The 71,336-nt window shown below is 42.6% G+C and overlaps 4 protein-coding genes across 4 annotated transcripts; 3 read left to right on the top strand and 1 right to left on the bottom strand.

Moving 5' to 3' along the window:
- Positions 1 to 8,116: 8,116 nt before the first annotated feature.
- On the bottom strand, positions 8,117 to 12,812 carry atpv0e2 (ATPase H+ transporting V0 subunit e2). Its single transcript, XM_084075817.1, has 4 exons — positions 12,629 to 12,812; positions 11,045 to 11,092; positions 10,490 to 10,589; positions 8,117 to 8,340 (listed from the first exon to the last, which is right to left on the bottom strand). Exons 1-3 carry the CDS (start codon positions 12,730 to 12,732, stop codon positions 10,496 to 10,498), a joined length of 246 nt encoding a protein of 81 aa, XP_083931943.1. The 5' UTR covers positions 12,733 to 12,812; the 3' UTR covers positions 8,117 to 8,340; positions 10,490 to 10,495.
- An 8,830-nt stretch (positions 12,813 to 21,642) lies between these two features.
- On the top strand, positions 21,643 to 65,004 carry LOC311058321 (uncharacterized protein). The gene is made up of 16 exons (XM_084075727.1): positions 21,643 to 21,912; positions 42,524 to 42,615; positions 44,706 to 44,786; positions 46,246 to 46,305; positions 47,172 to 47,417; positions 50,042 to 50,170; positions 52,434 to 52,482; positions 55,129 to 55,219; positions 55,519 to 55,660; positions 55,833 to 55,937; positions 56,385 to 56,472; positions 56,983 to 57,013; positions 57,278 to 57,355; positions 58,491 to 58,593; positions 61,390 to 61,484; positions 61,983 to 65,004. Exons 1-16 carry the CDS (start codon positions 21,867 to 21,869, stop codon positions 62,110 to 62,112), a joined length of 1,566 nt encoding a protein of 521 aa, XP_083931853.1. The 5' UTR covers positions 21,643 to 21,866; the 3' UTR covers positions 62,113 to 65,004.
- Positions 65,005 to 66,261: 1,257 nt separating this feature from the next.
- Positions 66,262 to 66,509, top strand: LOC311060759 (ATP synthase membrane subunit K, mitochondrial-like). The gene has a single exon (XM_084079075.1). It carries the CDS (start codon positions 66,330 to 66,332, stop codon positions 66,501 to 66,503), a length of 174 nt encoding a protein of 57 aa, XP_083935201.1. The 5' UTR covers positions 66,262 to 66,329; the 3' UTR covers positions 66,504 to 66,509.
- Positions 66,510 to 66,944: 435 nt separating this feature from the next.
- Positions 66,945 to 67,550, top strand: LOC311055476 (adenylate kinase isoenzyme 1-like; the record flags this gene model as incomplete). The annotated part of the gene is made up of 1 exon (XM_084071669.1): positions 66,945 to 67,550. The coding sequence occupies one exon, from the start codon at positions 66,945 to 66,947 to the stop codon at positions 67,548 to 67,550; it is 606 nt and encodes a 201-aa protein (XP_083927795.1).
- Positions 67,551 to 71,336: the final 3,786 nt, after the last annotated feature.

Raw genomic sequence — 71,336 nt, 5'->3', positions numbered from 1 at the left:
CTATTCTACAGCTTTCATGATTTGAATATTTGTATCATTGTCGACGGCCATTACCACCTTTGTTTTTGAAGTTATGTAAAACGTTATGTTCATTTCACAGTCCAAAGATCCAAAGTCCAAAAAGTTCATCTATTATACTCTTTGTTCCAACAGAAAACAGAGACTATTCTTTGTAAACAACAGGTTACTGTAGCCCCACTACGACGTGACCACTTACTGTACTCCCCTAGCTCTGGTACCAAACCACATTCCTCCTTTCATTTGACTTTATATTCCTCCTCCTTTTCTTTTGCCCTTTCCCCTTCCTTCCACTCCATCCTTCTCTTTCTCAAAACGTTCTGTTTTTCTGCCCTTTAAACAAGAAACGATCGCAAACGTGTGCAGCTGGAAGAGATGATGAGCTCAGGGCAAAGGGAAGTATTATGTTCCTCCTGTGCAGCAATTTTCACACAGACACTGACTCTTTCACCCCTTTCTTTCTAGCACACACACACTCACACACACACAGCACTGCTTTTCACCTTCATAGTCTACTCTACAACCAGACAGGAGTGAAAGAAAAAAGGAAAAACAACCCACCTACCTGTTTCCCCTGCAGCGCTGGGATAACGGCAGGCAGCCCTCCTTTGATAGCCTGGCTCTCGAATTGTAAAAGGCGATGTTCAGACGGAATTGCCCGCTGCCTGACTCCTGAGCACAGGGGAGTGAAGATTTTGAAGTACCACCGGCGAGCTCTCAGACTCCCTGCTATGATGTGTGTGTCTTTGCGGCGAGGTATTCCGGTACTACCGTATTCCATCTACTATACCTACTACTACACAGCAGCAGCAGGCAGCAGCAGACATCCTAGTAGTGGTGTGTTTCCATGTGAATCACCTGTGTGTGTGTGTGTGTGTGTGTGTGTGTGTGTGTGTGTGTGTGTGTGTGTGTGTGTGTGTGTGTGTCTACCTGAGCCATTGTGTGTGAGAGAGAGAGCGTTGCGTGATAATCATCCCTGTCGTTAATCGCCAAGGTAACTTGATCACGTTCCTCCATCAAGGGCCCCTCCCTCTTTACAGTACATTGTAGTACTCTCAATTACAGTGGTCATTCTCTCTGTCTCTGTCTCTCGTCTCACACACACACACACACACACACACACACACAAACATATTAGTGGCGCTTAATCATGCCCCAAATGCACACGCACACACGCACACACACACACACACACACACACACACACACACACACACACACACACACACACACACACACACACACACACACACACACACATAATAAACACACACACACACAAACGTAACACACACGCACAAACAAACAGAGATGGAGATGGAATTAGTGCCGTTTGATCATGCCCCAAATGCATGCACACGCAGGCGCACACACACACGCACAGTCACGCACACGCACACACACACACACACACACACACACACACACACACACACACACACACACACACACACACACAAACAGAACACACACACAAACAAACAGGGAGATGGTATTAGTGGCCATTAATCATGCCCCAAATGATTAGGTTACATTTTAGCCAGAGAAGGTAAAGTGAGTGTGTGTGTGTGTGTGTGTGTGTGTGTGTGTGTGTGTGTGTGTGTGTGTGTGTGTGTGTGTGTGTGTGTGTGTGTGTGTGTGTGTGTGTGTGTGTGTGTGTGTGTGTGTGTGTGTGTGTGTGTGTGTGTGTGTGTGTTCATGCAGCATGCATGCGAGTGCTTCCAAATGAACAGATTTTATAACATTTTAACAACACAAATCTTGTATGGCGGTCCTTGGCATATAATATTTTCAGATGGGGGGTCCACAGAAAAACACATATTAATTTTGGAGGTCCTTGACGTGAAAATGTTTAAGAACCACTGGGTTTAAACAACACTGGGAAGCAAGCCCAAAATAAGCAACTACACTTTAGAAACAAGTCTAAAAAAAACGCAACCCATAACTACCAATATTTTCAAGCAACTTTACAGAAAAACAAGCCCAAAGTTGCTTATAATAAGCATGGTAAGGCATGCTTATTATAAGACATGGCAACACTGTTCTATATACTGTATGCATGTTAATATTGAATTACAACAACAACAAAGGCATGTGGTCCAACCGGCTCAGGACCAGTGATGGGGTAACGCATTATATAAGTAATGCATTATGGCATATAATATTACTTTATGAGTATATAATGCATTACTGCAAATTGGGTAATATTATTATGGTTACTATGACAAGTAAAATGTTGTTTAACCCATTGAAACCAGGAAAGCATCTGTGTCATTTTAGATTTTAGCTATATATATACTGTATATATAAAACTCTTAGTATTTAGAACATTGGTTTAGAACAGTAGTTCTCAAAATTCGCAGATATACAAGCTCGTACAGAGCTTGTATATCTGCTGTTTTTGAACATTTAAAAAAAAATCTTGAAAGTGTTTTAATCATTTTGAATTTTTCGAACACAAATCTTCTCTTCTGGGGGTCACAAAACATTTTCAGCTGGGCGTCCGCGGGCAAATACCTTGAAACTTTGAGAACTACTGATTTAGAAGCCGTTAGTAGAGGCCTCAGGTCTCAGGTTAATGGGTTCTATACACTGACAAATCATAAAGCATCGGTGACATCATGTGACAGAGAGAGGGTACAGTGGTTTTCAACCCTTTTCACATCAAGGTCCATTATTGACCCAAGTTAGAATATTTTGTCATTGTTGGATAAGATTTTGTCCACAATTCCATGCTGTATTGATGTTGGTACCATAGGAGAGATGACAGGCAAACGTTGATTAAAAAATAACAATTATCTAATTAAGTAATGCAGATGTTTAACAATAATTTAACTCTTGAGAGTTAAATTGTACCACTGGTGGTCCCCGGACCTGCATTAAGGTTTCATCATGGCTCATCATCCAAACTCAAACTGACACAGGAATGGATTACATCTGCATTTCTGCATAATGTGCCAGACACTGAGAGTCCATGAAAAAGTTTGAGAAGATTGAGGAAAGGCATTTGTAGAATGGGCTTCAGGTCTTACTGGGTTGACAAACTGTTATTTGAACATTTGCACAACTGTGACAATGCAGTTTAGTTGCCATTCGTTACCTAGCTGACAGAGGGCGCTGTAGCTTCTGAGTTGTTTGTTGTTTGGGCCCCCAGGGGTCTATACTTGGCCCGGGGCCCCCCCCCCATCCTATTTTCTCTCTAGTCTACACCAAATCTCTTCATAGAAAATAGGCAAAGCTTTCACTGGAAATAGCCGTGTTGCGTCGCGATGCTGGGGTTTAAGTGGTTAACCCTTTAAGGCCTGGAACTGTGTAATTTTTAGATTTGAGCTAAAAAGCATTATTTTACACTTTGGGCTATTCAAACAGCAGACATACAAGCTCATAGTGCGGCACCGAGTGCCGCGCTACGAGCTTGTAGATCTGCTATTTTTGAAAAATCGTGAAAATGTGTGCAAATCTTTGAATATATCTATTTTTAAAGCGAACATTTTAAACTCAAATCTTTGCTTCTGGGGGGTCCCTGGAACAAAATATTTTGATGGGGGTCCGCGGCCAAATACATATCATTTTGGGGGTCCTTGACATGAAAAAGATTGAGCACCACTGATATAGAAACATACGTTTTTCAGAAAACTGTTGAGATTTAGGAGACATGTAGAATCGGCTTCAGGTCTTAAGTGGTTAATGGATGAAACAGGATGATAATCACAGGCCTACAGTAACGTTTTGGTCACAGAGCAGGGACGTCATACCAGACATAACAGTTTTGTTTTTATTGGGGCTTTCACATTATTAGACACATTTATGTAACTTCTATTATACATTTATCATTTCACACTGACACAAGAGCCTCATCCACAGTGTCACGTTGCCGAAAACAGCCGACCGACAAGCGATGCACGTGGCACGTTGTGAGCTTGTAGATCTGATATTTTACGGCGAGGGACAACAAGAGTATAAATTAGGCAAAGGTCAAACCTCAGAATCCTTTCAGTTCCCAACACCACAAACACTCACATCTATGGATATCGTTTTTGTTGCCATGGTGATCATAACAAAGCGGTATCTCCGTGGAGTCAGACATATATTATATAAGAGAAAACAAACAGATCAAATGCAAACAGGAAGTTCACACAGGGTCCCACGTTTTTCCCGAGCTTGTTTTAGCGCCGTATGGATTTGTAAAACCACGCTATGCATTCCTGTTCTACAGCCGTTTCAAGCTCGTACCCCTGTGCAATGAAAACATCCCACCACCGCAACTATGGAGAAGGCTAACGCCTAAATGTATATATAAAACAACGGATTAAATCTTGTTCTTTTTGGCGAGCGACACCGTTAAAAAACCACAACGTATAAATTAGGCTTAAAGGAAAGATACAACATAATTTGGTCTTTCTAAAAGTAGCTGTATATATATCGATTTGGATTATTTTTGGCTGAAGCAAAATGAATCTCGGAGAGGAAGGGGTGTGTGGGGGGGGGGTTGGGGGGGGGAGGTTGAGGGTCTTAGGGAACTAGTCTAGTTGAATACAAGAACGGTGGACCCAAATCACGCTCGCCCCAGTCAAATCCGGCGAGCTCGGAATGGGCGGACCCACAAATCCAGCAACCCACCAGGTATTTCTGGCCACCAGAACCTACTCGGCCACGGCCACGTTTGACGTCTCGGGGGTACCGAGACTGGGGGGCGGGGGGTGGGGGGGTTACAATTCTGTCCCTATCGGAACGTAACTGGAACGCCGTTGGGTCGCCAGAACCGGACCTCGCCATGTTCGGCACGGTGTCTCGCTCGCCTCGTGGCTCAAGTCCACACGCCTCTGTCGTTGCAACTGTTTTTTGCCTAACTACTTCCTAAGTTAATGTTAAGAGGCTGTAGTCTGTTCTCACCAAGTGGGGGCGAGCATTCCGCACCGGTGGGGCGAGTGGTCCTCTGCAGGCCCAGGGGGGCGAGCGGTCCGCTCATAAAAATGGGGACGAGCGTGTTTTGGGGCGAGCGTTCCGGGTAAACCGTCTAGAAGTCGTAGTGGTTGGAGCAGCTCTAGGATCAGCTGAGCCTAGAGAGCATCAGGAAAACAAAAGCATGTCAAACTGAACCCAGACCACAGGACAACTTCATATCATAAAGATAATAGTTTTTTTGTTTGTTGCCGAGGCAACTGGGTTCAGCAAATATCACCGGCAGCAGGGACTGATTTACAACTAACTAGCCTATAGGGAAAATGTTATGTGTTATTTAATATAATGAGGTACGCGGGGACACAACATACTGTACAATTTAGTGGATGATTGTACCTTTTAAAGCACCATACGGTGCCATGACTTTAGGGGCTCTGCAGACGGGGAGCGACTGACTGACGCATAGAAATTCGTTTTCGATGAGAGGCAAGCTGGCAGGTAGAGAGGCGTTTTTAACTCAACTTTCAACTCTCCATTGAGCACCTGGTTGATCTCTCTCTCTCTCTCTCTCTCTCTCTCTCTCTCAATGATTTGACACAGCTGCCTGAAAGTAGGCGTAGATCGACTGGCGTCTGTCTGTCTGTCTGTCTGAGTGAGAAGAAGCACAGTGCGACGACCCCCCGCTGATCAAAGCGAGAACGCAGGCGTTGTGTCACGACTCTGCTCCCCGTCTGTAGAATCCTTATCAGTGTGGGCATAGCTCCCCTGTGGGACCTAAAACCCCTAAAAGCCTCAGTTAAACTTAGTTGGTGTGCCGGTGTCGACGTGCTCAGTAAATAGCAGATCCACAAGCTCACAACACGTCACATTCGTGACGCGTCGCAAGCTTGTATGTCTTGCTATTTTACGGCATGCAACGCGCAACCAAGTAAAAACCAGGCTTAACAGCCATAACTCACTCACTCAAAATACACAGGACCACAATACAAAATATATGACATAAAAAATAGACTTTTTGGCCAGTATCTGCAGTGCTGCTCACCCTATATATACTGATGTAGGCTACGTGTGGACAAACAAACACGGTTGAATATGTACAAACCGACAAAGCGTACTATGGCGCACATCCATAGCGTAACTGTAAACAAACGCGCAACGACACTCCACACAAGATTTGATCGGTGCGGATTAAGAGATCACCATGGCAACGAGGAGGAACTCCATCGTGGAGTGCTTGTGTTGTGGGGAAGTGAAAGGGAGGTTTCGCATTCTGAGGATGTTCAAGTGGCCTGGAGTGGAGAGGAGGGTCCTTCAATTTACACTACAGGGAGATTCTCATGGCAGGTGTCCTAACGAGAATACACACACACGCACACACACACACACACACACACACACACACACACACACACACACACACACGCACACTCACGCACACTTACGCACACTCACTCACACGCACGCACGCACGCACGCACACACACACACACACAGATGCACGCACGAACACACGCATGCACGCACACACTATATATAACAATAACTATGCAGCAGAATGAGTTGACACACTGTAAGCTAATTACAGTTCAATTATGCTGTAGTCAAAAATAAATACACTTAAAACACTTACAAAATTCACATTCCCTGATGACAGCAACATAAATACTGTATGTAAAATGTAAACAATATAATGAAATCTAAAATAAATAGGATTGCACTTTTCAGCTGCGGCTACAAATGAATGATAAACACATACACATTTACTACTGAATGCCAGGGGAGCCAGTTGATTTAAACCTGGAGGTATGTATGGCAAAGTCCTGTCCAGGCAGAACAATTCAATTTCACACCAAAATCGGCAGCCAGAGAGACTATTAAGACTACTGTATTAAGACTATTGTTAGTGTAATGCCCGGGAAGAGAACCCGGGTCTCCCGCGTAGAAAGCCAAATATTATCCACTAGCCTAAAGGGGAATAGGCTCTATGCACAGCAGCCATATTGGACAGAAATTGGGCCCCTTCCTTACTTCCTTCACAGGTGTTACCAATGACACTAATGAAGGTTCTGTTCCATTTAGTGTAGCACAATGGTTCTCAAACTTTTTAATTTCAAGGACCCCCATAACTCTGAGAGTGTACAAATGGAACCAAATGGACCCGGGAGGGTCCATTTGGTTCCATTTGTACACTCTTAGAGTTACACCCTCTCAAGGAACCATGAGGGTCCCTGGACCACACTTTAAGACCCACTAGTATTTCTAGTGAGCCAACATGCACAATATCAGCACCCTGACTCTGTTTGACCAGAAGGGAACAGAGCCTTAATTAGTTTCATTGGTAACACCTGTGAAGGAAGTCAGAAGAGGCCCAATTTTTCTCCAAAATGGCTGCTGTGCATAAAGCCTATTACCCCTTGGCCGGGGGATAGGCAGAGGCTCTGGTTTAATTAATCTAGGAATGTATGGAAACCTTGTATTCATCTGGATCTGTGACACCAGCACCTCACCAATCTAGGAGGAGAGCGTTCTCTTCGATACGCGCCAAAACAATTGCTGATTCACAATCTCACAAGGTGTCACGTTGCCTAAGTATAAATCAGGCCTTATGGTTTCTTCTGGAGCACAAGACTTTACCATACCTACAGTACTAACTGATGCCCCGTACTGGTTAATGTACCGTCTAACATGTCTCTCAATAACAAAAAAGAATATTTTTGCCTCAATAACTTGATAATGTTGATACTGTATGACATGATGATGTCAAGCCATAGCACTTGCACCCAAAAAAGGCCAACTATGAAATTATTTATATTCTATTCTACTAGGTGGTCAAATAGTGTGTGCATTTTGAAAGGAAATAGGAATGGACTATGTTTTATATAGAGTCATGTCATAACAGACATTATAAATTACTATTCAGCATTACATTATCCTAAATATTCACAGAGGTTTCCTTGGGAGGAAAAAGGTGACCGATGATGAGTCTAGTCTGTTCTGTCAACATGTGACTGACCATTAAGCCAGCCTAACAGTGAACATTAACCACTTAAACCATCTATACTTAGTAAAACTGGACATGAGTTGACTATGTACTCCTCCCCCCCCCTCTACACCAATCGTTTTAGCCCAAAAAATAGCCGATCTACAAGCGTCTACAACGCGTTGTGAGCTTGTAGATCTGCTATTTCAGGCGGATATTTCCCTCCCCAGAACAGGGATGCTATAGGTTTCAAGTGGTTAAGCTATCCTAACATTAGACCGTTAGGCCAGCCTAACGGTGACATCATTCATGACAAAACATAATGAGGAGAGAGGAGGCAGTGAGGGGTCAGAGGTCAGGGTTTAGGAGTCATGTTGAACCTTAATCCAGCAACCAGGATGGAATGACACGAGACATGTTCCCCACATAACGCCACGGCCCTGAAACACACAGAGACAGAGAGAGAGAGAGAGAGAGAGAGAGAGAGAGAGGGGGAGAGAGACAGAGAGAGATTTACACTTCTGTTTATCCGGTGCAACTTATAACAAGCTCAAGCAAATATCACTGGGGTTTAACCCATAGTCCATATTCACACGGTGGCCATTTTGGAATTTAACATTGCGTTGCTGTGGCAACTGGGGTGGCATTTCATTGACTTAATGGCAATATGGCCGCCGTGTGAATATGGTCTATAGAGACCTGAAGCCGATTCTACATGTCTCCTAAATCTCAACAGTATTCTGAAAAAACCTATGTTTCTATATCAGTGGTGCTCAAACTTTTTCATGTCAAGGACCCCCAAAATTATAGGTATTTGGCCGCGGACCCCCATCAAAATATTTTGTTCCAGGGACCCCCCAGAAGCAAAGATTTGAGTTAAACCCCGGCCTGGGGGTGGGTTCAGCTGGGCTATACTTCTGGCCACACCCTACAGCAGCCACGTCACCGCATCGTCATCCACAGACAAGCAGGCCATGCATCCCATTGGGAGGCCAATACATCGGGCATTCCCAAATGACATGGTCTGCTGTCTGTTGTTCCTCTGCACCGCACTCACAGGTCGCACTATAGGAGTCAAGTCCCATCTGTGCACGGATGAGCGGAAACGCCCGACACCGGTCCGGAGGCGATTAAGACTCGCCCCGTGCCAGTCTAGGCAGGTCCATCCCAGCAGAGGGAAAACCGACGTCGGGGATGAAGTCATGGAGTCTAGAGGTGTTTACCTCCCACTCCATGCTCCAAAAGTAATCCGCCCATCTTGCCGCACTGATGTTATATTCACTGCATTCCCTTTGTCCTCCCTTTTGGTTGTGTGGGTTTGTGTCCCACCGGTACAATCGTAATTAACACTGTACGGATTCACGCTCTAGTAAGGCCTGCCACTAATTCTACACCCGGGGACCCGCTCCCCGGAGTTTCTTTTATCTCCCACGTCGCAGTTCCATGGACTGTCACTACGGACCCCGAGCTGCGGCTCAAGAGTGTGACAGCTGACCGGGCCTCTCCATGGAGCACGACCGTGGATTTCTACTACATTACACTATACCACTACACTATACTGCATATTATCTTAACATTCTTATATTATACCATTATATACTGTATACACATTATTGTTGTACTATATTATATTATCACATACTATCTTACACTATTATATTTGCTACTATTGTTATTGTTACTACTTGTATCTCTTTCTGTCTCTCCTCTGTCTCTGTCTCTCTCTCTCTCTTATTTCCCCCCGACACGGTCGAGGCAGAAGGCCCCCACCCTAGAGCCTAGGGTCTGCCTGACGTTTCTTCCAGTTAAGGGGGAGTTTTTCGTTGCCACTGTCGCAAAATTGCTTGCTCAGGGTGGGACTGTCGGGTCTCTTCTCTACATGTAAAGTGTCTTGAGACAACTTGTTGTGATTTGACACTTTAATAAAATTGAATTGAATTGAATTGCATTGCATTGCTGCAGGAGTTCCCGTGCGGCAGGCACAAATGGGTGTCGCAACTTGAGGCGCCGGGGAGGCTCGATAATTCCCTCTTACCTGTCAAACTACTTCTCCAAAGTGAGTGACACCCACAGCCACAACACCAGAGGGAACATGAAGAACAAACAAGGTTCATTCTACTGCTCTGCCACCAAAATGTGGAATTCCCTGACACCATCCATTAAAGGATGTGTAACACTGGTTTCTTTCTAAACTGGCCTGAAAGAACATCTATCAGGAGACCACAAGGGGAGGTAAATGAGATTTTCCCATCTCTTTTGTACACACAGTGATCATTTTTGTTGATGACATGTATTATTGTGTTAATTTTGGAAACAAGTCCCCAGGACTTTTTGTTGTGTGTTATCCTTTTAGCTTTTATGTATCACTGTACCACATGCTGTTTAGCTTTCTGACTAATTAAGTATTCGATCAATCAAAAAACCCAAACTGCAGTAATTTAAGCCAATTAACTCTTTTGTAGCAATCAAAACCTCCTTCCAGCTCAAGATTTTGATGGTACTGTATGTCTCGTGACTATCCTGACAGCTCTGAACACAATAACATATGATGTAATTATGAAGTTCCTTTTTGTATTGAAGAGAACTCACTTGTGTTTACTCCCAGAAGTAGAGCAGATACCATATGGTCTCGTTCTTCAGCTGAGGTCCAAACAGTGGGTTGGTCTGGGCCAGGATGGCTATCAACCAGCTGTCAGAGAGAGAGAGAGAGAGAGAGAGAGAGAGAGAGAGAGAGAGAGAGAGAGAGAGAGAGAGAGTGTGAGAATAAACATAACGTTGCGTCGGGCAGAAACCTCCTAGCTCCATATTTTATTTTTTTTATGTTTTTTCGTAAATTAACGCCCTACTTGATCATACTACAGCGTCACACAAAAGCATCAAAAGTAGCAGATCTGCAAGCTCGAAACGCGGCTCGAAACGCGGCGCGAAGCGACGCGTTTCGAGCTTGTAGATCTGCTACTTTTGATATTTTTGAATCCTAAAAAGTATCAGTTTTGGACATAGGTTTCCACCCGACAGAGACGATATATAAGTGATTGGTTCAGCATCAGTTCAATGACATGACATTGTACTGCATCACTCTTTCACACGGTTCATATAGTGTTGCCAACACAAACAAGAGGAGGGACAAACATTCATACTCACAACAGGTAGCAGCAGACTGCTGTTAGTATTAAACTGGTGATGATGACCCTGTGAGGAGAAAAAACGCAACCCGTCAGTCCTACGCACACACATGTCACACATATCAAGTGTGAGTGTGTGTGTGTGTGCGCGCGCGTGTGCGTGTCTCTCTCTCTCTCTCTCTCTCTCTCTCTCTCTCACACACACAGACACAACACACACACACACACACACACACACACACACACACACACACACACACACACACACACACACACACACACACACACACACACACACACACGCACGCACGCACGCACGCACGCACGCACGCACGCAGACACACACACACACACACACACACACACACACACACACACACACACACACACACACACACACACACACCTATGTCTCCAATCATCAATGAAAATGTATTATTAACAAAATAATATATAACTGATTATTAATCATACCTTAGAAAACAAAGCTTTATGCTACATATATAACAAATGAAAACTTCACATTTTAGCGTTCTTAAAATGTGCTGCTCCTCAGTCTGGGGGGAACATACATCAGATGATCTAACAACAATTACAGCTCCAGTTAGCTGCTGTTTGCTTTATAGATGATGATGATGATGATGATGGGAAGGATGGGTAACAGGATAGGTGGGCACCAAGGAAGAATGGCCACCTCGACCTCGGGGTTAAATTGGCTATTGTTTTCCTAAATGTTACGACATTTAATATTTGGAAAATATTTTTAGGTAAAGTCAAGTATACATGATTAGAACATGCTTGAACATTCGACATTCAAGGTCTAATATTTCTACAAATTGCTACAAAACATGTCGTCCTCGGTCCTCCAGTCATTTTTGGGGCATAAACAATAAGTTGAAGGATAAAATTAAGTCTGACAACGATGTACCGTGCATGTTCACATCATGTATATTTTACATTACTTAAGACCATCTTTCAAATATTGTATCTTTTAACATTTTGGACAAAATAGCCAATTTTACATCGAGGTGCCCAGATGTCCCTGGTGCCCACTTATCCTGTATCCATGGGCAGGGGTGCAATGCTCAGTGGACGCGGTTGCACGCCGTGCAACCACTTATTTGGCCAGGGGGACGTGCAGGCACACGCATAGATTTAAAACTACTTTAAATTCACACTTCATCAAAGTTTACAAAGGCTCCCGACTCACGCCAGGTACATTAACATAGGAATTAGCCTATATGCATATCAATTGCCCATTGTGTGACCTGTACTGTAGGTGTTAAGCGACGTGCGCGTCACGTCATTAAAATAGAGAGTGCAACCACTTCTCAAATGAGCATAGCATCACTGTCCATGGGAAGGATGCTGGATGCAGCGCAGCAGGTCGGGGCCCTAGCGTCGTGACATCAATCCAACCCGCTACATCAACCCGAATATTTATTTTCAATAATCCAATGCTCACAACGTCAAAAAATATATTAACTGTTTAGCAATAAACATAATTATACATATAGAAGACAAACACGTCACGTAGACAGTAAAAAAAGGCCACGATCAACGGCTGCAATCACTGTTATAACGGTAGATAACGGTTACCTACCCCCGGTTGGGTCCTTTAGGCACTAGAAACGGGGCCACGATGCCCACCAGGCCCCATAACGTGGTGAAACAGATCATCGGCAGAGCGAACGAGTGATAAACCATCGTTTCGCTGGATTAAATATCCGTAATATTGGTTAAAATGATGCAAAGTGCAAACTCTGCCTCTCAAATGAACGACAGCATCAATGGCTCCTGTATCATCTGTTTCTCTCCCCGCATGCCCCGCCCACACAGCGGATACAATGTATCGGATTGGCTCGATGCGCCTGTAAGGATTCCATTGGTTGGTTCTTACAGATGTCTGTCAGTATTAAATCACACAGAATGGTTTGGACCATATAGATTGTTCAATGGAAGGATGTGAAACCTGCATCACGACAGGTTGTGGTGGTGGGGTTGTAGGTCTTCGGCTAAAATCCTGCTTTAGAGCTTTGCTCCTCTCCATCTGTCCTGTAATACACATAAATAAATAAAACCTATTGTATGAGGCCTTAAAGCATGCATATTATCCTAACAATGCTGGACCTACAACTGATGATGGTATCTTCCACTCTCAGATTAAGTTCTGCTCACTCACATGCAGTTTATTTTGATGCTAGAGCGTAAACGTGTTCTAATATAAAGCCTCACTATGTAACCTTCTTTTAATAAATTAAATATAATTTTGTCTGATCTGTATGGTAGATGTTACAATATATCTTCTACTAGTCTTATACAATTGGGGTGACGTTGTATTTTGTCTCCCTGCTCTTCCATTGAGACTTTTAAACCTTGTCACCAACACAGAGTAAATAAGGTGGTGGAGTGGAGCGATAACAACGCTCTTATCATTAACACAAAAAAGACAGAGGAGATTGTTTTTGGTGCCCCACTAGAGATACACAGATCCCCCATAACTATTCATAGTGAACAGATCAACCAGGTATGTTCGTATATATACCTAGGAGTAGTAATTGACCACCTTCTGTCATGGAAAGAACAGATTGAATCAGTGGGTAAGAAGACAAAGCAAAGAGTCTATTTCCTTCGCCATTTGAGATATTTTGGTGCTAGTAGACAGATTCTTCTTTTGTTTTTCACTTCTGTTATAATGAGTGTTCTTCAGTACTGTAGTACGACCTGGTATGGATGTCTGTCTGTAGCCTTAAAGTCACAACTGCTGCAGCAACTGAACATTTGTTCAAAGATTGTTGGACAGCCACTGCAGAGGCTCTATACAACTACGTATAATGATAGTATGATAAGGTTGGCAAGGAATATCACTTCAAACACTAGCCATGCTTTGTATGGAGAATATAGGTTGCTGCCTTCAGGAAGGAGATACGGTGTTCCTACATACAATAAGGTCAAACTGAAGAGGTCCTTTGTCCATCAGACGACACTGAGGCTTAATCAGGATTTATAGGCCAAGGGTAGGCTGAGAGGTGGACATTGCTCTTGTCTTTGTATGTCTTTATGTATGTATCTTGTATTGTGTTTTGTTTTTCTTGTGTCATGTCAAATGTGTGAACTGTTTATTGTTGCATACATGGCTGCTGGGTCGCAAGACAAATTTCAGTGTGAACTGACAATAAAGTATTATCGTATCGTATCGTATCGTATGTCAAAGGTCATGTCATGACACAGGATCTGACACGGATTTTGACCTGATGGTCAAGATTCAATTTATCCTCTGAGCAAGCAGGCTCAGAGGCTCTATTAGCGCAATGATACAAATGTCAACACTTGAGCAGGAAACCGGGTTCAAATCCGGGGTTGACTTTATTGTGAAAGTGAGTATGAATGGCCCAGTACGGACCAGGGCAATGATAATGAAATTACAGTATTAAGCTATAGGATAATATTATTGGATATTATTTAGTTTGTATTGTCATTGTTCACTGTTCACAGACCAATCAAACAGACAGAATTGGGAAATGTTTAACTGACTTCATACATTATTACAAAGACATGTTGTATAAGTTCCTGTGTCCATAGCCTAATAATTCATAAAGTTCACCATGCTGTCAGCTTAAACGGTTGCCTAATCACTTGCAAGTCATGCTGATGAATCGGAAATGACAACTTATGTCATGGTACAAAATTACATATCAAACATTTATAATGATGCAAAATGTCATTTCACATAAGCCTTCTGAATGCTTACGCAACATTACATAACTGCTATATGTGAGTGATCACACCTATTTTATTGATGATGGCTTGAAAAGCATCAGTTTTGGATGAATGCTTAGCTCAGTGCTCACTCACTCTGGTAATCTTGGACTACTGGGATGTAAAAAACAAGTGGTTCTCAGGCTTCTTTTCAGGCTGCAACCCCCAAAAATAATCATATTCAAACTTGTTTGCCTTTGAGATATATAATGTGAAAATAGCAGATCTACAAGAAATCGGCTATTTCTTATATTATTCGACAATTTAGCCAATGTTTGACCAGATTTTATCCACAAGTTTCCTTGGGCATGGTGGGCATAAAACCTCCTGTCGATTTGATCCCCGATACCTGATCAAATCAACAGGAAGTGATGCCCACCATGCCCTAGGAAACTTGTGGATAGAATAGTTTGTTGATTACTTTTGATGGTCATTTTCTTTTTGTATGAAAAAGGTCTTAAAAGTCCTTAAATTGTCACGTCACTGTCATCTGGGGACCCCCCCAAAAATCATGTGGGGACCCCCTGGGGGTCCGGCCCCACAGGTTGAGAACCACAGATGTAGACAATAATCGGAGGCCTGCTTAGGCACAGACTGTGCGTAGGCACAGACTACCTACTGTTACTGTTTTGGCTACACATTACTGTTGATTTCCATCTACGGATGGAAATTAGCTTCTAGCTAAATCTGTTTACATGACATCATGTTCAATTGATTCACTTCTTGTGCATGTGTTGCACTGTCACGTAAATCAGTGGTTCGCAAACAGGATCCCCAGGGGGGTCCCCAAATATATTTTTTAAATTTTCTTTGGAGGGGGGGGGGGGGGGTCCAGATAATTTGCTAATTTTAAATACTTCTCAAATGAAATATATATAAATAAATAATAACATTACTGCATCAATAGTTAATCAGCAAACTATATGAATAATGGTCCAACATTGGTCACATTGTCAAATGTTACCTAAATGTTGTTCCACAAAATGTATCTGTGGAACCGTCAAACAAAATTCAATGCCTCAACTCTTACAATTTCTCATGCTTGTCAGGGTGGGGGGTCCCCAGTTCATATATGATTATTTTGGGGTGTGGCGGCCTGAAAAGTTTGAGAACCACTGCCGTAAATAAACAAATAAAGTAAAGTAAATCTGTATTCTGCACATGCATTCCTACTGTATGCAACATCGGAATCAGAATACATTTTATTGTCACATAACAGCTTTACAGGTGTGAAGTGGGTGAAATTCATTTTGGTGCAAGCTCCACATGATGTTATTATTGGTGTTACATTGTATATTGTGGCTCAACTTTGTTTCATCCTTACTGTGGCGCTGCTATAAGTGAATATCCCTCAGGATCAATGAAGGTCTATCTAATCTATCATTTTAAAACTCTACAGGTACTTAATTATCCCTGGGTGCATTAGTAAACTGTCTAGACAGGCTGTTTGTGAAGCTGTACTCTGATTTAGATTTATGTTAATAGTTTGCATTAATCCAATATGCCGTGGCGGGAGCTCTGTCTGGAAGCACGGAAACCTTGTGTGAATAATATTGGATTTTGTGGCAGAGGTTTGTTGAACCCTATAGCATCCATATTCTGGGGCGAATAATCATCTGTTTTGATCTCTTCAGAGATCACAGGACCACAATGGTAACTAGCCCTTAGGGCTTTTTTTGTGTTATCCTTTTAGCACCTTTTGTATGTGCACCACTACCTTTTTTGCAAACTGTTAATAAAGTATTCAATCAATCAATCACTCAGAGGAAAAAGGTCAAACATTCAAATAGGCTGGTGACCATTTGGCCACTATATGGTCACTCATTAGCCAAGAAAGAAAGGCTGCTTTCCTGGCCTGCTGTCAACGTCATTGTCCTCTGGAGCGGACCAGCTACAGAAGACATAATAAAATGCAGAACACCTCATCACAAGTCACCGCAAGGGAATCTGAAATCGGACACTTCCTTTGATCAGAGGTCCATCTGAGGATATTAAAAAGTAAAAAGTAATCCCGGTATTTAAAATGAGAGAATGTGTGGTGGCCACGCAACCATTTGAACAGTGCACACTGTACTCTCCACATCACAAGATAAAATGTAATGACGTCGTTTGTTTACAAAATGCCTGCTGCTGGGGCTTGTGAAAAGATCAAGAAAGCAAATGTTTATTTCATCCGCTTTATTCATCTTCACTAGCATCATCACCATCTTCTTTTATACACTGTGCTAAAAATGCATGCACCCGCCCCCCCTTTAGAAAAGAAAAAAGAAAAAGAAAATAGATAGAGGAAGCAGTATAATCTGACATCAATTACATTGTAACATTGTATATAAAAATCATGATTGTTTCCCAATTTCAGTAACGGTCTCATCATCGTCTAGCATAAATGCTGCTGGCGATTTGACTTTTTGTGTTCTGGTGACATTTAACACCATGTGTGTATTGCTCTTTAAATGGCGTAGTGTTATATTACGGCTAATGCCTTTTTCCATTATGCTGTGTGTGTGTGTGTGTGTGTGTGTGTGTGTGTGTGTGTGTGTGTGTGTGTGTGTGTGTGTGTGTGTGTGTGTGTGTGTGTGTGTGTGTGTGTGTGTGTGTGTGTGTGTGTGTGTGTGTGTGTGTGCATGGAGGGTGGTGAGGTCATATGCATCCTGCTGCAGTACCTATTCACCAGTGGTGGAAAGTAACTAAGTACATTTACTCAAGTGCTGTATTCAAGTACAATTGTGAGGTATTTTATACTTTACTGGAGTACTTTGGGAGCCTAGGTGTCCGGACCGCTACACCAGCGGTCCAGGCCGACATTTATTTTATTTATTCTTATACACTTTCCTTCTTTTTCTTCTTACTGTTTGCTTTTATGCTGCTAAATGGAGTGAATTTATGCCAAACTATGTTTTATTGTTATGCGACAATGACAAAAGCATCTAATCTAATCTAAAAACAAAACAAAAAGCAACACCATGTACTGTATAGAGTGGGAAAAGGAGGTGGCTTGGATTGACCCATGGGGAACTCCAGTCCATTAAGTATATAATAGGGTTTCAGTGAATTAACAACATGTAGTTATCGTTCATCGCCTGGCTCCAGTGTCCAGTGGCTGGTCACTAAAATCCAGGACACATCAGTGGTCAACGTCTATAAACCTCCACCATCTACGTTGACTACGTCGGCTCCCCCTCTGGGGATGCCGGGGACTTCAACTGCCAGCATACTGACTGGGGATACAGCCACACAACTGTGGATGGAGAGGCGCTGAGTGAATGGGCCTCCAACACAGATGCTCTTCTCCTGTACGACCTCAAAGAGCACCCACACCAACCCGGACCTGGCCTGCGCCTTGTGCCTCAGTGCCGACCACACACCAGAGACACACATCGTTGACAGGCTCCCCCGATCCCACCACCGACCATCCATCATCCAGGTCCCTTTTCCGGTGCAGCCAGTGGCGGGTAAGCCTGTCAGGAGATGGAACTTTAGGAAGGCCAACTGGCAGGCATACACAGCAGAGACAGAAAGAACATCAGTCTGTCTCCCGGACTCAGATTCTGCTGATGTGGGCACTGCGTACACTGCCTACTGCGACGTCCTCTTAGGGGCAGCAAAGAAGACCATCCCCAGAGGTTACAATGAGAGCTATTTCACTGCTCACGCAAGACATCGAAGACAGCTTCAGCCTGCAGCTCAGTACTACCATCAGGGAAGCGAATCGAAAAAGGAACTGAATGTGCTTGGCTCCCAAGTCAAGCACAGAATAGATTTCAAAATACTAATCACCACCTACAAGGCCCTCGACAACCAGGCTCCCCGCTGCTTCTCTGAACACCTCAAACACCACGTCCCCTCCCGCTCCCCTCAGGCCAACCTCATTGACATCCCCAGGACAAAGAAACAAACCTGGGGTGACAGGCCTTCTCGGTGGCCGCCCCCTCCCTATGGAACTCACATCAAAGCTGCCCCCACCCTCGCCACGTTTAAAACCACACTCAAAACCCACAGCTTTCAGACTCACATTCCCTACCTAATGACCCTTTTAAGTTTTTCTTGATTCTTTTCTAGTTGTTTTTATTTTGTTTTTGGTTTTGTAAAGCGACTTTGAGTACTCAGAAAAGCTCTATATAAATTGTATGTATTATTATATTATCATATATTAACATGCCCCAAAATACTTTGGAGTACACATGGATAGGACGCTTTCCTTCAATCAACACCTAGAAGAGAGAACCAAGGTGACATCACTTATCCAATGTCTCTCCGGTACAACGCTCTCTGAATTATAACTGGCTGCCTGAAGCCCGGCCCACCCCTGTGTCTGATGGCTGATACTTGACTGGCATAGCCTGCATGACACTACAACGACAACAGCACCGCCAAACAGACTCAAATCCTGCCACCGTACAACAAGGCAGCACAAGAGATGCTCCGTTCTGTCTCTGACGACTTGTCTACAATTGGGTGGCTGGGGCATCCTGGAAGCAGGAGTGGGAGTCAGCCGGGCCCTCACATATCTGCCGCTACATCACAGACCCGTGAGATGGCATCAAAGAAGATCTACCATGCCAGCAATGGACTCTGATGAACCACCTGCGTACTGGGGTCAGTTGCTTCAAGTCAACCATGAAGAAGTGGGGCCTTGCAGACAGTGCAGCATGTGAGTGTGGCGAGCCTGAGCAGACTGCAGAACACATAATCACCACCTGTCCAAAATAGCGTATTGTGGTCAGTATCATGTCAGTATCTTGTCAGTATCATGTCAGTATCATGTCAGTATCATGTCAGTATCATGTCAGTATCATGGTCAGCATCATGGTCAGTATCATGTCAGTATCTTGTCAGTATCATGGTCAGTATCATGGTCAGCATCATGGTCAGTATCATGTCAGTATCTTGTCAGTATCATGTCAGTATCATGTCAGTATCATGGTTTAGTCTTGATCTCATTGTTTATCATTAATGGCTCTTATCACAGTTGTTCCCTGTTTTTGTTGGCTTTTTCAACTTTATGTTTCCTTCTCTATTTATTTGTTTCCCTCCCTTTCCTTGTGTTGTTATTTTATAATTGTTTATGAATGTTAAAAATGATCAAATGTTATGTCAATCTATAATTTAAGGTTCAAATTTAGCTTTTGTATTATGGAATAATGTTCATTGCATCCATACATTCACGATAACTGGAATAGCAAATACAATTTAAATAGTAGTAAAAAGTTCATCTTCATGATGTTCCTCTAAAGCAAAACTGACTGAAAATACTAATGCATTTCAACAACAACAAAAACATTGTTGAAAGGGCCAGGCACATGTAACGGTGTAGCACTGCCACCTAGTGGACATACTTTCAACCAGGAGGCTCCAAGTCTCTTCAGATTCAGAATGAGAGCTACTTTGAGGGAGAACAGATGTGTGTGTGTGTGTGTGTGTGTGTGTGTGTGTGTGTGTGTGTGTGTGTGTGTGTGTGTGTGTGTGTGTGTGTGTGTGTGTGTGTGTGTGTGTGTGTGTGTGTGTGTGTGTGTGTGTGTGTGTGTGTGTGTGTGTGTGTGTGCGCGCGCGTGCGCGTGTGTGTGTGTTTGTTTGTTTGTTTGTTTATTTTAATCTGAAATACTAAGCTTTAACCACATATACACAGAATGCGAAAGGACACAGTCAAGTTAACTGTGAGTGACCCAACAAAACTGTGTATAATATAAATTAATATAGCATAAGTATTCTTTTCTGCATTGGCAAATGGCCGGTCCACACCAATGCAACTCCTTGCAACTCCTTCAAACATGCAACAACTTGCAATACTTGCAACCATTGTCCCCAATGGCAGTTGCAAGGAGTTGCATCGGTGTGGACTGGCCTTAAAACTGTTATATTGCAAGGAGTTTCTTGCAACTAGTTGCATTGGTGCGTTAATTCTGGCCTTTAATTATATGAAAAGTATATACCTGTGTCTTACATAAAATAATTAATGCATAAACTCTGAACAATTATTTATAGAAGATCTTTGACCACATGCATGGCTGCAATTAAGCTGCATGTGAGTAACCTGTGTGTTGGAGGGACCACTGCTCTATGCCATGAAGGGTTCCCAAACTTTTCACTACGGGACCCCCAAAATAATCATATTTGAACTGGGGACCCCCCCACCCTGACAAGCACTTGGAATTGTAGGCATTACATTTAGTTTGACTCGGTTCTACAGATAAATATTGTGAAAATAGCAGATCTACAAGCTCACAACGCCTCGCAGTGAGCTACAATCTGCTATTTTCACAACATTTGCCTCTTTCTTACATAATATTTGACAATTTGGTATTAAAAAGGTCTCACAAAAGTCATTATAAATATACCCTGCCTGTATATACTTATACTGTATGTTGGTTTGTTTACTGTTGAGTGAGAAAACAATGTTGCACATTAAGCTAATCATTTGGGGACCCCCAAAATCATTTGGGGACCCTCCTTGGGGTCTCGAGCCACAGTTTTGGAACCACTGCTCTATGCACGTTTGTGCTTGTCCTGCTGATAGTGTTTGAACCAAAAACAAGACCATGGTGTCTTGTTTCATCATGTCTCTCAAGAAAAAAAGAAAAAGAAAACAAACCAACAAACTGTATAATGAGTACTTACTTTCTACTTTTGGTACTTTAAGTACAGTTTGATTGATACCAATTACTTTTGCACTTTTACTGAAGTAAATTTAGAATTCCGTATTTATGCTTGTAACAGAGTATTTCTACATTACAGTATTGATACTTTTACTTAAGTAAAAAAAAATGTGAGTACTTTTTTCCACCACTGTTGGTGACTGGTTATTCCCTGGCCCTTTAAGAGAGACCGTGGGACTCGCCTTCGTTACAATGTTGCCTTCAACGGCGCAGAGATCAACCCAAAAATACCGGTACAGGTTAGAGAGGAGTATAGAGAGAGAGAGAGGAGGGATGTCCTTGTGGTGGGCTGGCTTTTAAAGGAGAAGACTCATACATACTGTCCCTGATCCTGAGTCTGTTGTTGAGTTGACCAAATAAACAGTCCAGAGTCTCCAGAGTCAGACAGTAAAGCTTTGGAAAAATAATGCCGGATGGTCCAATAATCAGATGAAGTTCACCAGAGATATCTGTCGGCTGTTGGGAATAGGCGGCGGTAAGTAGAGCAAGCTGACACTCGTTTGGTTTGGTAGTTACACTGTTGTTGTTAATAGTCACAACTTTTAGGCTGCAACTCATATTTCTTCTTTCGCAAAACGATCGTAGGCTACGTCAGTTAGTAATGTATGACAGACATATGACTGAGCCTCACAATCACAGCTGTTTAAAAACTCCGTATACGGAGTTTTTAAACAGCTGTGAGTGTGCGAGGCTCATCGGTTTATAATGGGTTATTACCCGTGATTAATAGCTTAAGAATGTGGTTTGACTAGATTTATTCCAACCATTGACTGGATTTACTTGATTTTCCAGGCAATCCGATTCAGAGGAAACCTAGTTGAAAACAGTTATACCCGCAGCTGAGCTGAGCTCTATATAGACACGCATGTCAACAGTTGCATAATTATGTTCAGACATGGCTGAGAGTGGAGAGAGAAGAGAATCTGTTCTGCAAACATAAAACCGTAGTTTCTTTGATTTATTTGAAAGCTATTCTGGGGAAAATAACAGATAGCAGTATAGCACTCGACTTAGGTTATTATTACAGACAGTGTTACAAATATATAATAATGTTATAGAAAATCAAATATCCCAAAAGTAGATGTGTAATCTATTACTTCACATAAAAACAAAAAAATGTGTTGGGTGTTGTGGAAGTATGAAACACACGCCCACCACCACAGAGGCCGGGTTCGACTCCTCACTATCCGGGCATGGTGCCTCCGGCTCCTATCCGGCTTGGCTGGCAGAACAACCACCAGTTGGCATGTTGTGGTGCTTTGTGGGCAGACTGGGCACGTACGGCGCTTGTTGCTGCTCTATAGTGCCGCCTACAGGTTGGCCAGGGGTTTAACTCTGGTTGTGATGGACATTTTTGTCAAAATCTGTTTTTTTTTGCCATGGACATGATACAAAATGAGTAGCCTATTACCAGAAACACATAAACCTTCTTTAGGCCTAAATGTATATAACTATAGTTGACGCCTAATGTGTCATATGCCAATGTTCTACACAGTTTAGTTTAATGATAGTAGGCCTATTTCTGCATTAATTAAATCAGTGTCCTCCTAGCTATTTTGAAGAAAACCTGGAGACTGGCAAGTCAGCAGCCACTGTATGGGCCATGGTGGTTCTCAAACAATACAAATAGAACCAAATGGACCCGTTAGGGTCCATTTGGTTCTATTTGTATACTGCCAGAGTAACAGACTTGTAAGGGTCAATTTAGAATCCCCCTCAAGGAACCCTGAGAGCCCCATGGACCCTACTTTGAGAACCACTGGCTAATAGGCTACTGGCTGTGTAGGCTATGGTCCAAGTCTGCTCCGTGTTTTGGATTACATTTTTTACCAGTACAGTCTGTGCTTTCATTGCACATTACATGATGAACAAAATAAGAACATTACAATGGGGAGGAAAACTTTTGTCCGTGTATGGAGTTGGCCTACGGACGGGACGGGTGGATGTCTGACCCCTGCCCTGCCTTGAAAACGTTCAGCAGACAGGGAGGGGATGTGTAGGATATCAGGGTGAACCTCTGTGCTCCATGTTTTGCATTTCTCCAATAGTTATAAATGAAAAGATTTAGCACATCAAAGTTGGGTCCAGCAGGGACCTCCCATCTAGGGGTCCTTGAGGTGGTTCCAGAAGGTCCCCCAGGCCAAATGGACCCCTTACAGGTCTGTAACTCTGAGAGTGTACAAATGGAACCAAATGGACCGGTGTAAGGGCCCTCTGTAGGGGGGTGGATTCTCCCTTTCCCCTGGAAAAGTATATTGACAGTATTGGCAATCTTTTAAACTGTAACTCTGAGAGTGTAGTTAAATGAACACTTTTTCTTTTTACAGTGTAAAATAAGAATGACCGATCTATTCCTTTATGACAGTGGTTGTCAAACTTTTTAGTGTCAAGGTCAAGGAAAGGACCCTAATTTGATATATATTTGGCCGCGGACCCCCATCTGAAAAGATTTTGTGCCTTGCACCCCCCATAGAAGAGAAGATTTATGTAAAAAATAAAAATCTAAATTGTTCAACATTTTACAAACATTTTCTATGTTTTACAAAGACTTTCAAAAATAGCAGCGTGGAATGAAGTGAAGCTTACCCCCAGGGCTCCCAAGGACCCCTGGGGGTCCCCAGACCCCACTTTGAAAACCAACAAAATCCCCCAAAACAAATAAACCCACAAACAAAACATATGTACGTTATTATAGTACAATGAGCACAAACATCACTCACAAGTGATCAGTCAAATGCAGTCTTGTAAAAAAAATCACACCTGTGTGAAGGTAGCGGCGCCTTTGATACATTTTGTCATCAATAAGTGTTTATAATGTGTTTATAGCCACGTGTCACGTGAAGCTTGACCAATCACTTTGTTGACGTGTCTGACCAATCAGAACGTTGACGCAAAAGCCAGGTATAGAGGGCTAATATCCGCTCTATACCTTTAGGTATAGAGCTCTATACCTTTAGGTATAGAGCGGCTAGCGCCGCTAAAAAGAAAGAAAACTAGAAAATGTGCTCCTCGGAGCACAGGTCTCCGCCAGTACTGTTCCTGATTAATCCTGTCTTACCTCACTTCAAAAGATATAAATGATCTTTTGAAGTGACACACATATTTATAGGTCTCTATTTCCTCATGCGTCTCGCTAGCCAATCAAAGCACACCCTTTCAACATATTGTCACGTGTCACGTGAAGCTTGACCAATGTTAGCTTGGTGGACACACGGAAGGACGAGAACGAAAACATAGTCTCCTGGCGGAGACAAAAAGCTATGTATCATACAAAGAAGAAAAACAAAATGTGTGTCAAGTTTGTATATATAGGTCTCAAACCCATCGCCATGTATTATGAGCCCTTTCAACACCTGCTGCTTATTGCTGACACATTTTTCAACATCAGTCATGCGGCCACAAATATGTACGTATGGTGACCTCATGTGAGCTGTGCCATTGCAATGGACGCAGGGCGCTTGTTGTACCATGATCCCAGTTTGGCCTCTAGAGAAGAAGAGCTCTACGGATCATGTGTTTTCATGTATGTTTTGCAACGTGTATGCACTAGTGCAGAGGGGCTGGCAAGTCAGTTTGGCTTCGGGCCAATGCTTTTCATTAGACGGCGGGCCAGAACATAATCAATAGACATTGATTTAAGAACTGGAACTTTTTTGACAGACTGTCTTATACAATAATAAATCTATCAATTGCTATTGCTATAAAAGTGAATACATGAAGATTTGTGTTGGGTATAACTGCGGATAACTGATAGTACTGCGTTTATTGTGAAATGCTACATGGTGCACTGCAGATAGAAATACTTAGAAATAGTAATAAGTTAGTTTCAGGCCACAATGTCCTTGAATGTTGCACTAAGAGACATTAAAAACCACCTGGAGACAGACAGACACACAGACAGACAGACAGACAGACAGACAGACAGACAGACAGACAGACAGACAGTCTCCCTTTGGAACAGAGACAAACAGGCTGTTTCATAGAGTAGGAGCTCAAGGTCTCTTTTCAGATAGCGAGGGAACTTGTGTATGAAACACCTGCCAGCCTCAAAACTTCTTGATTTCAAGCGAAACCCAATTTGGTACGCAACACCCCCCCGTAACTCTGAGAGTGAACAGATGGAACCAAATTGACCCTTTAGGGGTCCTATTAGTACACTCTCTGAGTTACAGAGCTTTAATCTACTTCCAAATGATCAGTAATTTAGCTGGGGAGCCCCTCAAGGACCCCCGGGGGTCCCTGGACCCCTCTTTTGAAAAATCACTACTATATCGTCTCGTGTCGGTTGGAAACCTCATAGGTCCATAAAAAAACTGTTACTTTTCAGGATTCAAATTAAAACATTGGCAAAAATAGCAGTCGAGCTTGTAGATCTGCAATTTTTTTATACTTTTGTGTGACGCATTAGTATGATCAAGTATAGGGCATTGATTTACGAAAATATACAAAAGGTTAAAATGTGGAGATAAGACGTTTCTGCCCCGACAGCAATGTGAGACTGTCAGATATTGTAAATTATTAAAAAATAATTTTAGGGATATCGTTGCTGGCGGGCCAGTTATGGCGTTGTTGTAGTTGTGTTGTAATAGTTATTTTTGCATAATCGTCTTAATCGTTTCCATGTTGAACATTTTTCATATATTTTCAAACATTTAAAAAAAATACTGGAAATAGTAGATCTACAAGATGCAGATAGGCCTACAAGATTGCTGATCGGCTATTTCCACTATTACAGTTTTTATGTTATAAACATGTACAGCCTATACACTGTAGGTTATTTGTCATATCTATTATCTACCCTGTGCAACTTCAAAGCCAAAAGAGCCAAAACAGAAATGTAATTTGTATTCATTATGTTCCAGTGTTCAACGATAAAAACACAATTAAGTCGTTAATTATTCGTGTGACAATCAATTGTCTCGGAAGATGTCACACTCGTGACAGCCCTATAGCAAGCGCCTGTGTGTGTGTGTGTGTGTGTGTGTGTGTGTGTGTGTGTGTGTGTGTGTGTGTGTGTGTGTGTGTGTGTGTGTGTGTGTGTGTGTGTGTGTGTGTGTGAGAGAGGAGCATGAAGGAATGTGTGTGTGTGTGTGTGTGTGTGTGTGTGTGTGTGTGTGTGTGTGTGTGTGTGTGTGTGTGTGTGTGTGTGTGTGTGTGTGTGTGTGTGTGTGTCTGTCTCTGAGGATTTTACTGAGTGTTTATTTCTGCAGGTGTGCGCTGTCTCACCATTATGCAGTGTGAAAGAAGAGCAGACGATAATTAGTGTGAAAGCTGTTATTATTTGTCGTTTTAGTTTCCTCTCCTTTTGAACTGATTCAATTAGAGACTAGACTAGAGAGATTAAAAGGACAAGAAGAGAAAAGAAAGGGTCGTTGTGAATGTGTGTGTGTGTGTGTGTGTGTGTGTGTGTGTGTGTGTGTGTGTGTGTGTGTGTGTGTGTGTGTGTGTGTGTGTGTGTGTGTGTGTGTGTGTGTGTGTGTGTGTGTGTGTGTGTGTGTGTGTGTGTGTGCATGAGTGCAGTAGGGAAGTAGCTATGGTGGTGGGAGGATGCATTCCTCACTTAAGGTTTTAAACAATGTGTCAATCTCTTATAAATGCTGTGTCAGAGCTTGGATCTAAATGTAGACTGCTTGAGTTTAAGTAATATCCACAGATTGGATCTAAATGTAGACTGCTACGGTTCTCAAACCTTTTGATTTCAAGTTTGATATGCATTAGGCTGTGGGCCAGCCACCATAACTCTCAGAGTTACAGACCAATAAAGGTTTCATGACATCTCATTTCTAATTATTTTATTTTTCTGTTTTTTTTTTTTATGTTTTCTGACCTCAATTACACCCCAAAAAACTGAACTTGGCCCGTGGACTTTGACGTCATAGTCCATTAATCAGTTAAATCATTAATCTGATTTTTTCTGTTAAAACCTTGTAATACACGTTTGAAGGGCCATGATAAAGACTTTTAATGTTTTGTAAACCAACATGCCATGAAACCTTTACGTGTCCATTTGGTTCCTAACAATCAACATTCTGGTGGGACCTCACTTTGTGAACAACTGGTTTAGGTAATTGGTTTAGATTGGTCGTGAGCGGTTAACCAACACGATCTCACACAACACGGTGAAATAGCGCGGATTGAAATTCCGTACATAGATGACTAGAAAACCTGAAAAGCCGTGCATAGGAGCCGCAAATCCCCTCCATTGACCTTTTGCGCACAGTCTTAAGTGAACTGTAGCCACTTAAGGAACCACCGAGCTAAAGCGAGCAAGTTACTGTGCCGAACGTTGCGACGTTCGCTTGAGCATACTCAGCGCCGTCCGAGTTATATACCTATAGGCACAGAGTCGTGAATCATGTTGTGGGGACCGCTCTGCTTCCGGGTTGCAACCCATGTTATTACAATGGGTCAATCCACACATGAGCGTATGCTGACGTGCAACGCTACGCTACGCTACGCTAGCCCCGTCCACTTTCATGTTAAGTTAAAAACCGGAAGTTCCGGTCCGGTTTTTCCTATAACATGGGAGTGGACGGGACTTCCGACTTCCGGGCGTCAAGTTGACGCTCATGTGTGGATTGACCCACTGTGGGACTCGTGGCTCCTATGCGCGGCTTTTTGAGTTTTCTAGACGTCTATGTACGGAATTGTCACTCCGTGCTATTTCCCTGTGTTGTTGGAGATCCGGCTGGGTTAACAGGTGGCAGGAATGCCAAAGAAAAGGCTGATGTCCTGGCAAGGTCTCTGCAGTCACTGACAGTTACACATTTGCAGGTGGTGCTGATACCTCTCTTTGCGGTATTTGTCACTGTATATTTGCATATACAGTGACATGTGGTACCTGCATTGAACCCCATCCCCAAGTATCAGGAGCAGTGGGTGCTATACGGAGGCAGCGCCTTATAGGGGAGCAGGGTTAAGCGTCTTGCTTAGGGACACGTTGGACCGGGGCCGGGACGTGAACCAGGGACCGTCTGTTTCCCAGAAAGCTGCCTCTCCGCCCACTCAGCGATATAGTGATTCATTCATGATGAAACATAGTCTCCCAAGAATTTTGCTTCAGCGATTGTTTAAATGTTTATTTTGTAATGTTTTGCATACACATATGAATGAACGTGGTAAGATGAGGTGTAACAGAGTGAGACGGTGACATGACGACGGTCCCGTCCCGTGGCCTTTGACTCTTCCTCTTATTGTTGTACACTAGGTACAGTATAGAGTACACCCAACAAAGGGCTTGTGCTGGGAAATCCAATAACGGTCTCATCAATAGTTCAGTGGGTCTGCTGTGTGTGTGTGTGTGTGTGTGTGTGTGTGTGTGTGTGTGTGTGTGTGTGTGTGTGTGTGTGTGTGTGTGTGTGTGTGTGTGTGTGTGTGTGTGTGTGAGTGTGTGTGTGTGTGTGTGTTACAGTATATAAAGTTGGAGCTTGTGAGGGAATGTGGGAGGACTTGTGAACGATTGGATGCCATATTATTTCCCTTTTCAAGTCTTGAGTCTCTCTTCCCTTCTCTCTCTCCCTCCCACATATTCATTCTCTGTGTTTTTTCTTTTTTTTCAAAAACATTTTTTTATCAGTGCTGTGAACGCAAACAGCTTCTCCCCGCATGGCCTTGAGAATCTGATACACCACGGGGACTTTCCGTGTCGCACAGTAAAACGCAATCTGTTTCTCATTGCGTTGCATTCTCGACTTCTGTAGCAACACCACACTCTTGAAGAATGTACACAACACATGCTGTCAGATTAACCGCTTGTAGCCCGACATACTTCATCATTGTATGATGAATAGCGAGAACAGACCTGTGAGCTTGTTTATATCGTCGCTGTCGTCAGGCAGAAACCTCTTATCTCCGACAGAGACGTTATAATATATAATGACATGTCAAAAATAGGGATGCTAAAAGTGGCTGAGTAGCAGCAATAAAAAGCAATAACAAAGAAATAATAAAGAATAACAACAACAGTAAGAGAAACATACACACTTTGAGGTGCTTGAGGTCATGATGTGTGCATATGGTTCCTCCTTCTGAATATTATCCATGTGTGCTTTGTTCAGGATGTACTGTATACATATCGTTTTAGAATTTGACATGTATATATTGTTTGTGCATGGGGCTGTGCAGCATATGTTTCTGTGTGCAGGCTTGCAATGCAAAGTGTCATGTGCTGGTGTGCGTGATAACTGTATGTGTTTAAATATTGAGGTAGGCGTGCGCGTGTGTGTGTGTGTGTGTGTGTGTGTGTGTGTGTGTGTGTGTGTGTGTGTGTGTGTGTGTGTGTGTCTGCACACGCTTCGAATCTACACACAGGCAGACAGGCAGATTAGCACTTGTCAGGTCACATTTCTGCAAATCTTTGAATAATATAAAGCGAACATTTGTAACTCAAATCTTTGCTCCTGGGGGTCCCTGGAACACAATATTTTTGAGATGGGGGTCCACGGCCAAATACATATAATTTAGGTGGTCCTTGACATGAAAACGTGTGAGCACTACAGATATTATAGCAACAGTTTTTCAGAAACCTGTTAGGATTTAGAAGACATTTGTAGATGCCTTCCCGGATTTAATGGGTTAAAACAGTGAAAATAGCCGATCTACAAGCTCACATCGGCCATTTTCAGTATTTTTTGGGTGACACTCTTGTTGTATGTTGAAGAAGGGCATTCGTCTCCAAAATAAATATTGAGATATACGGCTTCTGCCCAACAGCGACCATTCCATTTCCAAAGCTTATTACTGTTAGTGTTCTTCCTGGTCTGTTCGTTTCGAAACCAGATTGTCTGGAGGAAGTACATGGCCATTCTGCCAGTGGCCTTGTAGCTGCAGAGCCATGCACTTGCCAAGATGCAGGCCTCTGCCTGTCTGAGATTCTATGTCACGTCACGTGACATCCACCCCTGACACTGTGACACATGGCAGACGCAAAGCAGTCAGTCATTACACACTGACACAACAGAGATGGCCAACAACACACAACCCCTGCACCACATGGCTTACCACATGGGGGGCATCAATCTCTGCGAGTCTGCGGCCAGTTATTATTTCTTTAAAAGAGAATAATTTCCTCGTCAGGATTAGGGAACTGTCATTTCACATGACATGATTCTCTCACCACATACTACATTGTGAGTGACGTTTCAGAGAGCCTCGTGTCTGAACGGGGTAGCTCGTTTCAAGGCTTTTGAGGTGAGGGGCAGGCATGAGCGTATTTGGGGAACAGATACTGTATATGGGCGGACGCGCGCACGCACGCACGCACGCACGCACGCACGCACACACACACACACACACACACACACACACACACACACACACACACACACACACACACACACACACACACACACACACACACACACACACACACACACACACACACACACACACACACACACACACACACGTATAGCACTTTTCCTCTCTACAGAAGCATGTCTCAAACTATTTACAGTAAAACAAACACTGCACGCTCTACGGGTGTTCTGTTCCCTCCCTCCCTCCCTCCCTCCCCCATTCTCTGCTTCAGTTTCTGAGCTCTCTCCTCTTACTATGAGGGAGGCGTTGTTGTGGCCTTAATGCCGAGCAGATTCCGTTTCCAGTCGTTCCAGAACTCTGTCAGAAGGGGTCTATTTTCAAACCGTGGCTCCCAGCTTTTTCATCTGTCTGACATCCTGCATTCCAGGGAGAATGAACGCTGGCCTCGAGACGTTTAGCTGATCCCTCCCGTTACCCGGGGAGACTCTGTGGCGAGTGCCACGCCACAGTGACTGAAAACGTTCTTATAGGGAGCTGTGTGACTAAATGCAAGCAGCCCAACAAGCTCCACCAATACATTTCGTCGCTGTCGGGCAGAAACCTTGTGTCTCCATATTCTATTTTTTTTGTGTTCTTTCGTAAATTAACGCCCTCCCTACCAGGGTTGAGAAAGATTTTATTTGAAAATAGCCGATCTACAAGCTCACAATAGCTTTTCAAATAGCTGATGTACATGTTAAAGTACTCATGTGGCCCATAGTTGCTTCTTTTGGGCTGGTTTTCCTAGACCTGGTTGCTTGTTTCTCTCACAGAATCTGGCAACACTGCTCCCTACTTGCAAGCGCAGCGGTATGAGGGAAAAAGTCAGGGTACATTAGCTGGGGGGGGTTCGACGGTGACGTCATGACGTTCACTGTCAGTTTTGGTATAGCTCCGAAGAGTAGGCTACACAAATGTAACCAAATGGACTCCTCAGAATTTAATTAGCCTAACTAACTATAAGCACTAAGTAACTCTGGATAAAGAACAGATTGTAAATGTTCAAGTAATTTTCAGACTTTCTATTTAAAGGGATATTTCACTTTCAAAAAAACTTTTGGTCATTTTATGGTCTACTCAGGCTTTAGTGAGCCCTCCAGACCGTTTTTAAGTTGCTTTATTCAGTATTTAGATATTTGATATTCATTTTACCAGCCACGCCCCCTTCCTATACAAACCCATTATAACTTAAAACTAAAAATGTAATCTGTTTAACCATCAAAAACACCCGTCCTTGGTTCTGGTGACTCACCCTGCCCTCCTAATGCGTGAGGGGGCCGTGTTTTTTTGATTACTTTTTTCATTTATTTTTAATATTTTTTTTTGGAAAATGAAAAAATTAAATACAAAAAATATATATTAAAAATAAATGAAAAAAGTAATAAAAAAAACACGGCCCCCTCACACATTAGGAGGGCAGGGTGAGTCACCAGAACCAAGGACGGGTGTTTTTGATGGTTAAAAAGGTTAAAAATTGAGTTTTAAGTTATAATGGGTTTGTATAGGAAGGGGGCGTGGCTGGTAAAATGAATATCAAATATCTAAATACTGAATAAAGTAACTTAACAATGGTCTGGAGGGCTCACTAAAGCCTGAGTAGACTATAAAATGACCAAAAGTTTTTTTGAAAGTGAAATATCCCTTTAAGGGACATTCAAGCTTACTTGGCTCTTCACACCCAAAATGACGGACCCAAACCCTAATGGACCCCTGAAATTGGTTCCGAGATCCGAGTGGAGCCGACATGAAGAAAAAAGAAAGATGGACCCGGACGGCACCCATTATTTTATGGACCCGACAAGCCTAAAATGCTGTTCTAACACTGCATAGGCGAGATGTCAGCTATACTCCATGCTGTAAGCAGCCTACAATAACATTAAATTACAGTGACAATGACATTAAATTGCATGTTTTAACCTCGATTAATAAGTAATCAGATCCATGATCACGCATGCCACGGTGCACTTTGATTCCACGGAGGTATAGTTTGATGCGCTTTGAGCGTGCACTCTCGGCTTTCACTTTAACTTTTGACGGGTGAACAACTTTGTTCCCCCGTATATTGTTGCAGTAATCTGATCCCTGGTCAGTCAGTCTATCATAGCAGCACTTGATTCTTCTTTCACACCCACAGCCAGCATTAACAGATCAACGATTTGTTCTGTATTAGCTTGTCTGACACGTAGTCGGTCGAGATGAGAGAGCAACAGCACGTAGCCAGTAACTAACAGAACGCTCATTGCGGCGAGAGGCAAGCGTGCAGCCAATACACAACGATTGCGCAACACAATGGGAATGGTGAGGTGGTAGACCAGAGCCAGTCGGGAAAAAATAATAAATAAATAGACCAGTTGATCGCAATAGTGTCCCCCCAATAGTGGGGGGACATTCAGGCCCTTCCGACTAGTACTTGATCATGCTACAGCGTCACTCAAAAGCATCAAAAGTAACAAATCCACAAGCTTGTAGATCTGCTACTTTTGATTCTTGAATTTGAATCCTGAAAAGTTACAGGTTTTCCACCCAACAGAAACGATTAGTAACCGTATTTGTTTGTATTTGTATTTGTTTATTGGAGAAATAATGCAAAGTAAAACAAGTAAGACACGGACAGAGAGACAAGACAAATATAATCAGATAACTAAAGCAGTGGTTCCCACTTCCCAACCTGTTCTTCTGGATCAGGGCCCACTTGAAAATCTGCATTTCGAGCTTGTAGATCTGCTACTTTTGATGCTTTTGTGTGACGCTGTAGTATGATCAAGTAGGCCAGTAGGGCGTTCATTTACGAAAAAACACAAACAGTTAGAATATGGCGATAAGGAGTTTCTGCCTGACAGCAACGATATGCAGCAGAATTTTTATATATATAATATTTGAGGTGTGTGTGTGTGTGTGTGTGTGTGTGTGTGTGTGTGTGTGTGTGTGTGTGTGTGTGTGTGTGTGTGTGTGTGTGTGTGTGTGTGTGAACAGAACCTCTGTTGCACAGATATCCTATCAGGCTGTTTGTCTGTTTGTACAGGGGGACTGACTGGGGGACATGGCAGGGAACACACACCTGTTTAAAGCCCTGCTGCTATACTTAGCTGCACTCCGGTGTTGCACACCCAAAATAGTCCATCTACCAGCTCAAACAACAAGCCATGCTGCACACACACACACCTCTAAATGAATGAGTGGACAGTACTTTTCACAACTCATTACATGTTAATGACAACTCATTAACATTTAATATTGTTAAATGTTAATTGTTTCACCTAAATTAAATAAACCCCAACAATAAGTGTCACTATTCCTTCAGCTGTGTTCATTTACCCAGGTTTTGTTTTTATTACGGTTTTCGCTTCTTGAGCAGCTCCTGGGTGTGTTGTTTACTAAAGGTATGAAAGCTATCATCATACCAATTATTACTATCATTCATCAGCATTAACCTGTCAGAGGATAACATAACGCCTTTATTAAAAGTAAATATCAGCCCTTGAGTAGGAGAGACAACCTTGATTATTCCACTGTCATTCATCCTTATGATTACCAGTACGTCAAAGTACTTCTAATGAAGATGTTTCACATGTGAGTGAAATTGCCGGGGGGGGGGGGGTTCAGAAGGGCCTGATTGTCCCCCCACTATTGGGGGGACACTATCGAGCGCGATCGACTGGTCTATTTATTTATTTATTTTTCCCGATCGGCGCTGGTCTAGCACCCCACCGTTTCCCATTGTGTTGCGCAATCGTTGTTGTATATTGTCTGCATGCTTGCCTCTCGCCTCAATGACCGCTCTGTTAATACACGACAAATCGTTGATCTGTGTATGCTGGCTGTGGGTGTGAAAGAAGTAAATGCCCGCGGGGCTCGGGCTGCTAGAATCAAGTGCCGCTATGATAGACTGACTGACCAGGGATCAGATTACTGCAGCAATATATGGGGTAACAAAGTTGTTCCCCTGTCAGTTAAAGTGAAAGCCAAGAGCGTACGCACAAAGCGCATTAAACTATACCTCCGTGGAATCAAAGTGCACCGTGGAATGTGTGATCATGGTTCCGATTCCTTATCAATCGAGGTGAAAACATGCAATTTAATGTCAATGTCAAGTGTCTCTTATTGTAGGCCGCTACAGCATGGAGTATAGCTGACATCTCGCAGACTGTGTTAGAACGGTATTTTAGGTTTTTCGAGTCGATAAAATAATGGGTGCCGGCCGGGTGTGTCTTTAAGGTTATGGTTTAGGCAGGTTTTTGTGAGGTGTTTTGCCCAGGTGGGCGAAATAACAAAGAAAGAGGGAGCCCCGCATTTACCTATCAAAATGGCTGTTGTGAAAAGGGTCCGTTGTTCCAGGACAGTTAATCTGCACAGGACCGTGTGTTGTGAATGCATGTGATGTGTGGTGCACGCTTGTGTGTCAGTGGTGGACAGTCCTGGGGTTGACTACTTTGTCCACCACTGCTTGTGTGTCAGTGTGTGTCTGTTTACAGCATTACCTCATTGCTATTTATGTTTGTTAAACACCCCCCCCCCCCCCCCCCACCCTCCATACACAGCCACATGAGCTCTGTCTATTATTGTGGCCATGCAGGATTCTGTGACATTGGGGGAGATTTGTTTTGTTGGAATATTCAAGGTCTGGGCACCTAAATGCTCTTTCAGATTAACAGAAGCACTGAATGATATTTGTGGCCTGCTGGTTGACAGTAAATATGTATTTAGTTTTAGTCATGGTCTTTTGAATACAATTCCGTTCATATTTCCGGTCATGTGAAATGTTTTTCGTTTTTCAGTCTTTTAGCTGAAAATGTATTTTTGACGGGCCGTGTTGACGTCTTAATGCTTGATTTACACGTAGCTGCGTGCCGAAAATAGTTGTGAGCTTGTAGATCGGCTATTTTCGGAGCGCGACACCCTCACACAACCATGCATAAAATGACTTGTCTTAGTTCTACTTGATCACTTCTCCACTAGTCCCTCCCTAATGTTTTAGTCTAGTTCTTATTTGGGTTGGGGTTGGAGTTATGCCGGAATAGTTGCGTGCCCGTGTCGCGCACCGGAAATAGCAGATCAGCAAGCTTGTAGATCTGCTATTTTCGGCTTTAGGGTTAGCGTTAAAAATAGCAAAAAACAGAGTATAAATGGTATTCATAAAATCCTGTGTGTATGTGTGTGTGTGTGTGTGTGTGTGTGTGTGTGTGTGTGTGTGTGTGTGTGTGTGTGTGGCCTAGGATCAAATTGTACCAGTGCCTCGCTCCATTACCTCAACATCCTCTCACCTTTCTAAACTGTCTATCTACGTACAGGGCACTTGAACCCCAGCATTCATATTGTGGGGAAAGCTTTCACAGAAGATAGATAGCAGATCGACAAGCTCACAACGTGTCGCGTAGCGAACTTGTCGATCTGCTGCTATGTTCTGCAAACAAACCATTTTTCACAGCAGCCATTTTAACAGGTAAATGCAGGTGAAGATAGTTAAGTTAATTGTGAGTGTCTGACCTGAGGGACTGTCTCCGGTCAGCCATATGGGGTTTAAGTGGTTAAAGAAAAGATTCCAATCATACCAGGGGCCTCTGCAGTAACCACGGTTCACAACCCGACATGTAGCAAGGCAAGGCATGCTGGTTGAAAAAGCTCCTCTGTATTTTTTTTTGCGTCGTCAGCGTTTCGATCTATTCAGATCTTCATCAGGACATGTGTCATATGTCATATGTCTTGATGAAGATCTGAATAGATCGAAGCGTTGACGACGCAATAAAAATACAGAGGAGCTTTTTTTTAGCATCACCAGCTGTGCAGACTCTGTTCTCGTCTTGCACCTGGACCACGGATGTGCGTGCGCTACCTTCTTCTTGTGGTGTGGAGTTCACCTCAGTTCTCCGCGAGAAACCGCCAAATTATCATAATTTCTCGGAGGTGATTACCTATGCAGCTTTTGTAAGTGGAGTCTAAAGTCGTTGTTGTGTTGGTTGATGTATATTTTTTCTTGTCCAGGGCGGGGTGGGAGGCATATCTTTCATGAGGGTTTATATTGACTTCGATAAAGTGAGCAAAGGGCCACACATTGGACTGTTGAATTGAAACTTTGACATGACTATACTGATTTACAGTAAGCTATTTTCCAGGCCTGAAAAGACAAAGACACAAAGACAAGCGCGCTGGCAGGAGGGAAAAGGTGAAGGGACATTATGTGGGGGAAAGGATGGACCCAAACCCTAATGGACCCCTGGAATTGGTTCCGAGATCCGAGTGGAGCCAACATAAAAAAAGAAAAAAGAAAGACGCACCCGGACGGCACCCATTATTTTATGGACCCGACAAACCTAAAATGCTGTTCTAACACAATGTACAGTAGGTGAGATGTCAGCAGTAGTAGCCTACAGTAACAGACATTAAATCGCATGTTTTCACCTCGTTGAATAAGTAATCCATGATCACACATGCCACGGTGCACTTTGATTCCATGGAGGTTTGATGTGCTTTGTGCATGCGCTCTCGGCTCTCACTTTACCTGAAGGGGGAACAACTTTGTTCCCCCATATATTGTGCTGCAGTAATCTGATCCCTGGTCAGTCAGTCTATCATAGCAGCACTTGATTCTAGCAGCCCGAGCCCCGTGGGCATCTGCTGCTTTCACACAGCCAGCATACAAAGAACAACGATTTGCTGTCGTGTATTTGCTTGTCTAACACCTAGTTGATCCGAGTTGAAAGAACAACTGCAAGTAGCCAGTAACAGAATGGTCATTGCGGCGAGAGGCAAGCATGCAGCCGATACGCAACAACGATTGCGCAACACAATGGCAATGTTTGGGTGCTAGTGTCGGTGACCAGCACCGGTCAAAGAAGAGAAAAACAGCGGTCGGCGAGATCAACAAGACAACTGCTAAATAGTGGGGGGACATTCAGGCCCTTCTGACCTCCCTCCAATGACTATGCACAAAGATACATAGATACAAAGCAAAGATACACAGCATATTTGTAGCTTTGTATCTTTGTAGCTGAAGTTGAAACCAGCTCAACTGTTTTGTAGCTGTTGTAGCTTTTGTAGCAGCTACAAATGACGGATGTATCTTTGTAGCTTCATGTCGCCGGCTTCCATTGCAAAAAAAAAATAGTAGCCTCACTAGCCTGTATCTTTGTAGCTGGCAGTGTGAACGCAGCATGAAGGCCCGGGAAAATAAATGTAAACCAATCATGTCAAATATATAAAATTCTTGTGTTGTGACCTATAGGACCCATGCCTTAAGGCCTGCAGGTCCTTGCTTCACAACACAGGAATGTTATGTTAAAACATGCTGCCCCCCCCCCCCCCCCCTTTTTCTAACAGCTGTTTTACAGCTGTACGTTGAGGTTTTACATTATGTTATGAATATGGATGGACTCAAGGCAGACTGTTGTACACTTGTAAACATTTGATATACCATTTGCAGTTATGTACTCAAATGGTAAAAAAGAATGTTTAAATGGTTATGTACTCGTCGTTTTGTTTTCCTTTGAGGACGTTGAGGGGATAGATTGAGGCCGGAGCCGGCCCTTGGGCCGTATGTTGCCCATGTGTGTTCTCTAGTCACTGCAACCAAGAAAAAGGACAGCATTTTACACAGTCCAACAAGTTCTCACATGCAGGATTGTGTTTCTGTCAGCTTCTGTCCAGACATTCTTCTCTCTTCAGTCAGTGCCTGCAGTCAGGAGGGGGAGCCTAGTATAGATCCCTGGGGGACTCCGGTCAATTGTAGTTTTTTTTTCTTCACAGCAGGCATGTTGAGAGGTAAACACAGGTTACACAGGTTAACCCGTTGCTGTCGGGCAGAAACCTCTTATCTCCATATTTTAACTTTTTGTGTTTTTTCGTAAATCAATGCCATAGGGCATAGGCTACTTGATTACACTACAGCGTCACACAAAAGCATCAAAAGTAGCAGATCTACAAGCTCGAAACAAAGCGCGAAGCAACGTGTTTTGAGCTTGTTGATCTGCTACAATTTTTGAATATTACTCTTGAAAACTAACAGTTTTGGACACCCAACAGAGACGTTATGAATGATAACCTCAACTCTCTAGATTTGGTCAATTTTACCTGAGTTGGCTCAGGTAAAAAAAATCACGTAGACCGCTTTTTTTCTCTCCACACCAAATCTCTTTGCCAAATAACAGCCGATCTACAAGATCACACAACACACACTCCCTGGATGCCAGAGTTGAACCTCTGCCCCAAATTCTTCACATGGGCCTGTTAGCGCCACCAGAAGGCAGATTTTTGCTAAACACATTTTTTGACAGTACTTCTACAGATTTTGTCCAAACCTCACGCAAATTGGTACACAGGATCTCTATAGCAGTGGTGTTCTACCGTGTTACGCTATATGACCTGCAGAAATGTTTCATAGCCAAGCGTAGCCCTCTAACCATTTCATCCATTGAAAACGCGCACGCGTATACCCACGACCACGCACATACCCACTACCACGCACATGTCGTGCAGGGAATGATTATCGTATACCTCTGAAAAAACCTAGAACACACCACTGCTCTATAGTCATTAAACGAAACGGGTCATTTAATGCACGCACATTACCACTAGGCCGGGAAGAAATGCCACTTTTTTTTTAACATTTCTGTGTGCCAGCGTGGACAGCTTCTAGTTAACTTCACGCTTCCACACAGAAACGCCCACATGAAACAAACCCATAATTAACTTTTTTTTTGCCTTCAGCTGAGTCAGTGTACCTGTAAGTAAGTCAAAGTTTCAGATAGCAGACCTTGTATAGAACTGCACTTTCTGTGCTTTTCTTTGCAAACTGTTAATAAAGTATTCAATCAATCAATCAATCAAAAGGGTTGGTGCCGTGGTCAGTCACCTTCCCTTATACCGTTGCATCAATGTCAGTCAAAAAACGATCACATTTACTTACTTACTTATTCATAATAATCATTATAAGCAACCATGTGACAACAGTTTATTATACGCAAAGTTACTATACTGTCTCTGTCCCTACCAACTGAGAAGGTGAAGTATAACTGCTGTTTTTGTGTAATCGGTGTTCTTTTCTACGCATAAATAGACCAGAACAGAATTTTTGTGAAGAAATAATGGATTTCCACACAATATAAAATAAATAGTCCAGAACATTAGCTATGTCTACAGTAGTTTGTCAACCGGTGGATATTCAGAACAAAATAATATATTTCTAACAGTCAATAACAATATCATAAGTGTGACACTTATGATATTGTTATTGACTGTTAGAAATATATTATTTTGTTCCGTTTGTCCAGAAATAAGGTTAAGGAATAAGACTGGTCCAACGCGATGCTGCCGGCGTTATCTACCCGGAAATACATTTTTGTCTGTGTGCATGATGTCATGAATCATGATGATTTGGTTTATTACCGTTACAATTTAGGAATTTAGCAGACAGAGCAATTTACAGTATGTATGTACAGCAAGGTCACAGCAGAGTGCTAAGAGAACAAGTAAGCACTACATTAACCCATTAAAACAAGGAAGGCATTTTAGATTTTTCAGAAAACCCTTAGGATTTAGAACAGTGGTTTAGAGCAGTGGTTCTAAAAAATAGCAGATATACAAGCTCACAGCGCGTCACCTTCGTGCCGCGCTGCGAGCTTGTTCATCTGCAATTTTTTTAAACTTTTGAAAAATCTTGAATTCGGATTTTTATAACTCAAATCTTCTATCTTGGGGTCCCTGGCACAAAACATTTTCAGATGGTGGTCCTCGGCCAAATACCTTGACACGAAAAACTTTGAGAACTACTGATTTAGAAGGCATTTGTAGAATCAGCCGCTGCGTTCACACGGGCAGATACAAAGATACAAAAATACACAGCATATTTGTCGCTCTGTCGCTTTGCATCTGTGTTGCTCAAAATGGTCGTTGACGTAATCAAGCATGCTGTGTCATCGGAGCTACAGTTGTAGTTTTGTGTCTTTGTATCTGGAAGTTGAACCCAGCTCAACTTCAATTTGTATCTTTGTATCCTTTGTAGCAGCTACAAACGTTGGATGTTGCTTTGTATCTTCGTGTCGCTGGCTTCCATTGAAAATTTATGGTAGCATGTTTCTTTGTATCTGCCCGTGTGAACACAGCGTCAGGCCTCAGGTTAATGGGTTCTACACTGGCAAATCATAAAGCATTGGTGACATCATGTGACAGATAGAGGGTACGCATTAATGTTTCATCATGGTTCATCATCCAAACTCAAACTGACACAGGAATGGATTACATCTGCATGTCTGCATGGATTATGTGCCAGACGGTTACTGGGAGTCCACCCACCCACCCATTCACCCACCCACCCACCCATGCACACACCCATAGAAAACATGCACAGACACACACAATCACGACATCATTAAAGAAAAGTTTGAATACCAAAATGCTCGCCCCAAAACACAGTCACCCCGGGCGCAAATCCGGCGACCTCGGAACGGTCTCTACCTGGTATTCCTGAACGTAACCTCAGTAAACTATGCCTAAACCTAACCCTAATCATAACTTAACCTCAGTAAACTATGCCTAACCCTAATCTTATTTCTAACCTTATCCTCAGTAAGGGGGGGCGAGCGTGTTTTGGGGCGACTCTTACGGTTACCAGCAGCTTTCATTATACAGCCTATACTGTATATTGTTGCTGCCATTTTCAACCTATCTTCTTTATATAATTGGTCCTCGCTAATGCTCATTATAAAATTGTACCACTTTTGTCTATTTACTCTGTGTCTCAGAGGAGGGCTGTGGACAGTTCAGAAACCCGCCTACCAGTGACATCATCGATGGGGAATCCAAGCTAATAGAAACTGCAGGCGTTCTACTCCTGGAAAGTTAGCATGCTATAATGGAAGCCATTGTTCTCGGTTCTCGCGTTCAAAAAATCTAAATTGTTTGAGGAAGAAATCTGCCTAACGATGATGTCACTGGTATAGGCGGGTGTCCACAGCCCTCCTCTGAGACACAGACCAATTATATGAAGATAGGTTGAAAATGGGTGAAGTCGTCCTTTAAGTGTGTCTGTGGATTTTATGAACATTGAACCAATGAAAAGTATTGACAAGAGCTTGTGACTAAATAATAATAACTACATTGGATCCATTGGAACACAGGTTAAATCTTCTGAAAAGTAACAGTTTTGGACATACAGAAGAACAAGGTTTCCAATCAACAGCAACGCAATATTGAATCAGGCAGACTTGATGCATTTCTGGTTGTATTCTACATTTTCTTTTGTGTAATGCTTCCACTGATCCTACAGTATACAGTATAAATAATTTAGCAGGGCATTCATAGCCAAAAATAGTACAGTATCTCCCTATGAGGTGCGGCACAACAACACTGAAACGTCAGAGAACCAGTTGTATTGGGTATTAAGTACGATTCTGACATTCTAGGCATGATGGGTATGTGGGCCTGTGGTTGGAGGTGGTGTTTTTTTCTGACCAGGACGACATAGTCTTGATCTCTTCAACAATCCAACAACGTGCATCATTCTGTGAACAACCACATGATGTTTGTTTAAAACGTCCACTTCACCAAGGCGCTAAACCACTAGAAAACATACATATACATTTACATTGCCAAAGCAAGTGCCAAAATATAATAAAAACTGTTGAAAATGGGGAAAGTATGTACTACTCCCTCATGGCAAAGTATCATCTGAATATATCTAACACTGAAAAATGTGTGTGTGTGTGTGTATGTGTATGTGTATGTGTATGTGTGTGTGTGTGTGTGTGTGTGTGTGTGTGTGTGTGTGTGTGTGTGTGTGTGTGTGTGTGTGTGTGTAGACGGGCCAGATGAGCAGGAGGAGATGGAGGTTGGAGGCGGGGCCTCTGACCAGACAGATGAAGGAGGAGGAGGTGACAGCTATATTTCACAGGTACACACACAGCCATCAATCATATATATATCCATGGATTGATAGCCTGGCTATGGATTGATAGCCTGGCATGGCCAGACTAATATCACTGCGTAGACAATCTGCTCAGGGCAATTTCTTTTTAGCTGTGGCAGATTCGTCTGGTTTCCAGGCTAATAGATTGATACATGTCCTTATTGATAGTCGGTGAGGGACAGACATAGGACTGGGAGACAGTGGGAGAGAGTGAGACAGTAGAGGGGAATGACATGCAGCAAATGGTCCACCAGAGAGTCCAAACCAAACAAACAAACTGATTCGACTACTTCTCGGCCTTAAGCCCACCTAATTCCAACACACTTTGCTATGGTTTGGGATGGCTCAGTTTGGGATGGCTCAGGGTAGAAGACAGGGTCAAACTAAGGGATAGTTCACCCAAATCATTTCTTTTTTTTAATCGATTAGTCATCCCATGGAGACTATATTCATGGATATTGTTTTGTTTTTGTCGCATTCCTAAGCCAATACTTTGATGACCAGCGGACCGGTAGGCAGCAGTTCCGGTAGGAGACACAAAGGAGACTCTTTGTGTCTCCTAACGGAACCGCTGCCGGTCATCAAACTATTGGCTTAGGAATGTGACAAAAACAAAAAAAATATCCATGGGATGACTATTCGATAGAAAAAAAGTCATTTTGGGGGTGAACTATCCCTTTAAGCAAATGTCACTTTGGTATTTAAGAGATAGTGCCCTCAATACCCTCATTCATACCTGTCGAACTACTTCTCCAAAGTGAGTGACGGCCACAGCCACAATACCAGAGGGAGCATGATGATCTGGTACCACCCAAATTTATGGGAAAGTTCTCATTCTACTGCTCTGCCACCAAAATGTGGAATGCCCTGACACCATCCATTAAAGGATGGTTTCTTTCAAAATGTAACACTGGTTTGTTTCAAAATTGGCCTGAAAAAACATCTAACAGGAGACGAAAAGGGGAGGTAAATGTAACTCTCTTTAAATTGTACAGTGTACAATAGTGTTTATTGTGTACATTTTTTAATGCTATATGTTTATGAATTGAATACACAGGACCACAATGGAAACAAGTCCCCCAGGATGTTTTTGTGTTATCCTTTCAGCTTTAATGTCTTACTTTACCACGTGCTGCTTACATTTCTGACTAATATTCAATCAATCAATCAATCAATCAATCAATCAAAAGTTCCTGCCTACCATCGTGGAGACAGAAGGGTTTGAATCCTCCACGGGGCCTCCGGCTTGGCCGGGCTCTCCAACCAACACAATTGGCCGTGTTGGCTGGTGGGACGCCACTACTATAGCACTACTGTAGGTGTGAGACAGGAGTGTAGGACCCTGGGGGGGGGGGGAGATCTCTGTTGCTGCACTACAGCCACCCAGGTTGGTCTGGGTGCCTGAACTAACATTCTTTTGTTTGTCTTCAAAGCCTGTTACGGTCTTTCTTGCACCTCTCTATTATTGTGGAACTTTTAGACCAATCTCCCAGCTCCAGGTCACTCAGATCTGACGGTCAGCTGTCAACACAAATCTTGAATGGGGGTGCCTGGCACAAAATCTTTTCAGATTTTGGGGGTCCCGCGGGCGATATACACCTACATTTTGGGGTCCTTGACATGAAAAAGTGTGAGAACAACTGGTCTACCTCCTCCCCCACACCGACAGTAGGGGTCAACGGTGACAGGGACTACAGTATACACATGGGGAGGATTGGCATAATGACTAAATTGGCAGAAAAATGTCAAATGGGAAAAAGATAAAGACAAAGAAATGTGGGCCATCTTGTATCATGTCTCTTTCTCTCTTTGTCTCTTTGTCTCTCTGTCTCTCACTCTTTCTTTCTCTTAACCCACAAATAAATCCCCTGAAGAGAATGACCGTTGTGATGCCACACAGTACAATTCACAGAGTGTTAATTTGACTTTGAAAGTGTAAAGACAAGTGACCCGTGTGGGGATGAGATAAGAATTCAGCTGCTATAGTAGTAGTGGTGTGCACTTTATGCCTCATTGGATGAGCCCTTACCGTGATAATCTTAGTCTTGTGTGTGCGTGTGTGTGTGTGTGTGTAGGACACACTCAGTGGGGAGGAGTGTCTGAGCGAAGAGGAGAAAAACAGACGGAGAGCCGAGAAGAGGAGAGCCAAGAGGAAAGTGAGTATAGAGAGATGGACCAGCGCCACCAACAGTCCACTTACACACACTACACCCAAACACAATGACCCATAATGGGTCTATTTTTACATACACTCTCAAAGTGAAACTTATGTGGTTTCACAATGAGATCTCCAGAAACGTAACCACTTCTAGACTTAGTAAACTGGACTTGAGTTGGCTCTGTTCTTGCTTTTCTTCCTGTCTGCACCAAATCTCCTCGACAAAAATAGACTATCTACACAATGAGCTCACGTGAGCTTGTAGATCGGCTATTTTTGGCTAATGTTTCCCCCAGAATATGGATGCTGGTGGGGTACAACTGGTTAAAACTAAATTCAGAATTTGTCTGCTCAGATTGTACAAACATGAAATCTTATGTGTCCTGTTTACTGTCAGAGTGTGAGACAGGAGTATAGGACCCAAGCGCAGAAACGACGAGACAGAGCAGTCTAAAATCAAGGGTATTTAACCTAAAATCGTGAAAATTTGTGCAAATCGTTGAATATATATATATATATATATATATATATATATATATATATATATATATATATATATATTTTTTTTTTTTTTTTTTTTTTTTAAAAGCGTTAGGATTTAGACTTTTTTTTTTTATCGGCCTCAGGTCTTAATGGGTTAATAAGAAAAAAACAGGAAACACAGGAAGCACACTGGGAAACTGAAATTTACTGGGAGACACTAAACATATCTGGAACAGATATACTTACATATAAGTAAGTAATAAACTGGCTAAGTGAACTCAAAGACAGAATCAACACAGGTATTGGCTGGGGCACAACAGGACACAGGTGGAGAACATGTGACTAATCAAAGGGTAGACAGGACAGGACAGCTCCAAAGCGAAAAGGAAACATTGGAATGATACTACAAAATAAGGTACAAGGAGACAGATCCTCCTGACATTGACCCTGGATTCCAGAAGGCAGTTAGTACCAAGGACAAGTACTACTGTGTATCGTCTCTGTCGGGTGGAAACATCATCTGTCCAAAACTGTTACTTTTCAGGATTCAAATTTAAAAATGGCAAAAGATCTGCTACTTTTGCCATGATTTTGTGTGACACTGTATCAAGTAGTGCGTCCATTTACAAAAACACATAATGGAGATAAGAGGTTTCTGCCCGACAGCAGCGATATGAAGCAAGAATTATGTGACCGATCAAGCATTCACCTATTAGCCCAGGCCTGGACCGCTGGCGTAGCGGTCCGGGCACCTGGGCTGCAATGCAATGGTTCGAATCCCAAATCCCGACTACCTTTGCTGCGTGTCACTCCCCGTCTCTCTCTCCCCATTTCCTGTCAATCTACTGTACACTATCAATTGCCACAGAAATATCTAAAAAAAGATAAACAATAAAGTATTCTTCTAGCCCACCATAGCCTACTACTGTACTGTATGTGTCAATGTGACTGAAAACGCCATCTTCTCCTTTCAGAGACAGAAACAACGGAAGAAACAAGAGAAAGAGGAGAAGATGGAGGATTCACCAGGCCAGGCGAGACTCATTTCCTTCCCCTTTCTGTACTTCTCTACTCTATTTTGTCTGTGGTTCAATTTGACCGTCACATTCCATGCTACATGGGATGTTTGCAATGTTGGGCGTTCTTGGAATTTAAGCTTATTCAACCGTTATATACTCACTATCTTAAGTCCATCTGGAGAAGAGCATCAGCTACAATGCCTAAAACAATAACGCTGTGCTGAAATTCGCACTCATGGGCCCATGATGAGGATGGAATAGTTGAAATGCCTTCCTACACTTCTCATTGAAATGTTTCAAGGGTTATGAGGGTCATTTTGCCAACCGAATTTAAAACCACTGATGATTCAAATCCACAAAAATGTTGTTGTTCCCTAAAAAACCAAGGTCTGAAGAGACAGAAAGAAATACTTTTCATGCCGATGGGGGGGGGGGGGGGGTTCTACTGTATGTTGCGCAGTGAAAATAGCCGATCTACAAGCTCTCAATGCGGCACAGACGCATTGAGAGCTTGTAGATCGGCTATTTTCGGTTATTGTTTTAAGATCGGAGCATTTGAAGTGATCAAACTAGCAATATGTTCAGCCAAGCATTTTCCATAAAATCTTAATAGTCTTGGATCATAGTTCATATAAAAGCTAAGGTTTTAAAGCCTCAATCTGCGATTTCTTCACCTGGTTGGGCAGTATGTACAGTAGAACAGCAGGAACAATATTTACTAAAACATTTGACATTGTTTTAGGTAGGGATCACACATTAGTTTAAACATTTTCAGTTGGGAGGTTTTATTTTGCTTTAATCCATGCGTTCCATGGTGCAGTAGTATTTTGTCTCTACTCCGTCCTCAACTCTGAAAAAGTTGCTCTGTGTCCCCGAAACAGGGTCAGGGAGATGGAGCTGGAGGTGATGCGTGGGAGAGCGACAGTGATGAGGAGGAAAAGACGACCGCGGAGGAGGAGAAGAAGAACAACACAGGAAGAGCAGCTCCTTTCAGGAGCAACAAAGAGCCACCGCCTCCTCCCCCTCCCCCTCCCCCACCTCCTCGCCCCGCAGCCCCTCCTGCCCTGGTGACAACCCGGAACACCGGCAACAACCGTCAGCCGCCCGCCTGCAGAGCCGTGGAGGAGGTGGGTGGATGATGATGGCATGCTAGACAGGCCTCAGAATCACAAGCAGTTTCATTGTCACATCATCACAGGTTTTATGCTGCGTTCACACCCAAGCCCGCAGAAACCAGAGGTTGCATTGAACTGCAATGGACATGCTGGCCATTCATAGGTACTGCAGCTTAAAGCAGCCTGGGGCCACTGTCACGAATGAGCGAAAACGGTTTCGACCAATGGGCTCGACTCACGAGCTTGCGCACAGGGTTGCGCACGGAGACGTGTCACAGAAGCACCAAATAGGCCCCGCATCACATTTCACAACCCTGGAAGAAGGGGTGATTTTGGAGTATGCGCTGGGTGAGCAACTCAATGCAAGTGGATGGGCGGGGATTTCCAGTGCCCTCTCTATTATTTTAACTCTGTGGTTCACACGGGCAGATACAAAGATGATACAAACAATGATACACTGCATATTTGTCGCTTTGTATCGGTGTTGCTCAACACGGTCGTTGACGTTGAGTTGTAGTTTTGTATCTTTGTATCTGGAAGTTGAACCCAGCTCAACTTCAATTTGTATCTTTGTATCTTATGTAGCAGCTACAAACGTCGGATGTTGCTTTGTATCTTCATGTCACTGGCTTCAATTGAAAATGCATGGTAGACTGTATCTTTGTATCTCTGTCCGTGTGAACGCAGCATGACACAGCTTTATTCAAGTAGGGTGAAATTAGTTTTCGTGCAAAGCTACACCGTTTTGTTGTTTTCCAAGAAAGAACAAAAAGGGGAAGGATGAGGGGGAGAACATTTTTAAATCAAGGGGAATTAAGCGCTGAGTTGCGTGGAATGGAATGTGGAAGTGGCCAGAGGGGAGAGACAGAGAGAGAGTGTGAGAGAAGGGGAATTACGCCGGATTTATATTTATAGTTGCACACTAGTGTTGCCTGCGGTAAATAGCAACGACGCGTTGTGAGCTACGTTGTGAGCTGTACGGTGAAACAGCTCTCAAAGTCACTATTTTCGCACATAAACAAACAAAGCTGATTCAGACAATATAGAACCAAACCCAGTATTGTTATTATAAAAATGTCAACTTCCTGTTGATTTTACTATTTGAAGAGCCGATCTGGATCTGCGGATCCAAACAGTACTGGGTTTGGTGATGTTCTATATTGTCTGAATCAACTTTGTTTACGTTCGTTTACATGCTAAAAGAGTGACTTTGAGAGCTGTTTCACCGCACAATGTAAGTCAATGAGGAGTATATTTAGAATTATCCATTTCTAATCAATAGAGCAATTATTTTTGATTTCTTGTCCACCTTTGGAGTTACATCATGGCCTTTAAGAAGGTGATAAAGAGGCGATCCAAGACCTGGAGGACGTGGTCAGAGCCGAGCAGGGCCAGAGAGGAGCATTACCTTGACACTGTGGCTATTTGACATATTCAAGCGTTACAAGCAGATGACCAATGACGTGTTTACCAGTACAACCCATGAAAAACCAAGGCCATGTCAAGAAGGAAAGAACACGTTCTACATCATGGGCCATGTGCCATTGACGCATTGGGGAGGCAAACTGGAGTCGGATCAAAGTTTGACGTGTCTTCTTTTATTTTTCAGATTGTATTTTTTACAAAGGTCTAAATCCAAAAACAGTGTTTATTGTCCCACTGGCTCTCATTGACTCCAGTGCATTACATAAAACCTTTGGCTCCAGTTTGCCTCCCAGCGCGATAAATCTGCTAGCTGGAATTGCCGGACAAAGAAAGTGATGTTCATGTACTTTCCTTCTGTACATGGCCTTGTGAAAAAACTAGCAAGTGAAGTCAACAACCAAAAATAACAAGACAGCAAAGTCTAGAGATATTTCAATTACAGATATAGACAGTTGCAGAAGCATGCTAGATTATAAAATAACACTATGATAATGATGTTTTGGGTGTACATATTAAAATAGTAATCGACAGTATACCCTTGTTCTTTCCTTGTCTTCTCTCTCCCCTGACGTGGTGGTACTGTAGGTACAAGACGTTCTACTGTATGTGCAGCCCCTGCTCACACACACGTGTTCAAAAATTCAAGCATTCATGCATCAGTACATTGTTTACACAATATATCCTCAAGGACCGCAATGGAAATAAGCCGTCAGCTTTATTGCGTTATCCTTTTGATAATGGTGGAACCTATGTACTTATGTATGCAATGCATTGCACATATTTATTTTAAAAGAGTTGTCAATGAAAATGTCAAAGTTAAACTTAAGCGTTTGATTCGATTTCAGTCAGAGATGATCCCTAAGGTTGGAGGTTGATAGTAAAATGAGGTCCAATTGTGGTTGAAATTCCCCCTCTAAGCTGATGTTTTGGCTCAATTAGTTGGTCCTTAAAAAAAATATATTTTTTATCAATTACACACCCCACGAAGCCTCGAATTCATGGGAATTTTATTTCTAGAGTCTCCTACCGATACTCTATTGAGTCTCCTACTGAGCAGCCACCCGGTCATCAAATTATTGGTTGAGCAATGTGACAAAAACAAAAATCTCTATGAATTCAAGGCTTCATGAGGTGTGTAATTGATAGAAAATAAGTAATTATTTGGGTGAACTGCTCCTTTAATGAATGTCTTCTTCACCTGTGTGTTTCAGGAGCCAGAGTGGGACGTGAACAGTGCGTTTGTGGCCGGCGCCGCCAGCCACATCAAACCCAAAAGCCGACGGAACAGAAAGGGACAGAGCTCACGAGAGAATAAGGAGAACGAGGCTAGGAGCAGCCAGGTACACACGCACATACACACACACACACACACACACACACACACACACACACCCGGGGGGGGGGGGGAGAAATTCAAGATTAGCCCATTGAACTCTATAGTGAAAGTTAGAAGAATACATGAAACATTGCATTTCAATAAACATCACGTAGTAATAAGGAAGTCAGAATGAATAATGAACATATTATATTATGTATTATACACATACAGAGCTCTTCACAGGTTCAAAATGACAGACCCAACCCCTAATGGACCCCTGAAATTGGTTCCGTGATCCGAGTGGAACCGACATTAAAAAAAAGAAAGACGCACCGGGACGGCACCCATTATTTTATGTACCCGACCAAACCTAAAATGCTGTTCTAACACAGTCGGCGAGATGTCAGCTATACTCCATGCTGTAGGAGCCTCCAATAAGAGACATTGACAATGACATTAAATTGCATGTTTTCACCTCGATTAATAAGGAATCCATGATCACACACGCCACGGTGCACTTTGATTCCACAGAGTGTAGTTTGAGCGTGCACTCTCGGCTCTCACTTTAACTGAAGGGGGAACAACTTTGTTCCCCCATATATTATTGCGCTGCAGTCATCTGATCCCTGGTCAGTCAGTCTATCATAGCAGCACTTAACTTTAGCAGCCCGAGCCCCGCGGGCATCGGCTGCTTTCACAACCACAGCCAGCATACGAAGAACGACGTGTTGCTTAGCTTGTAGTTGTCTGACACCTAGTTGATCGAGTTGAGTGAGAGAGGCACCGGCTTCGGATGCTGTCAATGCACTGAATGGGACATTATCACGTTTATCATGTATCACGTAGGTGAGATACTGACCTACCCACGTTTAATCAGACTATTGATTGGTGAGATACTGTACTGACCTACCCGGGGGCAAACGCTCACCCCGAAACATGATTTACGATTCTGTCCCTATCGACACATAACTCGGACAGCGCTGAGTCGGCTGAGACGGCAAGCCTCCGACGCGGTCCAAAACTATACTTTACACCATTGGTTCTCAAAGTGGGGTCCGGGGACCCCCAGGGGTCCTTGAGGGAGTACCAGGGGGTCCCCAGCTAAATGATAGATTAGGCACCAAAATGGACCCTTGTGGGTCTGTAACTCTGAGAGTGTACAAATGGAACCAAATGGACCCTAACGGGTCCATTTGGTTCCATTTGTACACTCTCAGAGTTAAATTGACATAGACTTTACATTATAAATTGCGGTCCAAGTGATAGAAATGCCATTAAATGGGGGTCTGTAGCCCTAATGCATGTCAAACTGGGGGTCCTTGAAATTAAAATGGTTGAGAATCACTGCTAGAGCCGTAAAAAAATCTTCTCTTATGGGGGTCCCTGGCATATCTTTTCAAATGGGGGTCCGCGGGCTAATAAGTGTCAATTTGGGGGTCCTTGACATGAAAAAGTTTGAGAACCACTGCTTTACACAAAACACCAACTGAGCCCCGTCGGTAGGTCAGTATCTCACCAATCAATGGTCTGATTAAACGTGGGTAGGTCAGTATCTCACCCACTTAGACCAATCAATAGATGATTGAACGTGATAATGTCCCATTCAGTGCATTGACAGCATCCGAAATGGGTGAGAGAGCAACAGCACGTGGCCAGTGACAGAACGGTCATTGCGGCGAGAGGCAAGCATGCAGCCAATACACAACGACAACTACTGTGCAACACAATAGGAAACGGTGGGGTGCTAGACCAGCAACGGTCAGGGAAAATAAATAAATAAATAGACCAGTCAATCGCAATAGTGTCCCCCCAATAGTGGGGGGACATTCAGGCCCTTTTGACCCCCCCTCCACCTGGGAGCAGGAGTCCCCAGTTGCCCCAGGTTCAATCCCAGACCTGGCCAGCAATGTGTCAAATATGACCGGTTGGGTACTCTGTCAATAAACAAATCTTTAAAGAAAAAAAATATATATGACCGGTTGAAGTGTCCATTTCACAGGGGGACGTCATGCAGTTAGCCTACAGTTTACCAGTTATTTTTTTTGGGTTACTTTTGACATTGTTAATATCGATTTGTTTGTTCCAGGTCCAAACCAACTTTTAGGGTTCTGAACCAATTAATGTTGTACTGTACCTGTACGAATGTATGATACATGAAATTCTAATGCCACCAGATGTTGTTTGACCTTCAGCTTGGGCCATCATCATCACAGGAAATTATGTGGGATGTACTACATGCAAAAAAGACCTTTAGTGTCACATTTACCACTGTACTGTGATCACAGGTGGAGAGTAGTAAGGATCCATTGAAGAAGAGAGGAGTAGCACTAACAGGTGAGTCTTAAAGAAAATTCACACAGCTGTCAATTTGTTCTTAAAGGGATAGTTCACCCAAAAAATTACCTTTTTTTCTATCGATTACTCTGGAACCGTCAGCGGTTCCGTATGGAGACACAAAGGAGACTCTTTGTGTCTCCATACGGAACCGCAGCCGGTCATCAAATTATTGGCTCAGGAATGCGACGAAAACTAAAACATATCCATTAATTCAAGTCTCCATGGGGCCAGTAATCGATAGAAAAAAAGTAATTTTGGGGGTGAACTATCCCTTTAATGGACCATTTCAGACATTTTCAACCTTGTCTTCATATGATTCATCCTCACTAGCTTGGGACAAAAATTCAGACCGGGAGTCATACACCCTTCCAGGCCACCGTACCCACATACTACATGAACACACATGAACGTATCACCCGGACAGTCCGCACTCACACACATGCCTTGCACGTGCACACACGTGACAGCCTGACAGTGCTTCAGTTCAGGCCATAACAATAGTACATTTTGTCTGAGTATATATTAGCATGTATTAAAAAATACATATACCACACACTGTAGGCCTATAGTAGTAGTCACTACAACACTCACTTCTACTGTACAGTATGTCACAGGAACAATCTATATGAATTCAACTGTTATATCATTATTCCTTTCCACCTGGGCTAAGTAATCACCGAAAAGCATTATTCCATATATACCAACAGTCACACAAAAGTGTTCTATATCCAGTCCAGTGCTTTTCCATTCCCTACATACAACATACCATCAAATATTCCCAACAAAATGTTTCCCTCAATACAACAGTCACAACAGGACTCCTAAAATAATGCTATGGTATTATGAAAGCATGATTGTCTTTTGTCATCAAATTAGCTTACCAATAGTCCATATAATATGCCAATACCAATATTCAACAAGAGGAGAATAAGAGTAAGAATAGTAAACATATACAGTAGTATGTCACAAGCAACTTTCAACTTGTGTGTGATGTTATTTCAGTAACATTAAATGTTGACAAAAAGTCAACTCACTCAACTATAAGAGATGTAGGTTTAATGTTTGTGATGAGAGACATACTACCACAACAAACCACATCTTCTAGCACTAAATGGAATAAGCTTTGCCAGTAACAAGTAGCCTAATGCCAAGGCTGAATGTTTATAGCTAAACATTCAGCCATATAGAATAGCCTACCAACTTGTGTCATGTTATGAACTAAATGTTTACAGCTTGTTACAGGCGGGTGAGAATACAATGCTCATAGTAACATAATCCCTCGGAATATACAAATAACTCAATATCATACCAGTTAAGTCCAACTGTGGACTTGTTTGTTGTGGCATCTAGGTCTGTGATTCTCAACTTTAATTTTAAGGACCCACAGCTGCAGTGCATAATGTATTGATTAGGCCAAGGACCTGAGAGATGAAAAATGATTAACTGTTAATCATAGCTGGTCTAAAGTATTCCTGAGAACCCCATGTGTTGAGAAGAATCAGTGTTGTGCAACTTACTTGCGACAGCAGCAGCATATTTGACTGACAGGGGGCTTTGAATATCAGTCATTTTGAAACACCTCCTACACATGACATGACAGACACACTCAGGACTTTTTTCTTGTCCTTTCAGCTCCACCGCTCTTTTTCCTACTGGGAATGGGCTTGGGGTCCATATTTGATAAAGATAACATGACCAAATGTCAATTAATCTCTCCTTCTCAGGAGTCTCAGCAACAGTCTACACCTCCGTCACGTTGCTGTTCTGTTTACAACTGCACTGGTGGGAGGGGTGGAAAAAAGCTAAAACAAACCATTCACATCTGACTCTTGATCCTTCCAAAACACACTTTGATTCCTGACGTTTTGACCAATCCAACAAACTAGGCACTTATCCTATGTCGTTATCGTTTTTGTTTTTGTAAACGGGGACCCCCAGGGGTCCTTGGCGGGGGGGGGGGGGGGGGGGGGGGCAAAATGTGTTAATACAGCATCCTTTTAACCACTTTATCCATTTATATGTTGGCAAAAATAGCAGATCTACAAGATCACAGCGCAGCACAAAGTGACGCATCTGCTATTTTTGAACAAATTTGGAAAAATCTCAAAAATGTTTGAACATTTTTGAATAATCGTTATTTCATTTTTTTTACACAAATCTTCTCTTCTGTGGGTCTCTGGCACAAAACCTTTTCAGATGGGGGGTCTGCAGCCAAATACACATTAATTTAGGGGTCCTTGACATCCTTTGAGAACCACTGCTTAAAAGCTTAATTTATGCCCTGCCGTACACCGGTGTTGCGCGCCACTCCACAAAACGGCGTAACTATATTGTAGATCAGCTATTTTCGGCGCGCAACACCATCGTACGAGGTTGAAGTAACAAACAGCTCAGGCTTAAAACTGTTTCGTCTAGTCGCACATTTTTGGGTCTAAACTCGGCTTTACAGAGTCAGCAGAATTCCACAGTATTGGGTGTTCAATAACTTGAACTGTGTGTGCGTCGTGTGTGTGTGTGTGTGTGTGTGTGTGTGTGTGTGTGTGTGTGTGTGTGTGTGTGTGTGTGTGTGTGTGTGTGTGTGTGTGTGTGTGTGTGTGTGTGTGTGTGTGTGTGTGTGTGTGTGTGTGTGTGTGTGTGTGCCAGAGGAGGGCATCCAGATGTTCAAGCAGGGCCTGTACAGCCAGGCTGTGGACATGTTTACAGCAGCCATTCATTGCGACCCCCAAGACCACAGGTGAGCTGATCTACAAGGATGTTACAACAAGTAGTTCCCTCTACACCGACTCTACGAAAATAGCCGATCTACAAGCTCACAACGCCTCGCAGCACGAGGCGTTGTGAGCTTGTAGATCGGCTATTTTCGGCTAATGTTGCCCACCACACGGCGGAACCACACGTTACTGCCTTACCCCCGGCAGTAACTTTGAGGACCCCCTAGGGGTCCCGGACATCCTGTTGAAGACCCCTGATTTAAGTCATTCATTGTCTCTCTCTCTGTCTCCCTGTCTGTCTCTCTCTCTCTCTCACACACAGATTCTATGGGAACAGGTCTTACTGCTACTGGTGTCTGGAGCTGTATTCTGCAGCCCTAACGGACGCCATCAAGTCCATCAGGCTGGCTAAAGATTGGCCGAAAGGATACTTCCGCAAGGGAAGTGCTCTCATGGGGCTGAAGGTGAGCGGCATCCGAAAAAAACATGTTTAATCCATTAAGACAGAGAACGTATCAAAAACATGTATAAATGGTGGTTAATTTCTCTATTTTTATTGTGTGTGTGTGCGCGTGTGTCTGTCTGTGTGTGTGTGTGTGTGTGTGTGCGTGTGTGCGTGTGTGCGTGTGTTGTTAGCGTTACAGTGATGCAGAGAAGGCCATGGAGCAGGTGTTACAGCTGGATGAGGGCTGTGAGGAGGCCACCAACGAACTCTTCAACTGTCGCGTCTTACAGCTCATGGTATCAATCAATCAATCAATCAATCAGTCAATCAATCAATCAGTCAGTCAGTCAGTCTGATGGATGTTGATGTGACAGATATCGTTGCTGTCGGGGCATAAACCTCTTATCTCCGTATTTTAACTTTTTGTGTTTTTTACGCGAATCAACACCCTACTTTGATCATACTACAGCGTCACAAAAAAGCATCAAAAGTAGCACGAGCACGAGCTTGCAGATCTGCTACTTTTGATGCTTTTGAATTTGCATTCTGAAAAGTAACAGTTTTGGACATATGAGGTTTCCTTTCCACCCGACAAGAGACGATATAATAATCTATCTATCCATGATGACGAATACCTAGATAAATAGACAGACAGACAGACAGACAGACGGGATCAATCTATCGCTTTGTCTGTCTATCACTTGATTTCTCTGTATCGATCTATGGATTCCCCCCCCTTATAGGACTTGGGTTTTGACGAGGTCCAAGGCGTTCTGCTGCTAGAGAAGTTTACTACAGTCCAGGCTGCCCTGGGTTCCTGTGACCTCAAAGGTAACTGCAGACCAAAATACTGCTTATCTTTAAAAAACGTTTAATATACTGCTTATCTTTAAAAACGTATCTTTAAAAAAAACTCTTTAAAAACTGCTGATGTGGTGGAAAAAAATATTTTTTTTTTTTACTTAAGTAAAAGTATCAATACTGCAATGTAGAAACACTCAAAATTGACTTGAGTAAAAGTACAAAAGTATTGGCATCAAAATATACTTAAAGTACCAAAAGTAAAAGTACTCTTTATGCAGAATGTCCCGTTTCACAAGTTTAAAATGTCTTAAATGTATAAAAAAGCAGCTATACAAGCTCACAACGTGTCGCATTGCAGCGTGTTGTGAGCTATTAATAGTCTCCTAATGATACTCTATTGAGTCTCCTACTGAACAGCTGGATGTATTTAGTTGAAGTATTTCAGGATTGTTGACATGTTTTTTACCGCTGATTATATGGTATGGGTAACATACCTCTGAGTTAATTCCTATTTTCTCTTTTCTTTTTCTCAAACAGTAGAACACACGTGTGGAACGGACCTGAATGGGTACGTTGGATAACGTTGTTGACTTTTTGTAAATTAATGCCCTACTTGATCATACTACAGCGTCACACGACACAACACGTAATATTTATTACGATTCTTCATTTGTTGTTTTTTCTTGTATATTTTCTTGCCACACGTTGTGCAGCACTTTGGTCAACCGTGGTTGCTTTTAAATGTGCTTTATAAATAAAATTGACTTGACTGTTTCATCCTCATCCTACCTTTCACTCTCTCTCTCTCTCGTCCCTCTATTCTCCTGCCCAGGAGTCCCTGTCCGTCCCTGTGGGTGGGGAACGTCACTGTGGACATCACAGAGAAAGACATACGGGACCTCTTCAAAACGTAAGGCTGTGTGACGTGTCCACAGTGACGGGATACACTTATTTGTTTTAGCTCTTGCTCATTTGATTTTCCTACTTGTCACATCTGTTTAAGAAAGTAGGTAGCTGATATATTGATATATTTTTTATAAGACTTCTGGTGATTAGTAGTTTCGTTCCCTACCTATGTTGAATGCACTTATTGTAAGTCGCTTTGGATAAAAGCTAAATGACTGTAATGTAATGATTACCGTTGCTCTTATCTCCATATTTTAACTTTTTGAGATTTTTTTCATAAAGGAATGCCCTACTTCAGGGGTCTTCAACCTTTTCAGGCCAAGGACCCCCTAGCTGAGAGAGAGATGAAGCAGGGACCCCCTCTATATACAATTGTGTTTCAGATTAAAAAAAAATGTTTAGGTGGTCTACTCTTTTTTCCCTCTACACCTATGCCTCTTTGCCAAAAATAGCCGATCTACAAGCTCAGTGAGCTTGTAGATCGGCTATTTTTGGCTAAAGTTCTCCTCAGAAAAGGGATGCTAGGGTTCAAGTGGTTACGGTAAAATAAAAAATCCTATCACACAAAGATTTGGCGGACCCCCTGTAGTAACTCTGAGGACCCCCTAGGGGTCCCGGACCCCCTGTTGAAGACCCCTGCCCTACTTGATCATACTAAAGTGTCACACAAAATGATCAAAATGAGCAGATCCACAGGCTCGAAACACTGGCGTGAAGCGGCGCGTTTTGAGCATCTTGATCTGCCAATTTGATGACTTTTCTAATTTGAATCCTGAAAACTACTGTAACATATGAGGTTTCCACCCGACAGAGTATATATAGTTATATTTGACCTACAGGTATATTTACGTAATATTGAAAACAGATCAATTCTGCTGTCAGCAGAATCTGGCTCGAGAGATTAGAAAACCGCTATGGTTTAAATCAATCATGTGTTATGTCTGGGATTCAAACCTGCATCTCCCGTGTGGAAAGCCAACATCTTAACCACTAGCCGAAAGGGGATTCCCCCTTGGGGCGGGGGAGGTATTAGGCTTTTGGTCATCAGGCAGAGGCTCTGAGCCACTACTGCTACACCTGCACATCCCTACATCATGGCTTTACTTTGAGGACGTCTTTGTTTCCATGCTTACTTACAGGTACGGAGAGATAGAAAGCATCAGGGTTCTACATGAGCGCTTCTGCGCCTTTGTCAACTTCAAGAATGCCAACATGGCTGCCACGGCCTTGGAGAGGTTACAGGTGAGGGACCGGGTGTCTGGTTATTACAAATACACTTTATATTTATTAATCACTCAAAGTTACAACGTGCTTTACATATAGCTGTAGACAAACGTACTTGAAGCTCGACTATGCAACTCGTGGGGAGGTACACACCTGTCTTTGATGCATTCATTGATAAGAGAGAGCACTAACGAACACATAATGTTAGTTCCCCCCACAGACAGAGGTGTCCCTGCACATGAATGATATATAGTGGCTGATAGAGGGAAATGATGGCTTAAAGAGTTTTAAATATCTATACATGAAATAGGCAAAAAGTTACACAGTTTACCTTTAAAGTCAACAACAGAACAGCTGACCGTGTCTATTAGCATCACATGGTAACAAACGCGGATGTTTGCAGCACACAATGCGATCTGAAGTCTCAGTCTATGTGTCCAATCAATATGTTTATCTAACAGGCTGCACTCAAACATGTCATGCCTGGCTGAAATGTCTGTGAGTCATTTTTGTTCTGTCATGTTGTTATAACTATGCTTTGATATCATGTTGGCAGGCTACTATATAGTAGCCTTTGCTGCCAAGCATTGATCTCTCTGACACACACACTAGTGTTGATTTCGTCGACTAAAACTATGACGAAAAATGTTCGTCGACTACTTTTTTTCACTGACGAAAACTAAATAAAAACTAAATACAAACTAAGCTATGATGACTAAAATTAAGACTAAATATAATGACAATTTCGTCAACAAATAAAAACTAGACTAAAATTAGTGAGGGACTAGAGAAGAGATCCAGTAGAACTAAAAGGCAATTAAGTAATTTTATGTTTGGTTGCGCTCGGGTGTTGCGCTCTGAAAATAGCCAATCTACAATCTAAAACTAAATGGAATTTTATTCAAAAGACTATGACTAAAACAAAATCAATATTTGCTGTCAAAATCAACACTGTGACACACACGTTCAGTACCAATGACATATGACTACGACAGAGAAACGAAAAGGAGTTCTGTACTGTACTGTGTCTGATGATCTTGTGATCTGTCTGTTGACTTGTCTGCATGACCTTATGTTTTTGTCAGATGAACCTTTGACCCAACAACAGCATCGGTGTGTGCATTACTGTCTGTCACGCTCTTCTAGAGTCTATAGTTCAGTCACTTCTCTAAACCACAAACGGTTTCACATCCTGTTCCTGCCGTAGAAGAGCATCTTATGCCTTGTCAACAAGGCACAAGATGGCTTTCCTGCTCTGATGCATGCACTTCAAGATTGCTTTATTTGTCATTTGTTTTCCATCTGCAAGCAGATTCAGAGAAAAAAAAAGCGAGATTATGTTTCTCAAAAATATATTCATAAAATAATAAATAAATGGTGCAAAAAAAACACGTCATAAAAAACAAGCGTAACCTGATAAAAAGTATAAAAACTGAATGAAATTCACCTATAGAGTTAATCTCATCTAATGCATAGGAATGCATACCTCCCAAGTTCATATACGGGAGATTGGAGGTGGTTGGAGCTGTTGAGCAAGTCTGTGAAGTCTGTGACGTGCACATGCTGTGTATCGCAGATCATAAATTATTTAAAGTATGGCTGGTGCTGTAATCTTTGCTTCAATCTTAACTCACCGAAGTTGTTAATTAGTTAGATTTATATCACAGAAGTTTTTGAAAGCAAGGCACAAATAAAGTTCAAATGAAGCAGCATGGTAAGATAATATTGTGTCCTGTGAGAATGTAACGTTATGTCATTGCAAGCACGTGTGTGTGTGTGTGTGTGTGTGTGTGCGTGTGCGTGTGCGTGTGCGTGTGCGTGTGCGTGTGCGTGCGCGTGCGCAATGACCTGGCATACATAACATGCAAACTAAATGACATTTTAGCCTTTGCATAAGCCTGCAAGGTCGTCAAGGCTAGGGCAAGTGCTATTCGGGCTAAGGTAGATACAAGTATCTGTGTTGTCGCAATGCGTAGTGCATTTTTTGTCCTTGCTATGCATTAGCCTAACTGTTAAAGGCTTTTTAACTTTTCCACAAGAGTGCCTTGGTCTCATCCCTTTTTTTTGCATCAATTCTGTCACCCAGTTGTACTTTTTACACTAGCCAAGCAGACGGGCTCCTTCCTCTCTTTTTTCTAGACACAAGTAGATTTGGGTCTTAAACCCCTTTTAACCTCAGCCAAGTGACTTAAGAACAGTAAATTAGGTACAGCTGGGTCATTTACATCTGGGACCTTGTCTTGATGTAATCCCCCCTCTCTCAGTCTCTACTGGCCCCCGCACTTCACAAATCGCCCGGGCTCCCCTGATAACGAGGCACACGATGGTCGCTCAACTCGTTCAATAGACTAATTGCTCAGTAAACAACCGTTCAGTACGGTATGGACACTATTAGACACGCATACTGTGGGTTCTCTTGTATTTTTCTTCGTCTTGCTCTATGCAAGCACTGCTATAGTGTTGTATACTGTATATTGTATGTTGTATATTGTATTTTGTTTTGACAATTATTGATCGCACTGCTTTGAATTGTGATGTCTTTCTATCATACTGTATCTACTGTACTTTTTTCTTGCCCCGTAATCTGCATCTTAACTGCTGTGCTGTCTTTGGCGACTGAATTCAATAAAGTTCTTATCTTACTGTGGGGGGGCTGGCATACAAATTACAACATAGTGTGGTTGTTTACATTAGATGACAACATGTTAATAATATAACCACACTGTATCAGGGAACGTTACGCCTGGTTCAGTCACACACAGGTCAACAACACAAGTGACTGACAGTGTGATTGTTGTGTGTCCTCCTGTCCAGGGCGTGGAGCTGGAGGGCAGCAGGCTGGTGATCAGGTACCCTGACCGCTGGCTCCAACAGAGAACCAGCCTTAACACCGGCTCAGCCGCTACAGGGTATGTACTACTAGCTTTGTGCAGCCTGAGGCGTTATTATGGATTCCACCAACGTTATAGGATAGACCCGCCTTACCTGTGTCTGATTGGCTTCCTGGCAGGCATAGTTTTACTGAGGTTAGGGTTACGGTTAGGTTTAGGCATAGTTTTACTGAGGTTAGGGTTAGGGTTAAGGTTAGGTTTAGGCATAGTTTTGCTGAGGTTAGGGTTAGAGTTAAGGTTAGGTTTAGGCATAGTTTTGCTGAGGTTAGGGTTAGGGTTAAGGTTAGGTTTAGGTATAATCTTTGCCATGGACATAAAAATGATTACCAGAATATTACCAGAAACACACAGACAAGGCCAAGTCTAGCCACGGTCACATTTGTCTGATGTGTATGATGATCCCTGACCTTAAGCTGTGACGCAAACTCAAACGTCAAGCTGACGCAGACAGGCTGTTCGTTTGGCGTCAGTTTGAGGTCTGAAGTAACTCCTCTCTTCTCCCCCCCATCCATCCAGGCGGAGCTTACCTATCAATGGAGACGAATGTTTCTTCTGGAGAACCACCGGCTGTTTGTACGGCGATAAATGTCGCTTCAGACACATCCCAGAGCAGCGGGGACGAGACAAGAAACCTTGGCAACCATGACCTGTGATATAATAGATCCAAATACTAGGGCACAGAAGTCCCGAGCCGAGCGTGCTCTACTGTCAATAGGGCACAGCAGTGGCGGCCATTTTGTGATGCCACGAATAGAAACCCCATTCATTTCCCCCATAGAGATTTCCGAAAATATTTATATAAATTATTTTAAGCCTGGAACCAAGCCATCCGGGCTCCTGGTGAATCATGACCATAAAACATTTGATTCTGTGTAAAAACAAAAAGGGTATTTATTAAATATAGTACGTAATATCATTAAATATCATTTTTTTGTTTGCACGGAATCAAATGTTTTATGGTCATGATTCACCAGGAGCCTGGATTAGCTTGGTTCCATGCTTACAATAATTTATATAAATATTTTCGGAAATCTCTATGGGGGAAAGGGAATGGGGTTTCTTTCTGTGGCACCACAAAATGGCCGCCACTGCTATACCCTATAGATTAAGAGAAGGACAGACGGGTGCAGACTCTCAGTGAACATAGTCTATAGAAACAGTCGGCACTCACAAGGTGAATTTTCTTTGACATTTTTTACCAGCAGCCATGACAAAAGGCTACTTCAAGCGCTGATGAAGGCCTGAGTAGCCGTCATGATGACTGATGCAGCTGTAAATAAAAAAAATCAAAGACAATTCACCTTGTGAGTGCCGACTATTTCTATAGACTGTAATATAATAGCCCTTCTATACCAAAATGTTGTAAAGGAGGAAGTACAGTATAGGGCAGGTGAGAGAGAGAGGGAGAGAGAGAGAGAGAGAGAGAGAGAGAGAGAGAGAGAGAGAGTGAGGGGAATTGCAAAGAGCCGAGCAGGACAAGGACAGCGAAAGTGGACTAGAGAGTTTGCCTGTTCGACAACACAACCATTTCTAAACAACGAACACATTATTTTCTTAAGAATCATGGCACACTGCAAGCAGAACACTTGAAACTTGTGAGCGTGTTCGTTATCCATCAGTGTTGTTGACCTTCAGCTGCACAGGGCAGTGGTTTTCAAAGTGGGAGGGGGGGCGGGGCAATTGGGAAATTGGAGGGAAAATAAATAAATAAGAATATATGTATATTTTTTTACTCAATTCAAATTCAAACTCATACGTTTATTGTGCCACTTTGACGACTTTCAACCTGCATCCCTACTTTGGGCATGTCATTGTCAAAGATTGCATTTGAAAATAGCAACAGCGAAAAAACATATCTACAAGCTTGTAATGCATCCTGATACAATGCGTTGTGAGCTTGTAGATTGGCTATGTTTCCGCAATTTTCTTTCTTTTTCCATTGACTGACCTGGTGACATCACACAAGAACAAACAATGATCACGTATTCATCCTGCTCTAAATGCGACCCGAGGGAGTGCCGTGGTCGGATTGGCGGTTGTCCAGAACTGCCGACCCAACCTATACCACCATATATAGGCATATATGGAGACCCTGTTGTCCAAAACAGCCGATCCAACCGATATGATATGGGCATGCCCATATATGGGCATACTGATGACATCGGGGATATGAATGGGAGACGGGTTACTATGTCTTTATGGCTGAAAACATGTGGTTCTCAAACAGTTTCAAGAAAATATGTTGTGGGGATATGCTGTGTCAGGGAAAATTATTCCAAATTGTTTCAAGATTTTCCAAACTTAAAAAAAATGGGTTAATGTGGTTAGATTGTGACGGTATAGATAGATAGATAGATAGATAGATAGATAGATAGATAGATAGATAATTGTATTTTCGTGTCCTCCACACAAAGTGCCCAACCCTCATGGGTTTATAATACACCACATATATTAACTAATTTGGCTGAGGACCCCCTTGAATCCCTTCAAGGACCCCTGGGGGTCCCCAGACCCCACTTTGAGAACCACTGGCTTACAAATGTTGTAACCTGACATTAACCACTTAAACCCCAGCATCGTTATTGTGGTTTATTGTTCCCCACAATAACATAAAACTGAAAAGACAATAGTATAGAGCCCTCTGGTCAACAGTGGTGTAAAGTAACTACTGTAAGCACATTTACTCAAGTACTGTACTTAAGTACAATTTTGAGGCATTTTTACTTTCCTTGAGTATTTCAAATTTTCTGTACTTTTATTTCTATTCCACTACACCTCAGAGGCAAATATTATTACTCCACTACAATTATTTGAAAACTTTAGTTATAAGTTACTTTGTAGATTTTGATTATTACAAAACATACGGCCATTTAGCCGATCTACAAGCTCTGCTATTTTCAAAAGAATTTTATATACTTTATACTGTGCATTTGAAAACTTGTGAAATGGGACATTCTGCGTAATGAGTACTTTTACTTTTGTACTATAAGTACATTTTGATACCAATACTTTTGTACTTTTACTCAAGTCAATTTTGAATACCGGACTTCTACTTGTAACAGAGTATATCTACATTGCAGTATTGATACTTTTACTTAAGTAAAACATTTTAGTACTTTTTCCACCACTGCTGGTCTACCATATGGGGTTTAAGGGGTTAAAGGTGATGTAAGTTGATGTTGGTCTTTGTGCGTCTGCCTCATGTGGTGTTTTGTGCTTTAGTCACTGAAGGTATTCTTGGCTTTGACAAATCAAATGCCTTTCGATCACAGATCAAGGCCTTTTCAAAGTACTGGGGTAAACAGTAACCAGTAATCTGGGTACATTCTCTATTTATGGAACAACTGGTCTTTAATTAAACCAAACACTAAAGTGTAAAGATGCAAATAAACTAAATGGCTTCCTTATGTGCATTGAAGCAAACTACAAACTGTTATGTAAACCATGATTATGTTTACAAATTGATGTTTTTCTTTCTTTTTTTTTATTGCACCAGTTATATTCTCATGTGGTAATAAAATACTATTTTATCAAAGAGTATGTTGTTTCCTGGTTATAGAGCAAATCATTTCTGTAGGAGTAAATCATTCTCTTTAAACTCAATGTGCTGGAATTAGTTTCAGAAGTTTGGGGAACAAAGCAGATTATACTTAAAGTACAATGTATTTGTAAATTACTTAAAGCTGCACTATGTAACTTTCCTCTTCTACCCTGGATTTGAACCCGGTTTTCTGCGCACGTGCTGAATTTTTTACCATTGAGCTAATAGAGCCTGCCTGCTTGCACTGAAAGGAGATGTTGGAAGGAGCAGCTTAAGAAGACCTGACGGAAATTATGAGCAGTTTGAATTAAAAGCATGAGTAGAAGAGGATAGGGGGCAAGACAAGGGAGCAGGGTTTGAATTAAAAGCATGAGGAGGAGAGGATGTATGGGGCAAGACAAGGGAGCAGGGTTTGAAAAGCTTTACAGCTTTATGGTCAGAGAAGAGAAATTACATTACTGTAGCTTCCTTTTAAGTTACTAAGAATGTCACAGGTGGAGACGCTACAGAGAAAGTTTGAAGAACATTAATTTCTACGAATTGCGGCAAGACTACCACCGCGCTCTGTCAGTCTAGGGCCTAGACTCTAGGCTGATGAAATCAAGCAAAAGGGGGGCAGGCTTCATGGAGACCATGTCATCAGAACTGAGCCATGAGTCAGTGATCCGAAAAAAAGGATCTAGTTTGATACGATAAATTCCTGACAAATAAAAGACTTGTTAGAAAGAGATCTGTCATTTAAAAAGACACATTAAAACAGAAGAGGTGATGTGATGTAAAGTGAAGTGAAGCTGATTGACTATGAATAGTAGGTCTGAGTAAAGTTAATGTTGTTTACCGTATGTGCTGGGCAGAGTGCACAGATGAGGCCTATTATTACTGATAAGGACTGGAATGTGAGTGGGGCTGGTTCTGGTAACAGTAGAGGGCAGAGGGACAGACTGGGATAGAGCAAGGATGATTCAGTGAATTTCAGTCTGAAGAAAAGCTTTCTGCTCCAAACGTCACTCAGTTGGCTGCCGAAATAAAGTCATTTAAGGGAGCTACAGTGTGCAAACCTCTTCTTATCCTTTGATAGAGCACTTGTCGTGGAAGTACAGGAAGTTTTTTCATAATATGTTTTATATAATTAACTTTAATTACATTTAAGATAGAAGTGAATGGCAGTCAGCTCGGGCTGAACCCTTGCCCAAATATGGAATCATTATGTCATAGATACGTCATAGATGGATGACGTCACTGTTTGGACTGAAAGGCGCTTACTTGACGTTCTGTTCACATTCTCAAAGGTCGTCTGTTTGAAGAACTACTAATCGTTCATAATGGGAGGACACGACGCCGGACAGCACCAGTTTACTGGGATTGCCAAGCACTTCAATGCATGGACAATCGTAGGGAGGAGGAATTGTGTATTGGCCACATATGCCGGTCTTCTAGCCATTGGTCTCCTCTTTAAATTGAAACCCAAGAAACAAGCTGCTGTCACAGAGAAATAATGTGTCCCAATGTCCATTCAGACTTTCATTTATTGTAGCTTGGATTTGGAGGCCACTGGATGTTCTTATTTGTTTGATTTCCCCATGTGAATAAAAATATAGATCTCTCAAACATAAAAAAAACAAAAACAAAAGATGGTTGACATCATAGACTGGCCACATGAAGTCCGAGATCCTCATTGGCGCTGTGCAGTTATTTGACCCTGTCTTGTTTCAATCTGCGTAACCTCATATTCTGATTCAACATGACACATCATTACATAATGATGTCATCACACAATGACATCACAATGTACCTACTTATTGAAAAATATACCTTGGCTGTAGCAGCTTCTCAGACAGTTCAAAATTCCACATTCCAGGCCTGAAGTGCTAGAGCGTCTGATTGAATCTGATTTGGTCGATTGAAAGGAAAACCTCCAACTGAGAGAGATCATCAAAATGGCAGAAGAAATCAAGGGCGTCAAAATCATCTTCGTTGTAGGTGGACCCGGCTCTGGAAAGGGCACCCAGTGTAAGATGATTAAGGAGAAGTATGGCTACACCCACCTGTCCTCGGGGGATCTCCTGCGTGCCGAGGTGTCCAGTGGCTCTGAGAGAGGCCAGCAGCTCCAGGCCATCATGGAGAAGGGAGAGCTCCTGCCTTCAGACACGGTCCTGGACATGATCAGGGAGGCCATGATCGCCAAGGCTGCCAATGTCAAGTGCTTTCTCGTCGACGGCTACCCTCGTGACGTGAAGCAGTGCGAGGAGTTTGAGAAAAGGATCGGCAAACCCTGCCTACTGCTGTACATCGACACCAAACCCGAGACCATGCTCCAGAGGTTGCTGAAGCGCGGTGAGACCAGCGGGCGCGTTGACGACAACGAGGTGACCATCAAGACGCGCCTGGATCTTTACTACAAAGCCACTGAGCCGGTCATTACCTTCTACGAGAGTCGCGGCATTGTCAGAAAGATCCACTCCGAGCCCCCAATGGAAGAGGTCTTCGGCCAGGTTGTTGAAGCTATTGATGGTCTCTGTAAAGATTGCAAATGTTCTGAGTGAGAGGAAGCCCAATAGATATGCACTCTATACTCTGGTCATCAGGCAGAGGCTCTGGGCCACTACTACTCCGATCCGAGTCACGGCTCCATTGTCATGCCTGGGATTTTAACCCCGGTTTACCATGTGTTAAGCCAACATCTTAACCGCTAGCCTAAAGGGGAATTCTGCTTTGGCCAGCGGAGATATTAGGTTTTGGTCATCAGGCAGAGGCTCTGAGCCACTACTGCTACACAGGCATGTCAAAGTAACCAGGGTGGCAGTTGGAGTACAGCAGCAGAATGCCCCTGCAGCACCCCGACAGTCTTATACATACAGAACAGCAATCCTATGTGGGGCCTGTGTTGTCAGGACAGCCTGGCAACAGTCTGATAGAGTAGTTAAGTGGAAACGGTTCTGAGACTATGTTCTATAACTGTTCTTATTGCTGCATCTATACACATCTGCTGCTATCTTAACCTCATTTATATGTTATATATGCAGTTAAAATGGCAGCATAGGCCTATGTAGTTTCCTGAAAACTACAAATGATGGGAGCTGATCATTTATTATGATCATTTATCTTTTTTTTTTTTTTTTCAAACGTTCAACATGGCATTGGCAACTTTTGCAGTCAAAAGTAGATAAATCATAGATACTGACGTCTCAGGTTGACCGCATGAAGTCCGAGATCCACATTGGAGCCACACCGTTCCCATGTGAATCCCGGGATCCAGGGATTCAATTTGTCTTGTTTTTGGGGCGGTGTAGCCGCCCCCTATAAGTGAGTTTTGGACACCGACCAAAAAATGTCTGTACCCCCTAACCCTTCCATTGTTAATGCAAATCGATACTTTTTTCATATCAGCCAATCACATTACAGCTAGTGTCATCACCACTAACTGTAATGTGATTGGCTGACTTTGCAAATTCAGGACTGTGATTGGCTAGCGAAACACCTGACACATGTGCAGCCCTATGAATAGCAGTATGGACTTTAAAAAAAGTCATTTATCCTTTTTTTAAAGTGAGTCATGTTGTGATGACCACACACCGCCCACTTCACACTGGGTGTGATTTTTTACATTATTTTCCAGGTTTTTTATTTCATATTTATTTGTAATAATTATATAAATTATATATATAATATATATTTTGTTTATAAATGCATACATGTTTCTTCAAGAGAGAGGGTACAGGAGGATGAAATAAAACCTTTCCAAAAACCTGCTGGGTAGGAGGTGACCCACTTGAGTGCCGTCCCAATGATGCCAAGGTCAGAAATGGTGTGTCCAGGAGAAGCTGACGGTTCACTGTCAAATGATACTGTAGATCTAGAGAAGAATCAGAGTGGACGTCAGCCTGAGCAGCATGGAAGCGCTTCTTTCACTGCAAGAAGTGCTGTTTCAGTGGAGTGGGCTGGTTTGAATCCTGACTGGCTGCGGACCCAACATGTTATTCTGTGAGAGATGGGGAGAAAGCTGGTTAGAAACAACACATTCAAGAGTTTTTTTTTATTGATTAAATATACTTTATTAATTAGAAATGTAAACAGCACGTGGTACAGTAAGATATTAAGGCTAAAAGGATAACACAAACAAATCCTGGGGACTTGTTTCCATTGTAGTCCTATGTATTCAGTCCATCAATATAGCAAAAGAAAATAACACTAATACAAATACAAACACTATGTGTACAAAAGAGTTAGGAAAATTGCATTTACCTCCCGTTGTGGTCTCCTGATAGATGTTTTCTCAGGCCAATTTTGAAAGAAACCTCGTCTTCTACCCTGAGCCATCCCAAACTAGCAAAGTGTGTTGGAATTAGGTGGGTCATGGGCTTAAAGGTGTAGTGAAATGAAAAATATGTTTTTCACACTTTTAGAGCATATCCGTGGTCATCATATGGGCATACCTAACAATAGATGCCCAAAAAAATGAAAAAAAAACATTTTTGTGTATTTTTACATCTAAAGTCCCTAAAAAGCCAATCTTAATTACTTCCTGTAAACGAAAACGTGCTGCGTGATGACATAACGCAGCCTTCATGAAAATAAATTAATCTTGATTACATGCACCTGTTTGATTCCCATAGCTGCACGTTCTTCAAACACAGCTGATTTTAATTACAGAGATACTCCGTTTTGAATCTCATTGAAGATGAGTGTATTACTCATTTTAAACTTCAACTGCACACTAAAATATGTATCTGAAAACATTATAGGTTAGAAATAAGCCAGGTAGTAGCAAACGTGCTTCACTGGCCGTCTCTCTCTCACTTGTAAACAAACACGCTGAAGTGATTGAGATCCAACGTCCCATAGCCTGAAGGGATGGGACCTTCTGATTGGTTTAGAGTCGTTGAGCCGACGTTTCAGGCTGAACCTTCAAAATAAAATGACCGAAAATGACACTTCAGTGCGTCTTTAAAGGTGTAGTGAAATGAAAAATATGTTTTTCACACTTTTAGAGCATATCCGTGGTCATCATATGGGCATACCTAACAATAGATGCCAAAAAAAATGAAAAAAACCCATTTTTGTGAATTTTTACATCTAAAGTCCCTAAAAAGCCAATCTTAATTACTTCCTGTAAACGAAAACGTGCTGCGTGATGACATAATACAGCCTTCACGAATATAAATGAATCTTGATTACATGCACCTGTTTGATTCCCATAGCTGCACGTTCTTCAAACACAGCTGATTTTAATTACAGAGATACTCCGTTTTGAATCTCATTGAAGATGAGTGTATTACTCATTTTAAACTTCATCTGCACACTAAAATATGTATCTGAAAACATTATAGGTTAGAAATAAGCCAGGTAGTAGCAAACGTGCTTCACTGGCCGTCTCTCTCTCACTTGTAAACAAGCACTAGCCGTGTGCCAGCACGGCTGAAGTGATTGAGATCCAACGTCCCATAGCCTGAAGGGATGGGACCTTCTGATTGGTTTAGAGTCGTTGAGTCGACGTTTCGGGCTGAACCTTCAAAATAAAATGACCGAAAATGTCACTTCAGTGCGTCTTTAAGGCCAAGAAGTAGTAGTTAGTTTTGAGTGAAATTGAGATGTTGGAGAACCAAGAGGTGCAAGCATAGTCAAAATGGCATAAGCAGGGATCCAGCTAGAGTCTTGAGAGCATTTTGTTTACAAAAGAGGAACGAATGGAAAGGAGTGATCCCCGTATACAACAGTGCCGTGGTATAGACCAATAGGCTCTATGCACAGCAGCCATATTGGACAGAAATTGGGCCCCTTCCTTGCTTCCTTCACAGGTGTTACCAATAATACTAATGAAGGCTCTGTTCCATTTAGTGTAGCACAGTGGTTCTCAAACCTTTTAATTTCAAGGACCCCCATAACTCTCAGAGTTACACCCCCTCAAGGAACCATGAGGGTCCCTGGACCACACTTTGAGACCCACTAGTGTTTCTAGTGAGCCAACATGCACAATATCAGCAACCTGACTCTGTTTGACCAGAATGGAACAGAGCCTTCATTAGTATCATTGGTTGGTAACACCTGTGAAGGAAGTAAGAAGAGGCCCAATTTCTCTCCAAAATGGCTGCTGTGCATAGAGCCTATTATTTGTTTACCAACATTGAGACTGCTGCACAGGTGATTGTTTCATGCAATCAATTCTCAATCTGTTGTTTCGGGGTGCGCTGGTTTCAACACACCCCAACCCCCTCTTGTGTGTTGGCTAGTGAGGCGCGTCCTAGCGAGACCTGACAGAATGGGTTTCATTGCGTGCATACTGGTTGCACGCATACTGGTTCTTATCAGTGTGACATCGTCTGTTAAGGGGT

This window comes from Gymnoscopelus microlampas (assembly GCF_963454915.1).
Source record: "Gymnoscopelus microlampas genome assembly, chromosome: 2".
Classification (NCBI taxonomy): Eukaryota; Metazoa; Chordata; class Actinopteri; order Myctophiformes; family Myctophidae; genus Gymnoscopelus; species Gymnoscopelus microlampas.
Note: the sequence above shows the minus strand (reverse complement) of the source record. Positions and strands in the feature narration are given on the sequence as shown.

What these genes read in the sequence shown, in the direction of transcription:
- LOC311058321 (XM_084075727.1), top strand. Translation starts at nt 21,867, where the DNA reads ATGAAGTTCACCAGAGATATCTGTCGGCTGTTGGGAATAGGCGGCG. An exon ending in ACGAGGCTAGGAGCAGCCAG is followed by an intron (nt 50,171 to 52,433) that starts GTACACACGCAC and finishes CTGTGATCACAG; the next exon opens with GTGGAGAGTAGTAAGGATCC. An exon ending in TGTGGAACGGACCTGAATGG is followed by an intron (nt 57,014 to 57,277) that starts GTACGTTGGATA and finishes TCTCCTGCCCAG; the next exon opens with GAGTCCCTGTCCGTCCCTGT.
- LOC311060759 (XM_084079075.1), top strand. Translation starts at nt 66,330, where the DNA reads ATGGGAGGACACGACGCCGGACAGCACCAGTTTACTGGGATTGCCAAG.
- atpv0e2 (XM_084075817.1), bottom strand. Translation starts at nt 12,732, where the DNA reads ATGGTTTATCACTCGTTCGCTCTGCCGATGATCTGTTTCACCACGTTA. An exon ending in CCTAAAGGACCCAACCGGGG is followed by an intron (nt 11,093 to 12,628) that starts GTAGGTAACCGT and finishes TTCTCCTCACAG; the next exon opens with GGTCATCATCACCAGTTTAA. An exon ending in GCAGTCTGCTGCTACCTGTT is followed by an intron (nt 10,590 to 11,044) that starts GTGAGTATGAAT and finishes TCTCTCTGACAG; the next exon opens with CTGGTTGATAGCCATCCTGG.